The 53405-nt window shown below is 37.7% G+C and overlaps 1 protein-coding gene across 1 annotated transcript; it reads right to left on the bottom strand.

Moving 5' to 3' along the window:
- Window positions 1-9634: 9634 nt before the first annotated feature.
- Window positions 9635-52013, bottom strand: SORCS2 (sortilin-related VPS10 domain containing receptor 2; the record flags this gene model as incomplete). Its single annotated transcript, XM_009866956.1, has 14 exons — window positions 9635-9741; window positions 10551-10650; window positions 14716-14841; window positions 16510-16622; window positions 18433-18556; window positions 19876-20009; window positions 24022-24208; window positions 27590-27761; window positions 28940-29068; window positions 29545-29678; window positions 30991-31111; window positions 44309-44416; window positions 45935-46026; window positions 51937-52013. Coding segments are annotated over 14 exons (1724 nt in total), but the record flags the coding sequence as incomplete, so codon positions are not given.
- Between the last annotated feature and the right edge of the window lie 1392 nt (window positions 52014-53405).

Here is a 53405-nt window from a genome sequence, read left to right as displayed (position 1 = left end):
CACAATTCCTCAGTTTAGCTACAAAGATGCTGTGGGAGATGCTGTCAAACGCTTTCCTGAAATCCAGATAAACCACTTCCACTGCACTGCCATCACCTATCCACCTGGTTACGTCCTCATAAAAGGCTATCAGGTTGGTTGAACTCCTTGGTAAATCCATGCTGGTTGCTCCTAACGATCCTCTTATCCTTGATATGCCTAGAGACAGCACCGAGGATAAGTTGTTCTATCACCTTTCCAGGGATAGAGGTGAGGCTGACCAGCCTTTAGTTACCCAGGTTCTCCTCCCTGCCCTTTTTGAAGACTGGAGTGACATTCGCTTTCCTCCAGTCCTCAGGCACCTCTCCTGTTCCCCACAACTTCCCAAAGATGTCAGAGAGCGGCCTAGCAATGACTTCCACCAGCTCCCTCAGCACCCACAGGGGCACTTGTGGGTGTATCCTGTCAGGGCCCATGGATTTATGGATTTTCAGATTGCCTAATTGATCCCTAACCCAGTCCTCATCAAACAAGGCAAATGCCTTTGTCTTCCCCTGGGGCCTCAGGGCTCTGGGGGTCCTGAGGACAGTCCCCAGCAGTATAGACAGAGGCAAAGAAGGCTTTTGGTAAGTCTGCCTTCTCTGGATCATCTGTCACCAGGGCACCCACCTCATTCACCAGTGGGCCTACATTGCCTCTAGTGTTAGTTTTGTCTGCAATGTACTTGAAAAGGCCTTTCTGTTGTCCTTGACCTCCCTTGCAAGGTTTATTTCCAAGGAGGCCTTAGCTTTCCTAGTTGTCTACCTACATCTTCTGACAACGGTTTTATACTCCACCCAAGTGGCCAGCCCCTCCTTCCCTGATCTGTAGACTCTCTTTTTCCACTTGAGTTTGCCCAGCAGTTCCATCCTGGGTTAACCATGCAGGTCTCCTGGCTCTCTTTTTTCTTTTCCTACCTGTTGGGATACACTGATCTTGAGCTTGGAAGAAGTGGTCCTTGAATATTAAACAACTATCTTGGGCTCCTGTACCTTCTAGTACCCTGTCCCATGGGATTTCCCCTAGCAATTGCTTGAAAAGGCCAAAGTTGGCCCTGCTGAAGTCCAGAGTTGCGATCCTGCTTGGTATTCTGTTCCTACCACACAAGATCCTGAACTCTACTATCTCATGGTCACTGCAGCCAAGGCTGCGCTCAACCTTCACCATGTCCTCCTTGTTAGTGAGCACAAGATCCAGCAGCGCTTCTCTCATAGTCAGTACTTCCACCATTTGCATCAAGAAGTTATCATCAATGCACTGGAGGAACCTTCTGGACTGAGGATGGCTGGCTGTGTAGGCCTTCCAGCAAATATCTGGGTAGTTAAAATCCCCCATGAGAACCAGGGCCTGTGGCTGAGAGGCTTGAAGAAGGACTCATCAACTTCCTCATACTGATCAGGTGGTCTGTAACAGACACCCACCACAGTATCACCCATGCTAGCCTGCCTCTCAACTTGCTCCTCATCCTCCCCTGGACAGAACTTGATACATTCCAGTTGCTCCCTCTCATAAAGAGCAACTCCACCACCTCACCTTGTTGGCCTATCTTTGCTATAAAGGATATAGCCATCCATGACCACATTCCAGTTATGTGAGCTGTCCCACCATGTCTCTGTAATTGCCACCAGATAATAAATCCTTGACTGCATGCAGATTTCTAAGTCCTCCTCTGTTTGTTGCCCACGCTGTGTGCGTTTGTCTAGAGGCACCTCAGCTGGGCTGTCAGCCATGTCACCTTCTTGGTGGAACACTCCTTAATTCTCTTGAGGTGTTCTACAGATGTTTCCCTGTTGGCTCCTGCTACCTCAGGAGTCCCTGGTTCATCTCTGTAAGATTTTAACCAAGCTTCTGTGTCCCCAGTTCACCTCAGAGTAACTGGCTGAAGGCCTTTAGTAGCACCCTGTCCCTCTAACACTGGTGTGTCATCCCACAGCTTGGCACAGACAAGCCTGATGTTGTTATTCCCCCTCCCTCTTTGCAACTAGTTGATCAGCCCCAAAATCTCTTGGACAAATACCCTCACTCTCTTAAATACACAGGTTGCTTTATCTTCTCCAGGCTTTTGAAGACCACCTGTTTTTAAATGTAATTTCAGAAGAAAGGTTCTTTACCAGATGGCACCGCCTTTGTTTAAGATAAAAGTTACTGCAGCAAAATATTTTGAACAGCACCCTCCATTGCATCAAATTAGAGTAAGTAGAAATTACTAAGCAATGAAAGACAACTGAAGAGGATCTCCTCCCTTTAGTTAGACCAATCCAAGAGATAACTGCATCCTGTATATGTACACATACATCTGTAAAGGCATATACCCACAAAATTATATATATATACCGAAATCAGATATTTTATCCCAATATTTATATCAGCACAAAGAAAGAAATCTGACTGCTCCTGTTTTTTTTCTATATCTCAGTGAGTATGAAGTAAATAAAGCACAGGACAAACCAAATGCAAAGGACAAGGATGGAAGGAAGGTGTTACAGCACAACACTGTGCTATTATGACCAATTCAACAGGTCACTCCTGCAGCACAAACATACACAGAAAGTCCAGCCCTGAGTCACTCTCCTCCCATTAATTGGATGAAAAAAGACACATTGAAAGGGGGGAGGACATTCCTCATTAACAAAACAAATACATTAGGTAATTAATTATGATTTTTTTTCTCTAGGGCCAGTAACTCCAGATGTTTATAATGTGTTTGCTAATGAAACAAGTCATGTGGAAAACAATATCCCTGTCAATCAAATACACATCAAACCTGTCAAGTTGCTCACTTTCTGTCCACTGCCAAATGCCTAAGGGAAACAAAACCCAGAACAACGTCTTTGCAACACATCTGCAGAATTAGCACATATGTTTGTGCAATAATTAGGGGACCTTCTCAGAACAGTATTTCTGACAGATTGCAGAAGCATCACTGACATTAGTAAAAACTTTTTGACATAATAAAAACATTATCCATCTCAAACCATATGGCACATTAGACTTTGGCAGTTAACTGAAGGGAGCAGAGCTGCTAGTCTAGCTGTTGTCTGCCAAGGCTGAAGGACCTGTCTGAAACGTGTGTCATTTGGTGTAAATCCTGAGGCTTCAACTCACATCTCTGTAAGACTTACTAATTAGAGATCACCACAATCACAACACATACTATTAAACATATTAAGGGGATCCTGAATGCAGAAGTTCACAAACTTTAAATGTACTGTTGCTAAGAGCACTTCTCTATGGGTTATGGATAAAAGGAGGAAAAGGTGAAGCTGTTATTCACTTAAACCTCAAGAGTCAAATCTTGCTAAGTACAGGGCCTTTGAGGAATTATAAAGTCAAGGAATTAAGCAACTCTTCCCTATTTTGCTTTGCTCTTCACACTTACAGGGGAAAGCTTCTTAGATTGTAACACAGACCATGGATGGGAAGAAAGAGAATATTAGGGGTCTTGTGAAAGTATACACTGTAGACATTTGACTTTTATACATCATAGAGATCTCTGTGTGTTTCATATTGGCTCAGTTTTACAAGGAAGAGACCCAGCCAGACTGAAGAAAATGATAGTCCAAGCCCTTTCAAGAGGCACTTTTAACACGTGCCAGATGTTCTGCTTACTAAGGGATGACCACACTGTGGGATAAACCAGGATGCGGATACTGAACCCTTGTTAAAGATGAGCCTGATTCTAACAGTTTTCCAGTCATTCCTCACTGCTCTAACATGTAAGAAGGAAGCTGCTACCTCTAATTATACAGAGAGAAACTCTTGTGTCCCCTGATGTGTCTTGCTCTTCTTAAGGAAGCAATTTATGTTGAGTCAAATGCAACTGTTTGAAGTAGGCAGAGCTGAAATGCTTGGGTCTACATAAAAGACTACCGCAAAAACATGACAAGACATGAAATTTGACCCAAGAGATTTATATCAGCAATATGAAAATTCAAAGCACATTTATAAGAACAGAGAAAAAGACTGCAATAGTTTCTTTTGGGGGTTTACTTTTCAGCTGCAAAATGCATGTGCTTTGCATCCATCACTGGAGACAATTACCTCTGCTGAGCAGCAGTCCACGGTTTACATTTTTAGTTCCTTTTGTTTTCTCTGTAGCATTTTATTTTGATTAAGAAGAAAACCCAAATATACATGTCTGCTTTGAGGACTATAAAAACATGAACTGGAGACTTAGAACTACAAATGAACATCAGAACACATGGGTTTCACCAAGCTCTCCAGGTCTCACACCTTTTAGAATATATTCCATGATCTACATATTCACAAATAGCAAAACCGTTTGCACTTTAAAATGTTCAGCAGTAAGGAACAGCAGGAAGGGGATGAGATATTGATTCCCACTCATTTAAACTCTCTAGTTTATTTGGCTTTTAATTCCTTCCTTGTGAAGCCAATGTTCATTGGCCTTTATGCAACTTCATTCATTTTACAGAGGCTTGATTAAGATTCTGTTTAGTATACAAAATAGGAACATATTCACATGGCAAGGTATATGCAATAATGTAGCGTTCCCTTGGAATTTAAATAAAATGAACAACAATAATAATCCATTCAACAGAATAATTTATTGTGGTGTTTGCTTTATAATGTTTGGATTAATGTTCACATGACTGACTGTTGTGCTTTAAGGCACTCCTGATTTACTTGTCTCTTTAATTTCAGATTTTTTCCTACATGCTATTATTTTGATTTCCGAGGAAGTTTATATGAAATATTATGGATTGTGAAATTAGTGACTTTTTTATAACTAAATGGCATGGATTTGGAGTAAAATTGCTCTCATAGAACATAAAAGCAGTATAAGCAAGGTGGCAAAAAAAGATAGCTTCTCCTCAGAGACTGAAAATGAGATAGTAAGTCAATGAGGCAAAAAGATAACACAGTGGCACTTCGTAGAAGTGGGGAATAAAGGAATACACACAACAGGGTATAAATCCGGCTGAAGTAGATTCATGGTGATTTGTGAAACCAATCCATGCAGCTTTTAGTACAGTGATAGTAGTTTGCACACAAACTAAAAGATGAAGATTTTTATACCCTTTTAGAGAACTGAATTTGCTACTATTAATCAGGTAAAATACCTAAGCAGAAAAATCAACTATTTGCTCTGGTTCAGCTAGTCTCATACCCTGTTGTTCTACAGAAGTACAAAATAAGAAAAAGAGTCTTTCAGATCTTCTACTAGTAACATGATGACTACATGACAGCTTTGAAGTAGCTAAAATATAATTTTCCTCTACATTTTGCCTAGGACAGATAGTGCTATCTGTTTTCTGTGTACTGTTGTCCAAGACCCCACACAACAGAAGCTTGCTCTAAAAGGATGAAGATACCATTTTTGGATGGCAACTTGAAACCCACAAAAACCAAAAGCATCATTTCAAAGGGAATGGAAGAATTGTGGTTTTACTGAACTAAATTTAGTAAAGATGGTATAGAAAAACATATATGGAGGTCCCAGATCTGCTTAAAAAAATACATCTGATTTCTTAAAAATATTTTCCAGCTGCTTTATATTGCTCTGGTCAAGCAGCTGTAGTCCATTTTACCTGGATGCTTAACCAACTGGAGCATACAAACAAGTACTGTAACACATTGTTTGCTTGAGACATCTGATCAGTAATTTCAATACTCAGAAAGAGCAAAGAAAAGGCAAATTATTCCTGGTTTGCCTGCCATCCATGTTTGCTGTCTGCACTGCCTCTTGTGCCACAGCCACAGTCAGATTTGGCAGAATTAGCAAGATTAGCTGACTCCTCACTGCCATACTTAGAATTTCCTCCCCCAAACCACCTAAACCAATCTTCGTTCATTTGTGAGATATGACTAGAATTGTATTTTTGAAAACCATTCAGTATTTATCATTGAAAATTTACTTTTCATTTGCAGGGTAAAATAGCCCTAATCTGAATTTCTTACCTACTCTGATTACAAAGAACCAAATCCCTGTATGTTTCAAGACTTTTTTTTTTTTTTAATTTATTCTTGGGATTGTCAGGAGTTGCTCCACAACCTCCAGGGATTCCCGCACCAAATCTTCAAGCACAGATTCCTTGGCAAGAAGTGGCTGGATACAAAAATAGGCCATTAGATAAAGGGAGAGGGGGAGACAAAATGATAAATGCTTGTAATTTTACTGCATATAAGAACCGAGGGCAGCAGCCTTCCTAGTCAGCGTTCAAGTATTTGGGATTAGGGCATATCAGAACCAACATGACCTACAGTCAACTAATCATTAGCCAGACAGCTATGACAGCTCTGATTATCCACTAGACCCTAAAATTTCAATTTTCATGAGAGTATTGGGAAATAATACAATTTTAATCTTTTCTTTTTAATGGGCATTCCTTCACGAGTAACGAGACAGTGGGGTTTTTTTACTATGCATATAACTAATCAGCTGAAATCTCACTACCTCTATATCAGTCTGCCTTTGTTTTTCCCCTATGCCCCTACTTAATTAGTTAAACCAGTATCTTCGTTTTCTGCATATGAGTCATCTGACACAGAGTCTTATGCAGGATTGTTATTTTTAGATTAGTGCTCTCCTCCAAACTAATTTTGTGAGATCTGCTTCTTGCGAGGGACACAAATTTTTAGCGCTGAGTATTGCAGTTTTCAATTAAACAGGAGCAGCAAGTTTCATCAGATATGTCCTTAGATTAGTCCCTGATGTCTTATCAACACCATCCCTCACCTCACAATTCTGCCTGACAAAAATTAGCATAAATTAAGACACAAGTACTTACGACATTAACTTGAGAATTAATTTGGACAGGGAGGGCAGGTGACCACGTTTGGAGACAAGGGACCTTGGCACTCAGCAACCATTAGGCACTCTGGGCAGATTTCTCAATTTTCTACCAAAGTTGTGCAATGGTCTACACAAAAAAATGCCATTTTCTCTTTCCTTTTCATCAAAATCCTGAACAGTGTTTCTGTCCATTGCAAATGGATGAAATCCTGTCATGTATGAAGCTGCAACTTCCCTGCCAATCCAGCCACTGTCTTATCTGCAAGCCAGTCTTTCCATCTTGCATCTTTCCAGGTATCATACTTAACCTTAAGTTAATCTTAACAATTGTCCTCCTTTAGGCCAGAAAAGAGAAGGAAAGAGAGAGAAAACAGTCCAAGACATGACAATCTTTCACCTGCTTTGCCTGTGCCCCAATGCCAACTGCACGTCCTGTAGACCCAATTAGTGTTGCGATAAAACTTAAATTAATAAACCTTTGTCTGACTTGTGGTGGGAGGGAAAGGAGATTTAACCCTTTTCTGATGGAAATATCTGAATAATAACATACATAAATGAAAGAAAAGTGGCATCAAATGCTTTCTATCTCCTCTTTAATTTTGTGAATCATAAATAAAAAAAAAATATGGACAGTATTAACATTTCAACACTTTATACATGTCTGTCATTTCTATTTGGAAATATTTGCATGTCATCTGACTTGCCATAGGGCAACTGTTATTCTGCTGGAATTACCTCCTAAAATTGAACAATTTTTGTTGCCTACAGCATTCCTTCAGCAAATTAATTTTTAATATACAGACATACGATATTGACAAGCTGCCCTTGTGCATTATAGCCTGTAACCTCTCTATCTATAAAGGACACACTGTTTCAGAGTCTCAGTCCCTATGGGCCAGTTTGTAAACTTACATACTCACTGTACTGAGTTTAAAGGGACTATACTTGTAAGTAAGTACTCCATGGGGATCCAGCAATTCACCATCCATCTTTATAAACATAGAAAATATGTTTTTTAAGGGACTAAAGATTTGGGTGGGAGAGGAGCACATGGGGAAGAACTGGTTTTTCAAATGTAGCACCGATTAGGCACTCAATATTCTTTGAAGATCAAATTGCAAACGAAGGATGCAACCAAAATAATTTGTCATCCTGGAAAAGCTTAGCAGGAATATTTAAACATTATTCTGTCAAATATCTCAGAAACAGATAAGATACAGACGAAAACTGAATACTACTGCATGGTCATTCATCAATGCCAACAGCAGTTTTCAGGCTACTGAAACATTTGAATATATCTCACAATTCTCTTCACTTGCAACTAAATTAAACATCCACAAATTGACATGCAAATGCTTTTTCACATATTACATATAGACGTATGAGAGATATTAAAGCTCACAATCTGCAAATTGTACTATAGTTTCCTTCTTAATAAAAGCTCTATTTATAAAGCAATGGTTCATTGGGCATTTTAGAAAGAACTCAAGGAAAATATTTTTGTTTATTCCCTTCTTGAATAATTTATATTTCTTTTGCCATGCAGTAATTGTGTCTGCTATTTAATTGCTCCCATTTAAGAGATAATAAAAGATATAAATCATACAGCTTTCAAAAGGTATCATAAGCAAGTTTTATGATCCCACCCTACAAACAGCAAATCCTCCGTGTATTGCTACTGAAACGATATAATTACATCACATCAACAATTTTTATGCTTTTCCTTGCTGCAGGCACCTAAAATAGCAAAATGGATTTTTGTTCAGTGGTAGATAGTCTGCTACAGTATCCCGTGCTTTGTCCTTTAGAGCAATCAACCACTATGAGCTCTAGGAAACCTGAGTGCTATGGTCAAAAAATGAAGAGATTCTTGGAAGAAAGGGGGTTTCTCTATTGACTTAAAAAATCTTTTCTAAACACTTACTTTAATGCTATCTATGTTTATTGCTATCACAAAGTCAGTGTTGCACCCATTTTTATAAACTTAAGTTTGTTTCAAATAAAAAAGAAATCAATCTTTAGAGAATGAGACAAATCAATAGGAATCTTCAATGATTAAGGACATGAGGATTTGATGATGATGAAGGCTACCTTTCAATATGATCAAACCCAATGGCTTCTAAATGCCCCAGAGATACAAAAAGATTACAGTCAATGATTACACAAACTCATCAAAAACAAAACAACATGAAGAAAATTCTTCAAATTGCACAGCATTTTAGTAGCTATGATTAAAATAAATTGCAGACTAAAGACCTACCAGAGGATCAAAGGCTGGCATGGTATCCCCTGTCAATTTCGAGAATATGTGTCTCATAAAGGCCACTTCCAGAATTATTTTACCCCTCAACACACTCTAGTCAAATTAACACTAATCTATTTCCACCACTCATTCTATGTGGCATTGCCCCAGCAATTAATATGTAATGTGTGCAAAGAGAAACTCCAGAGAGCTACATGTTTTGATATAACTACTTTTTTTTTCTTTTAAGAAAATCAGCATTGCAGATGCACTCACTGTCCCAATAGTTTTAGTTTATTCATAACTGTGAGAAGTAATGAGGTAGGAATTAATCAGGAATAATATTTTAGCTCAGCTCTCTTTCTTGATGATATTATTTAGACAAGCTGAACAAACTCTCTGTAGTTCCCATATTGCTGCTATTTATCTTGGAACACAGCAGGTGAGAGCAAGCATCAGTGCAGTAGCTTGCTTTCTGAAAAGTTCAGAAAAACACAATTTTCAAAGCAGTGGACTTTTTGCAATTCTTCAAGAAACCTCCTTTTCAAATAACAAACTCTGCTGCTCTGTGGATAAATCTAAATCTTAAAATGTACGTATTGTTGAGTGAGGTTTACTTGCCTTTTGAACTTGTAGAGGATGAAAGCCCCAACTGCAACTAGACAGATAACAAAGAGAACCACGATAGCCCAGTAGCCACTGCCTCCTCCAATCCTCTGAGAGTCTGAAATACAAAATAAAACAATAGTTTAGCAAGTTTTCTTTCAGATCAGTCACATTCTTGGGCTTTCTTTTCTATCTAATTGTCAGGTCAAAACCATTTTTTGTTATTTGTGTAACCTTTTCATTCCATATGTAGCCTCTCCATAAAGGCAACAATACAAAATTAACTGGTGACTTGTGGCTGAAGGACAGAGGAATAATTTAAAACCAAACAAAACAACAGATGGAGAAAGCAAGGCTTTGAACAACAAATGAACTCATCAAGGTCATCCATTGGTAAAGGCTGGAATGAACAGGGGCTTCCTTCAATCCCAGCCTTCTGGGACGGCTAGCGAATGTTAGCCCTTAAACCAGATGAGGTGCCACAGCAAAACTGTAGCACAAACCGAACCACTACAGCAAAACTGTACATTAAAGACTAGATAAAAGACCTGTGCATTCTGCAGAAAGCTGACAGATAAAACATCCCACCAGGGATATAATACAGAAAGAAATCAAGAACGTCCTGAAACAGATCATGAGGCATGATAGAATAGAAATATGTAACAGATATTTACTTTGTGGTGTTAACAAGTGCCAAATGAAAATATAAACATATACACATGTGCACAAGTATATACACATATATACACACAAGTATATATACACATATATATTTACATGTGTATCTCTATGCAACAATTACCAAGTATTTGTGTATATGTGTATATATACACATCTATATTGATTCAATTATTTTCTCCTTAACTTATCAGAACTCAGAGAGGCACCCACAGGTTGGTCTGTTGGGGGCTTTATTTACGTATTTACCTGAATCGGAGTCAGCTAAAGTCACTAAGACCCAGTATCCTCCCCTCAGAAAGAAACTGATGTTGTGTGCATTCAGGGCTTGCTTTATAGCCGCTATTCTCTGAAAATACAACAGAGAGAATATCAGATGTCTCGCACTCCGTTCTACCTTGAAAGACTCAATGCTCTAAAAAGGCAAACCTCTGGATCATTAAATGGTGAGAAAGTCAGAAAGCATTTGTCAGCACAGCATGAGCTGAAATCTTAAAGAAATTCCATATTTAAAAATCACGCTAAACTTCACGAGCTATAAAAGCTGAAAATGTCAAACCCTTATAGCCAAATCTTTCTTTCTGCTAAGCAAAGCCTTTAGGTTTATCCCATACGTGACAGATAGCATGTCATTTGCACACACTATTGGCTTTACCTGGGTCATAACTCAAACAATGCATAATCCATATTAAAAACTCTCAATTCTTCTAAACCCATCAGAAGAAAACCTGTGATGTCACTTTGCATTTCCTGCTATGAAAAGTAACTGTTATTTATAATGAACTGCATGTCATAATTTGCCTCACCTTCTTACCTGTAATGGGAGGGTTTCCATTTTTACCTAATTTTTAACAATGTTCTGTAGAAATATATATATTCATCCACATGGAGAATATCAGTATTCCTCATATTTTTCTCCAGTGGATAGAGCATAGTAAAATATGGGTTCTCACATTTTTATGGAGCAGAACCATTAAATATACCATCATACCCTAACTCCAGATGACAAACTGTCTGAATTTTCCCTTCTATTTGCTTGTGTCTTCAACATAGGCAATTTTCTAAAAGATTAAAGCTAGTTTTATACTCTATGACTTATCAGTTAGGATACAATTTCCACAAGATGCCAAATTAGAAATACACTTTATATCCATGAAACTGTCACAAGTAACTCCTTTTATGACATTATCAATTATGGTGCTCATTTTGACAAGCCTGCAGTATAATAGATAGAAATCCCTGCAGTCTCTCTCATGTTATGGACAGTGACTACACAAAAGTTCAAATATCCTCACTCACAGTGAGGAATATCTAACTTATGAAGTCATTCCACTGGCAGGTCTTTCAGGAATCTGACATTTACTCTGGTTTTTGCATAGGTGACTAAGGCTTGTTTGTTATTTCTCTCCCCACTCTTGGGTTCCCACCCAAGTCTGTATGAACTACGCTTCCACAGGTCAAAAAATTTGAATCTCATGTGAATCCAGACAAAGGTTCTGACTTATTTATTTCACTGTTAGACTGACGGTCGTTTTAGTAATCATAGGTGTGTTTTTAATGCCTCGAATATTGAGCAGAGTGCTGCCACCTCTCTAACTGTTCATAAAACAAATCCAGTGTTTGGAGCACCTTCCCAGACTCTCTAAGTTCAAAATTTTATACCAGTATTTGAATTTTCTATATTTTTTTCTACATCCTTTCCAATGATAGTATTTGAATATGTGAACACAATGACTCCTGCACTGTGGTATAAGAATGTAAAAGTAACAACATTATTCAAACTCTTACCACTCCCTTGCACATCTGGGAATCTGACCTGCCCTTCTTGTCAAAGCAACTCACTGTGGTACATGTAGTAGTTTATCTAGACAGAGTCTCAAATCTTCTTCAGAAGTATCCAGAGGAGTTCTACTTTGATACTGCTGACTTATTTATGATCTTTGTTATTGCTGGCTGCTTTTATCAATAATGACTCCTATTCTAGACCACAAACTTAAAGAGCATCACATCACAACATTCAGTGCAAAACACCAACATAAACTCCGCCAAGTAGGTGTTCTCTGCCGGACCAAAAACTTCTTGCCTTTAACAATCCTTCGGAAATAATAGAATATCCCAAATGTAAGAGGTTTTCAGCCAGGAATATATAAGTCCGCTTCAAGGGAAGACAGTTCATAATCATGTGTAAATTAAGGATTTTAGGGACACCTTCTCCAAACAAGCAGAAAAGATTCTGCGTTGGTGAGTCCATGCAAGAGTGTCACAACACTGACTTTGAGAACTGGCACTAGCAGCATGACAAAACACATTCTTCTAATGAAACATGATGAAGACCTTCAAGATTCTCTTCTGCTAACAGAAGAAAATGTAATGAATCTTTAAACAAGTGACACCATGAGTATTTTCCTGTTGACCAGTTACTAAGTTTATTTATATATTTTATTTATTATATTTCAGCATACTTCTTGAGTCACAAGGGATTCTAATACAAGACATATTTAATCAAAATTTGTGCCGTTCAATTCTAAATGAACAAAAGTATATGCACATATCAATACCTAAAATAGTGTCCCTTAGCAATAATATAAAAATAGAAATTTAGGCAACTGGCACTAGAAGTCTGGCTCTACAGCACTGCACTCTATAAAACAATTGATGTTGAAATGAGATACTAGAGAACTTGATTTTTTTATCATTGGATAGTACAGGCTGCTGTATTTGCTCTTGTCTCTATTTGTTCCTGCTCCAACCAAATGTAGGTTGTACCATATTTGCCATTTCCATATATGTAATCCCCAACCACCAGTGGTCTGACCTGGTCCATCCTAACAATGTCAGAAACATACATCTGTTCTTCAGAGTAAACAATTATTTTCACCTTTCACTGCTCCTCTTGTTTCAGAAAACCTTTGGAAGGTCTCACTGGAGGGCTGCTTGTTACAGAAACTATGCCCTGCTTAAACTACGGCAATTTCCCCATAGCCCCACTGAACAGAAGTTTTCCCAAATCATTTGCAACATGTGATTGTACTTGAGTAACTGTCAGGATATTTCACACACAAATGTGAAAAAACCCCTTGAGACAGCATTGATTATAATTGATGATATTCTTTAAGCTGCCTTGAAGCATGGCACGAATATAACAGTTGAGATTTAAAAGGAACTAATATGAATAACATTTTGCACTGAAATAAAATGTTTGCACAACCTATGAACCTATCACCATCAGTTCCCTTAAGTTATTAAAGACGTCCATTCCATACATGGTCAGAACAAAGAGAAAGAATTTCCTTTAGAACCTGCACCTTGCTTCTAGAAGAACTGGAAAGATTCAAGTGAAATTTGAAATGGTAATACTCACCTGGCTGAAAGCCATAGTTCATGAATGGCTCTCTACTAAAGAAATACCCTGTTAAAATTAACCATTTCCTGCAACATAATCAGTTTTTCAGACCATTTCCACCACGACTACAGAGGGAACTGTAAGAGTTTGCAGTTGCCACAAAGCAGAAAATTTTGCACGTTCACTCTATACTTTGTGGTTTTTAAAGTAAGACATCTGTTCAAGTACTTTAACAACATCAATATACTCCTTTGGACCTTCCAAAGCACATCCTATAAATTCCAAACACAATCTACTGTGTTAATATGAAGGCTTTTGTCTTAACTCTCCAGCTTTTTGGGTACTGCGATTGAAGTTGTAAAATGCTCTTAAAAATTAACAATACCTCACATTGAGACTCTTTGTAACTTGCAGGACTTAAACAGCAAGATACAAGCAGAGTGTGAGAATCTGTTCCTTCTCTGTCACAGCAGAAGGAAGACTATCATAATTATGAGTGCCAGTCTTCTGATTTTTAACGGGCATAAGGTCTTTTATTATGGAAGAAATATGGTTAGGAAATAAGAATGGAGAAACTAATGTCTGATTTTCCTTCCTCTGTTCTCCCTATATTTGCTCCTTGCCAACTGGAAAGGACATTTGCTCATAAAGGCAGAAACCCCTGCCTGATTCTCTTTACGTTATGGGTCAACTATTAAGGTTCTATTTCTGTTTGACTTGAAATCTAATTTCAATGCCTTCTGAAGACAATGTAGAGATGCTTCTAAATAAACTCTTTGCTCTACAGGATCTTCACATACTGACATGTCAGCACTCGTTTTTGGTTAAAAAACAGGTTGATATGAGTTACTCTTACGAAATACAGTAAGTGCTAGATCATGCTAGTCTATACACTGTCAAACACAGCAGTCATAGTTGTTGATAGCTCTTATATGTCTGTTGTCAGGCGGGAGCGAAATCTTTACAAAGTTCAGGAACACTTTTTCATTCCACTTAAAGACAACGAGAGCATAGTCACTGACCAAAACAGGATGAAGACCGTCCTAACCAGACATTCATTGCTCTGGTTACCTTATCACTAGTTACACTTCTCTTCCTTTTTGGTTGATTTGCTGGTAGTAGCACATGCAAGTCAGCAGTTGTGGGCAGACCAGGTTTCACGACTGTCATGAGTGTTTCTTCAGGAATATTAGTTTCCTGTGTAGACAAAGGCATACAGTAAATTATAAGACAGCGTGCTTTATATTTTATAGAAAATACATAAGTAACTCCACACATGTCTTTTAGTCTTTGGTGTTCAGACCCTTAATATTAAGAGGTGATTCCACCAGAATCTGAAACACGAACAAAGCTAAACATAAATTAATTGAAATGTGAGCTGTTCTTTGAAGATTGGAAGAGCTCAGCATTGTTATCACATTAAAGCAATTTAGTGGCATCATGGAAAGAAGCAAAATGAAACAGTATGCAGTTTTAGCAACACTCTACAACATAAAAAATATCCTAAATGATTTAAGATCCTTTGTGGGCCATTCAGACACTTAGTAGACTTAGAAGGGCATATTCATTATAGCCAAATTCAGCTAGGGAGACTACTTTTCCATCTGTGTTTAATGGTCAAGGAAGTCTTCCAAGGTGAGACTAAGAGCACCTAGGTTCAGTTCCTGAAATTATAATGAATACTTGCCTCCCCCACTGAAAGTCGAGTGCATCCCTTTTTCAAAATACTTCATGTAAATTTTCCTTTTAGTCCCAAATTCCTCATTTCCACCACATACTTAAAATGACAACACTCTGGGCACTTTTCGTAGCATTTCTCAAATATATTCTGAAATTCCATTAAAATGTTCTTTTTTTTTTGCAAATAATTTAGCAATTATCAAAATGCAAGGGCTTTTGTATAAGGGAGTGAAATATTTGCTTGGCTGGCCCTGGTTATGGAATGGCTTTAAATTGATAACAGTGGGAAATAACTTTAATTTTACAATTGATATGAACCTTAAACAAAAATGCAGGGAATGGTATAAAGTCAAAATTCCAGAACCTGATTTGCACTACTGCAAATCCAGGAAACATCAAGTGATTTCCAATACAAACATTTAAAAAAGCTATTGCTCTCACAAGAGCCAGCGTGTGAACGCTCTGCTGCTCGCAGTGTCTGTAGCTAAAGAGCAGAGCTCTCGAGCTCACGGTTAATGTGCTGCTCCTGACTTATCTCTGGCACTGCTGCATGGCTTTGCACTTGATTTAACCTACAGGATTCAGCAGGTCCATGTTTCTTTTGCAAACACGATCTAAAAAAAACAGCTGTAAGAATCGTGTGCCTATATATTACTATATATTATTTATTATACATATTATATATTATATAGTAATTATATATTAAATACTGTATAATATATATTAATTATCTAATATATATTAACCATATATCATATATCATTTTCAAAGTTACATGACTAGCACTGTAATTTCTTCCTTTCTGCTTTGTTTTTACACAAAGACTGCGTCTTTTATATTAAATGGAATCATTTGCTTAGCTTCTAAATATATCACCCTCTAAGTTACTCTTCCTGTTTTGGAGTCAGCAGTATTTCCCAGTATGTCTATCCCTAATCCCAGAGAGCAATATTTAGCATAAATTGCCATTTAGGCTGTGTTAGACCTAAACTGTATGTTACAATATCACCGTCTAGAGCCTGCAAGGAAAAGCAACACTAGGCTCAAACTTGTTTGAAATGTGTTTCATGAGGTTCACTTTATTGTTTTTTTCTGCCTCCTTTTTTCTAAATGAGAAGGCATTAACTTAACCTTCAAGCTTTACGACTGGCGAGGGAACACTTTGTGAGCAATGCGAAAGAGCACCTTTGCAAGAAGCCGTGTTACTACCCGCCCTATGTCTTCCCTCCACTCCGCTATGTCAGGGTTGTACATGTCCAGGTGCTTAGTAAACTTCAGAGGAAGAACGTGAAAATGATCTAGAAAAACAAAAAGAATCAGTTTTGAACAAGTAAAAAAACTGGTTGCAAGAATAGTTGTGTAGAAATAAAAGCTGAAAATACAATTTTTGTTGTTATTTGCTATGCAGCACGGCAGTATCTTGGAACTCCGTTGATCTGTGTTGTGTACTCTTGCATGGAACAAGAATACACTCCTGTCAGGCACATGATTTCTTTCTGCATTTTCATCAACATCATCAAATTTCTGGCTAAAGATAAGAAAGCAGGAAAAACAAAATAAAATTTAAAAAAATTAAAATAAAATAGCAAAATAAAATAAAATAAATAAAATAAGGTAGATTTACGTACGTGCTCTATGGTCATAATCTTCTCAATAATTGTTCTTAACACAGTACACAGACATGGTTGGTTTCTTTTATTTGTAAAGGGAATTCACCAGTGAGTTTTATTCTCACTGAATCCTAAACATTATGGGTTTTGCCCATTACTTGTTCCGGTTTTTAATGTAAAATGAATACTTCACGTACTCCATAAAGTAGCTATTGAAATGAGAACAGAAATTATATGACAAAGGCTAACTACTGCCCTCTTTGAAAAAATAAAAACAAGATAGACTCATACTGTCAAAAATATTGGAAGTACTAGAAGTGGGCTGTTCCTCAGCAAAGAGTCTCAAATATTTTCAGTTTCTTCATGTAGGCTCCTCGAATGAACACTTGGGGAACTTAATGCAAAGCAGAGAAAGAGATCCTCTGGAATGCTTAAGTCAAACCTGGCCTCTCCCACAGTTCCAACAGAATGGTATTTTAATGTGGTTTTCTTTTCCAAAGGTTCCTCTGTTTCCCTCACGGCCAGTACTTTCTTGCTATTGGTATCAGGATTGGCCAACAGGAAGAAGAGACGGAGCATTGGAAAGCCAAAGTCATTGACCTAGTTGCACTGAAAGGGTCACACTTCCAGAGATTTCTAAAAAAGTGGATGTACTTATAAGTAGTAGCATAAACATTACATCCATTTCTCTCAGGGAAGAAGGTTCTTAACAGCCCTAGTTAGCATGAGTGTGGTTTTTACTATTATTTTAAATTAAGTATACTAAAAGCAAAAATAGAACCTTCTTCAGACAATAGAGATGTATCAAGTTCATGATACCTGAAGGCTTTTAACCACTCATTAAAAAGAAGCTTTTTCACTTATCACACTTCCCACATGTGACAGCACAAATACAAACATAATTTGTTGGCACTACATTCTTCACAGTATATTTTGCCTTGTCACCCCATTGTAAGACACAACAAAACACACCAGGGCACAATGAGAAATAAGAGCTGAAACATTATTCAATAATTACAGCGGAGCTATACTTGATCCAAACTCTCAGATAAACATTAAAAGAACAGTGATATATGGTGATAAAAGGCAATTCTTTCACATTGTTCTTAATGCTGAGAGCATATACAGAACTAAACTTTCTTTTTTTTTTCAGAAGTATCTAAAATACTTTATTTAGAAATTCTGAGAAACTTTCTAGTCATAGACCAAAATACTAGTTAAACACTACTTTTACATATAGCATTTGGGAACCACAGTAACATTTAAAATAAGGAAAGGAAACAAAACATTTCAGATTAAACCCTTCCATACAATCGCGCTGGTTCAGCTTCATGGAGTTACCTAGGGACAGTTCTCCTCTCTAATATTAAAAATTAAACTTGGCACTAGATATAATTTTACACCAGGTTCAGTTGTGTCAGGGCTGGTTTAAGAGGTGTAAGAAATGAGTCCACATAAACAAACCAAAAGAAAAAAATTAAGAAGAGTAATGTCTCACCAAAAACGTGGACAACTTTTGAGTCCTGAAGCATGGAGCTCCCACAGGAAGCTTGCACTGTAACTCTGACATCACCTGTCTCAGCAAACTTTGTCACCAGAAAACTCTCCAATGTAAGGAGAGGCTTTAAAAAAAAAGAGAAGTTGAAAATAGAATTTCAGCAAGAACACAAAGAACAGCATCTGAAAAGACTGTTACCAAAAACACTAGCAAAAAAGTTTTTAATTATTTAATTAATCAACATTTTATCAAGTTCAATTACAATTTTCAGTATAGGATGCTTCTTTTCTTACACAGATTCTTTATAAACAGAACATCTGCCAGATAAGGCAAACATTGCTTTCAGAATAAATGGTAGAGTATTAGGTTTTCCTTCAGATGCCACTGAAATAAATGGATTTTGAGGCAGGCTCAACAATTCCTACAAGATCATATGTAGCAAGTCATTTGCTTCAAAAAATGTAGGGTATGTCAAGGTCAAAAGAATTAATTCTGTCGACATAGAACATGACCCATGGAAGTGCACCAGTCCGCCGCAACCTCCAAAGTGGAGCAGAGATACTCTGCTCCCTGACCACATTGGTATGAATTACAAACCCTTCACAAAATTACATCGATCTGTGGTGTCTGTTCTAGCAATGACAAAGTCAATAATAATGAACAGATACAGGCTTGGATTACTGCAGGCTGCACATTTACAAGAAGAAAGTTCATTGTGCTTATCTGTAGCATTCCTCTGTCAAACTTAGTCTGCCTCATTAAAAAAATACTTATCTGTTATTGAAAGAATTACCATAAAAAAAATTAACCCAGCTAGACAAGAAATATTCCCAACACAAATACTTGGATATATATGCTCTAGGATATGTTCATCGAGATTTTCTATCCCCAAATGAGTATCACTAGATTGAGTGCTCTCACTGTTTTAATATCCTTTTAGATGCCCATTATTTTTAATATGCCATTTTACTTTAGACTCCCAGAAAATATTTAGCTATATGATAAATATATTTCCATACAGCCCTTCAATTTATCATATTCAAATTATCAACACATAAGTATGTATATCCAAGTTTCATCATTCACCAATGCTATGATCCCAAACACATCTCCTCCATAAGTGTTTTTCACTTGGGTAATGAAATACAATAAATTGTTGATCACCCATGGAAGAAAACAGTTTAGAAATTCAAACTAATTCTAGAAGCGAAATTTCCATTCCCAAATAAGTATCAATAAAGGGAAATTAACATCTTAAATGCATGTGATAAAACACGGGCAGTTAGATACTGCTTGCCACCAGATATAACTGGTTATTTGGAATGGAAGATGGGTCTAAAAAAATTCATCCTACATGGTAGCATTCCTATTAAAGTAAATGGTTCCATTCAACCTTTATTGGAAACAGATTGAAAATAACGTCTGTCAAAACCATTCATGTACCTGAAGATTGTTGCCTATCCACCAGTAGAAGACTGTCAAATTAGGGTTCTTGGGCAGTATGATGGCTGTCAGGTTCACCTCTTGATTTCTCCCAATGACCGGAACCACTTCTAAATTTAAAGCCTGTAGTGGAGCTAAACAAAGTTCCCAAAATATCATTGAACAAGAATCCCTCAACTTTTTAATGCCTCCTTTCCCCAATATGTCTCATCTGCACACCATGTAAGGTCTTGAATTTATTTTTCCCTCCCTCCTGCTTTTACACCTATGTTGAAAGCTATGGGCAAAATTGGAAGGATCTCAATTCAACCAGAAATATCCATCCAAACAAGCCACAAACAAAATTCTAGAGCAATGAGATAAATCATGAAAATGCACCTTTCTGCTGCGTTTTTGTAGTGTACATTCAATTCTATAAAACATAATCAGATATCCCAGTTTAAAAGGGGGAAAAAAAAATCTCAGATTTTATTTAACTAATAAAAGATCAAATGAATAGAAATCTAACAAACTTCAGACTGCTAAGGGAAAAGCAGAAAACTGGAAAAGAATATTGCTGACTGCCTATTTTCTTTACAAAGTATCAGCCTTTAGGCTCACACCACACATAAACTCTCATTAACACATGCTTTAAAACAGATGTGTACATCAGGGGAGCAGTTACTTGCAAATCAATACAGATAACCTCTGTACTCCAAAATGTGCCTTAGAATAAGCTTATTCCTTTCTGAACTTTTGCCTATGAAAGCAGTAAACATTATTTGCATAAAAGAAATGAATCATGGCAATGATTTTAGCTGCTTCTTAACGTTGCATTTTGTCTCATAGTAGAATAACTTCATTGCAAAGCTTTACAATAGTATAATGTTAGTGAGACATGTCTAACTAGCTCAGGTTGCTCAGAGCCCCATCAAGGCTGACCTTGAACGACTCCAGGGATAGAGCCTCCAGCACCTCTCTGGGCAACCTGTTCAAGTGTTTCATCACCCTCATAGCAAAGAACTTCTTCCTAACATCTAATATAAATCCACTCTGCTTTAGGAGGCATTCAAGATCAGGCTTGATGGGGCTCTGAGCAACCTGATCTAGTTAAAGATGTCCCTGCTCAGTGCAGGGGGGTTGGACTAGGTGATGTCTAAAGGTCCCTTCTATGATGATTCTATGAATCAGAATATCTTAACCTCAGCTGCACCATCTGTTCAGGATACCAAACCACTGTATGTTCCAACACACATTCATTACACAGAATGATACTCATCCATTTTTGTCCTCTTTTGTTCATCTCATCACAAACTTAGAGGTAATTAAACTGGTCTAAAGTCTTTTTTTTTGTGTGTGAACTGAATCATTGCCTATTAACTTCTAATTCACTTTGACTATACTGATGGGACTTTTCTGAGAACAAATTGTCTGAGCTGTGTACACCCTCCTTTTCTACCTTCTTTCAACCAGCACATGTGGTGCTTCGTCTGAATGTAAAGCACTTCTTTCATTCTGTGTTTCCTTCTGATGACTCTTTAACCACCTCCATGAGTTCAAGATGTGCTGAGTGCTTAAACAAATGATTTCTTCAACAGCTCATTTACCGAAACAGTGTTAAAATGCTTCTCCTGTTATTGGTGTTGAGAAAAATTCAGAAACGGTAGGAATTCCATTCAATTAGTTCCTCCTAGAAATAGATTTTCCTTCTGATGAGGCAAATTGAAGAAGCCTGGAGGGATCTGCATCACTGTCTTGATTTTTTTCATAAATTTACGTTTTCCCAGAAGGACTGATCATTTTGAGACATGGTTTTGCTCCAGAATAAGGTTACCTTCTTTTCCAAAATTTTTAGAGGGGAAGTTGTTTTGTACTTAAATGGTGACTGTTATTCCACATCTGCCATCCCTATATATTAAAAAGCTCAGAAAAAATTACTGTGATTCCTTCTGCTTGTCTCAGTCACAACATGCCAAACGCATTTGAATAAGCTTCATAGCATCCTTAAGTGTGTACAGTTAGGAATGAAGTTGACTTACACAATTTCTGTTTAATGAAGCTACAAGCTCAGTACAAATTTCAAAGCTCCTTGATTATCCGCACACTATTGAGATTATTGCTTCCTGAAAATGTATACCTAGTTCTTCAGTTCTTTTTATTCTGGGTTACCTACTCATGTTTATACTACTAGACTTGCTCTCACTTCTCTCACAGTTCGTTAACAAATTGTAGATTGTGTGAGCTAGATCAGAAAGCAAAGGCCAAAGTTCCTATAATTGTCCTGCACTACAGAGCATCCCATAGCAACAGAACTTTCTTTTAGCATTCGTTCCTGAAAAAATTCCCTGGGAAAACACCAGCTGGAGATAAAGTAAAAGTAGGACTCCATGGACTTTTCTGCTTTCATGGTATTCCACAGTGAAAAATGTCCCTGAACGCTATTAGTGTTTCTGTAGAATGCAGAAATAGCATTTAAATTAGTGCCAGATAATTTCCTCAACTCTTCTAATTTACTTAAAAAATTAAACAGAGTAAATCACATAGAAAGCATTTATTCAAGTGGGCTGAGTGATGTGCTTCTGTGAGTCTTCTAGACTACGCACAGTATGCACAGACAAGCTCAGGAACGGACCATGACTGTGCCAGTGCTCTGCTGCTGCCTCTACACTTCGGCACCGAAGTCCTCCTAATGCACCAGGCATTTTACTTGTGAAAGATCCCTCTGCAATTTGTAAACCCACCACTTAAAACACAACCGACATCTTTCATTTTTACTGTTTATCCTGATGCAGGCCACACCAGAGGCACATTGTGAGAAAGCGGTTGTTCCACTCTCCGTGAGGGCTTGCTACTCCTTGTCATTCTCTGAACAGCAAGAAGTTGTTCTCCCCAGAGAGAAGGATGTTTGTTGCTTGTATAGATTTACTGTTTCTGTGCTTAATCTACTTCTGAGCACCTAGACGCTCCTAAAAAGCAGCGGAGAAGTCCTAGGTAATTTATCTGAGCTCTCTGGAGTTGTCAAATGGTTGAAAACCCAAACACAACAAAGAAACAGATAATGAAACTGAGGCAGAGAATTCGATTCTGATCCTCTCCATTTGATTGTAATAGGACATTGGCCATTAGTATTAATGGGTTGGGCTCTATGTGGTAATGAAAGCAGAACTGGAAATGCTGGACTCAAGGATTCTGACATAAATGTCAGCAGTCCCTAGACAGGCTGACATAAAGCACACGGATCTATGCACAGCCTTGTATGTGGCTCCAGTGATTTCCATTGCTTTGGGATTAGGATGGAAGACACATCACTCATAACAGGGAAACAGACACCTGGAGAATGCAAAATGAGTATTTTTTTCTTTTTGATGTTATTTGTTTCTAAATTTCTGACACATCTAAAAACAGACAGAGCAATAGCTGTCTTGAATCTTGAAGGAAGAGGAAAATTCAGTTCCAGTTATGAGTTTTCTTCTTCATTTCAGCTATGAGATAACTGAGGTACATTAAGCTTGCAATGGTGCATGATGCTTCCTGTGCCATGCTATTCTTTTCTTTAAATCTATTTGATGGGGTATTTTAGTTAATAATTAAGGAGAGGGAGAGTGAGACAAGTCTAAGTTAAATAATGCTGCCTGCCAACATGGCTATACCCAAGTATCACTCTAAAACTACATAAAATCTAGATTCTAGTACTTTACTAAGTAGCCTGACTTGTAGAAACACTGAGATTTTAGTTCTTTTAAAAAATTATACAAGAGCTCATGTGTTTCTTAACACATCCATTCACTTGCTTCACACAGCACCTAGAAGCTCGTAAAAAGACATAGCTTGAAGTGTTAAATTTTAGCTACTAAGACTGCCAATGTGGTGTCAATTCAGAAAGATGGATCAAACCCAAGATTTGAATTGAGGCATGCTTGCTGTTTAAAACAGTAATACACCATCCCTCCCTCAAATAAGAAAAACCACCAACACTCTAACTGACATCCCAATACATTAGATTTACAAGCCTCTGCATTAATAACACACAGCACTGCAAGACTGTGTGGTGTTACTGAAAAAAAATGCATTTTTCCTAATTGTGACTAGTAATTTTCTTTAGTACTTCATAGTTCTCATGAAGTTTTACAGAGCAGCAAAAGTAAGAAAATCAAAGTGCTGATTTACAATTGACTTGGACGAATACCACAGCCTCATCGTGCCCAGCCACATTCTCAGCTTTCACTGAGACACGGTAAATCCCAGGATTGTCATAGCGGTGACGGATGGGTTCTCCAGTCATTGTAAGGTTCACGTATATTGCCTTAAAACCATCTCCAAGATCCACCTGGTATTTGGTATTCAATATATCACCCTAAAAGAAAAATATATAAGAAATACTTTGAATGGTCGGAACCAAAAAAGACAGGACACATGACTAAAACCATTTTCTGAATCAAAACAGCATTTCCAGCCCCAGCCAGATATTTTGACTCAACTGTAAACATTGCAGTACAACTACTACACCCATGGAAGAGATTTTAGTGTTGCGTGTATTAATAGAGAATACAGAATTTTCACAGAAAGGGGCTATCTTAAGATACATCAGACCACTAACCAAGTTGTATGACAGAGAAATCATCACTCTTGTTTTAATGCAGCTGGACATTAACTAACAGAATGGTGCAGGGCAGCCCAAGTTCTGGAGTGATGCTCATATGATTGCAAACAACTGTGAATTACCACTCATCCAGTAAAGTTCAAGCCTAGGGAATTATAAAGTAAGGCTAATTGGTTTAGATGTTCTTCACAGCACCTCCCAACCACATCCTCTGAGTGTCAGCTACATGGACTTCCATGATGCAAGATGAGATCTTTGCACTGACATATTACACTGTACTGTGTTATACAGAGCTACCAGCACATCTAGAACTAACATGTTCTACTGCAAAATTACACGCATCCTTAATGAAGCAGATCATTGAGCTGAGTTTGGGAAAGGGTTTAAAATTCTAGCCAAAGAATTCTGGCATGTCAAACATCTTATAGAATTTATAATTCATTGCACTTCTAAGTGGTCCTTTAAATGACACTGTCTTCCTAAACTCAGGCCTAAAATAATGCAAGACTAATAGCACTGTCAGAGGACAAACATACGCCCATCACTCATACGTCCATCAGTCATGTCACGGTGTGGCTGCTCGAGAGAGAAGTCAAGACTGTGCTATGTGGACTGGTGATGTGGATGGAGTCAAAGGAAAATTAATTCTAGCTCCAAGTAGCAACCCTTTTCCAATACCACTGGCAGCACTGCCTTAGCGAGCTGCCCTGCTTCCTCAGTCTTCAGCACTATGTTCCTCCTTGCTTGCCGCAGTACATGGTCATCACAGTCATGCAGTTAAAATAGGTTGCAGGGCCAAGCGTGGTAGAAAATCCTCCGTATGTGAAAACACATTGTTGGTTTAAAAATCTTTGCTGCCTTTAGGAAAGGAACATATACATCCACATGCTAGTCAGGTGACCCGAATGGCCATCAGAGCAGAGAAGGACTAACATCCGCTGAAGTATTCAAAAATCACTTCACTTCCCACAAGCCACTCTTTGAAACAGGTTTGTATCAAACACCAATCCCAAAAGGCAGCACTAACGTAAAATCAGAGGAGGCAACAGAGCCTAGAACTTACATACCTTGGCATTATAAAGCAAAGGAAAACATACTATTATTCCCTCCTTTTATTATTTTAAGTTTGGTTGATTTTCTTCCATGTTTCATCAGATGAAAGAGCATTGCTTATAATGTAAAACAATACCCATAATAAGCAACCTGTAGGGTTATCAAATACTTAAACACCATATTTCAACACACATAAAGGACTCTGAAAGCTTTTTCTCTGTGAATATTTTTTCCAAATAACATCTTTCTTTTGACAACAGATGGGTAGGATTTAGCAGGGGAGATAATATGTTATTAAAGTTTAAAGCAAAAGAGATGTCTTCTTGCCAGAAATGTGCCAGTAAGTGGAATCTCTTTAGATGACATTAGCTAGCAAACAGTTCTTGTTTGCTCTTTCTTATGCTAACAAGTATACATGCATATCTTTTTCCAGGTGAGACAGAAAACAGTGTTGAAAGCTAGTAGATGCAAGCTTCTCTTAATGTTTTATTCTAATAGCTTCCCTAGTGTAAAGATGAGTGTTGTCTTCAAAAGACCAAGGCACTTCTGTTTCCCTGACCACAAAAGACAGAAAGGCAGTGGACAGATAAGAAGAGTCACATAGAGAAAGGCAGCCAAATTTAAAAGGAATTAGGGATTCCACTTCCATGCAAAATAGATGATTGTCATGACATTATTTATTCATACATCCAGCCAGCAGAATTTAGGAAAAAGATAATTATAAATTTTTATTATTTCTAAGGACACTTGCAACTTCACAAATATATTCTAAGCCTGCTTTCCTTACTCCCTGCCGTCTGGCTTTCCTGCACCTAGTAATACACATTCACATAAACTAGTAAATTAATTTTGTTCAGGAGAGGGAGTGGTATGCTTTGGTTTGTCCTAGTAGAGCTGTTTCTTAAACTCAGTAACTGTTACGAATTCTCATTAGATTTTGTTATACAGATTAAAACCTAAGCAACACTCAGGACATTCGAATATAAATATTATTCTCAGCTATAGGGGGCAGCAAACTGCTACATTTCTTCTAAACCTCCCTTCCACATCCTCGGCAAAGGCTTCATCAGAAAACACAGCACGGGATTCCCTTCATCAAGATCCCTCACTTCTATAGATTTTGGAATAGTTATACAAGCTTTATGTATTGGCACAGAGATTCATGAAAGCTTCAGGAGGAGAAAAAGTCAAACTTCCAATCAAAGTCATTAGAGTCCAAATTGCAACCAAATGCTCTGTTCTTACAATAAACATTTCCAAACAAATTATAAAAAGAGAAGGCAGCAAACTGCTGGGGCACTGCAAGCACTGGGATGCAGAGCCTGCGAAGCATTAAGCAGGCCGGTGCTCTGCACGTAACCTCCTTGATTCCATTATGGAAATCAATCCCAAGTGCCCGATTTATATTGCACAGGTTTGCCAAAATGTGTGAACTATCCTCAAGTTCTCGCAAATCAGTGGGGTTAGCCAGGAAGTACAATACTCCAGTAACCTGAGCAGAGCAGTTATAGCCTAATGCTAAAAAACAAGCATTAGGAAACCCACGACAAACAACTCATCCAAAAGTTACTCGCTGCTGTTGGTCAGGGCCCTAGGGCACTTTCTATCTCAATAAGCAGAAAAAACCATATCGCTGGCAACACAACTAATACATAATAAATTTTCCTGTGCTGTGCTATTTGGTGATTTTGGTAAAGCTTTGTCTCATTTCTTTCTGAAATGCAGATTCTCAAAAAAAACTTAAACCAGAATATTAAATGTTCTCTGATACAGCAGTTGAAATTTTCAGTCCAAGGAGACTTCAAAAATTTACTTCCTTTGATTTTCCAAGAAGTCATTGCCTTTAAGGAATAATGACTGTGCTGCTGAGGAGACAAATCCTGTTCTGTGGAAGGAATCTGGTGGTTTACTGAGCTTACCAGATTGTCTGATCCACCTGAAAACAGAAGTTTCAATATTGAGAGAGTCATTCATCTTTGTCTCAAGCACAAATTAATCTTCTTCCAGCAGCAAAGCAAGTAGGAGTGAAATGAACCCTAAAAATAGCAAGGAAACTTTCAGAAAGCCAACGTTCATTACTACCTGCTCCTGTCTGACGATGAAGGTGATGTCTTCCCCAGGCTTAACAGCCAGGCTTTCTTCTCTGATGCTGATCTGCAGCCCCTTGGGAGCAATCAATGGACACATATGCTGTGCTAAGTTCTGCTGCAGGTCTACACCTCCCTCACACACATTAGAAATAACTTTCCTGTACCTGCAAGAAGAGTAAGCAGTGAGAATAGTGAATCAGGTGAGCAGGAGAATGCTATCAGAGGCACTGAATGTGAGTGTGATGGTAGCTGACAAATATTCCTTGGGTTCACAAGCAGGCAAGATTACAGATAAAACCAACTCACGGTGCAAATACTTGGATAAGGAACATTGCCTGTACTGAGTAAACCCTGTTGAAGAAGGGGGGTTTGGAGCATGATGAGGATTTCACTTGTTTGCACTGGAAGAGTTTGCCTTTCTGAATTTAGAAACATGTCTGATCAGCCCTCCAGGAGTTAGATAGTCTGCTGTCCTCTCTGCCATATCCTTTCCTAGCATTCAGCAGTCTTCAGTGCTCTAGAGATCAGGAAGAAATTAGACCAAGCAGCTTCTGTATTAACCCAGAACCAATTGCTTAACTGCTGGTTTCAAATCTATGCACTTCTTAAAACACTTAAAAGCATTTACTTAACATAACAGTATAAAAGAGTAAAAAGCCTAACACTTCTAAAGAACTAATAATGAAATACTTAGATGTGTATAGTAAGCATTTACAGATCAGTTTCCCTCAGGTATGTTATTTTTAAACATCCTTCAAAATCAGGGTCAGATTTCACTCTTTTGAATTCCTATTCTGTGTATCACAGCTGTCAGCTACAACCCAAAAGGCATCATTTTCCTCAGTGAGGCAAATGTACACAGAGACCGTGATTCTATTGCCAGATTTGACATTTCATTCATTTGGTTCTCATCTCCACAACCGACAGAGATGATGTTATGATAAGGCAGAATAGATGCCAGCTGCAAGCTATTCTCAGCACAGACGTCAGACTACATAGTATATTCCATGCAGTATTGTTTAGTTACTAAAGCTTTCCTTTGATTCTGAGTATCCCATATGGTCAGAAAAAGAATACATTCTCCACAGAACTCCTTATCCCTATGGAAGCCAAAGACTGAGAAGTTCCGTGAGACGTTACTGGCTCCTCAGAGTAATTCATTGGATTCAAACTGAAAATTGGAAGATTCTACATATGCTCTAAGTCAGAACTTTTGCATTTCCCAGTTTTTACAGTTTGCCTTATTTATATTTCCTTCAAACCACTTTAGTGGCCCTTGGTCAGAATGTTCTCCTCCTCTCTGGCGGCCTCGTCAAGCCAGTCAAACACAAAATAAGCTTACCCAGTGCTGCTGGTGTATGCCTGCCCCAGCACGCAGTCTTCAGGAGGTGCTTCTGGGTTAAACCAAAAGTCAGCAAAGCATTTGCTAGACTCCGACTTTGGGACTGCGGAGCGCTCAAAACCATAATCACTGAAAAACATCAACATCAAGTGTGTTACTATCTCCACTTCATTCAGCAGTCTAATCTAGGGAGGATGAGACTGCTTTTCTAAGAGTAAAAAGGCTTTTTTACTATTATTCTACCAGCTGAACATACAAGTCAATGAAGCCAGTTCTGTTCACAGTCTAATTTCAATGGGAGTTGTGTACACTTGGGGGAAAAAAGTGGTTGCAATTACTTTGTCAGTTCTGTAAAATTAGCTCTCTTGGTAGCTTAGATTTTTACAGGGTTTCCTTTGCCACTCAGACCAACACATTTTTTTCTGGTTTTTTTCACTTCATCTGCAAATAGAACGGGTTTCCTTGCCTTATAAATCAATCCAATGGTCATTTTTCAAGTTTCAGTCAATAGAGAAAAACATCAGAATTTGTTCAGTCGGGTGAAATAAATTCTTAAAACATAGCAATCTTTTTAAGCAAAGGCAAATGTCCACAGAGAGACTCACCATAAGAAATCAGAGTTCACACATTCACAGACTTTGGATGTGAGAGCTGATGTGAAACTTCTCCCTTTAATGCACCATGATGAAATCTTCCTCTTTCGAAAGCTCCTCTGCTGGCCCATGATGCAACGATCACCCTGAACATCAAAGCACCAGTCTTATTGCACACCATCATCTACACCACACAGATGCCGTCACCTACACCACACACCCTGTGCTTCCTGAGAAAATCTGGTTTTGCTGCCAAGACTACAAACTCGTATGAACTCTCTCATATTCAAAAAAACTCTCATATCTGCTGCTGTCCACTAACAGGCCATTACGGAGTTGTAACATAAGCTTTATTTCAGGGCACAAATCCAAAGATATACAGGAAAATTCAAGTGCAATTTAACCCATTTCAACTGTGCACAATCTAGGCACGACCCTACAACTGGCCACTTAAAAATTCAGTGTGGATGCAGATGGCTGAAGGTCTGTGTAAATCACAGTGTCTTGGCAGTCAGTACAAAGCACCAACCATGTGGACACAGGTAGAATGAAGACTACATGAACACACTCCACTGGTAACTGGGCAGCTGCAAGTACTCTGTCAAAGTAATTTCAGTAGTTTCTAATTTCTGAAAGACATTACAATGCCAGTATCCCAAGATACTGTTAGTCTTCTGGCTCATATTGCATAATATTCTGTATAAACAGACAACATTCCCAAACAAAAAGTGTAAAATGAGGCATGAGAACTAGCAAGAGAGAGCTGGAGAGCTGGAATAACATGGAGCATTATGCAAAAAAACCCCAACCCTGCAGAGAGTGAGAGAACAAATGTACTGGAAGAAGTAAAACATGATTATCAGTATCATTATGAATAAATATGAAATTCTATTTAATATAAAAGCCACCTCACATTGGTCTCTTTAAGTAATACGTTGTATAGAGAAGGTAGCATCCGAAAATTGGATTTGGCCAGAGCACCAGGATTAGTACAGCCTTAATACATAACTGCAGATACGGTATTGCCCAAAACAACTGGACTATATTACATGACTGGTCCACTGAGATCCTAAATTCTGGAACAGGCTTATGGCAACTTATATAAGAATAGAGGATGTGCTCAGGAAGTTGGCAGAACACATGACTGCATGTTGAAATTGCTTCAATCAATATTACACACTTTAGTTTATGGTATAAGCTTCATAATCCAGTAGGACCACCTATTATTATGGAAAACCAACAGATCCAGCTACGCCTTTCCCAGGACACTGGTCACAAAACCAAAGGGAACATAAAATCCTCTTCAATTTTAAACCACTGTAAAATCAGCAAATACCAATAAAAAAGCTAGGGATGTAGCATTCAAATTCTATTTGAGAACATTTTCCTAGCACACAGCTCTACACAAATCTGAAAGCTACAGAAAAGTTGTGGCAATTAACATAAGACCCTCAATACCTGTAGATTTGTGAGCTCCCAAGACTCATAGTCATCATCAGTGCACTCCCTGGGGAAGGACGGTCTGAAGTCCACCTTCACCAGTTCCCAATCTGAACGGTAGCTAATGTGTCCAAAGACTCTGAACAAAAAGATTAAAACCAAAATCTTATTGCAAAGAAATACCATACATCTGAGGTTCACGTTTTCAGTTCTACCTTTTCTTTTCCATGGTCACAGTACCCTACTAAATGGTCCCCAAATAGTTTTTCTTCCACTTGTATTCCTCCTCATATACAATGTGTCTAGTTCAAAAACATTTGCTATTTTTCTATGAAACTACAATAAAAAAATGACAGCTCATAGATTTGAGATCCCTTTTTTCTTCAGCAAACTATCCAGAAATTAAATTTTCTAATTTGGAACCCAACATTTTTTCCTATTATCTTCTTATAAGAAACAGACAGAGCTCTTGGATTTTGACAAGGAGCTCAGACCAGGGAGCAGAACCCAGGATCACTGGATATGATTTCCAGCTCTGTCACTCCTTCCTCATGATTAAAGTGCAACTTCTTCAGTTGTTTTCATTGTTTGTTTCTTAATTTCTACAGATTTCAGATGGCAATTTGCTATTGTTTAAACTCACAGCATTATCACAATTTTGTATTAATTTCTAAGGAATACACTGCATCTACAAAACTGTGCTAAAGAACTCTGAGTCTCTTCATTTCAGATAGCCCAATGTATAACAAAAACCATCCACAAATGGTAAATTTCTTTTTGAAAAAAAAGGAAATCTCATTGACCAAGCTGCACTTTCAAAGCAGCCAACATTTTCAAAGTCAGAATATATATTTCCAAAACAAATATATTTGTGGTTTCTATCAGGCTTATGTGGCTTACTTGCCAAAGAATTTAAGGTTGATTCTGAAGCCAGTAATTCAGTGCAGTTCATACTGCACAGAGTTCATATGCCAAGCTTTAGTAGAATTCTCCAAACTAATTCATTCCTTTTGTTTTGCCCTCAATTTTGTCCAAATTTAATGGTACAATTTTGCTGAAAGTATTCTGCTGTGCACAGTCATTCCTCTTGTCCTGAACTAGCAGGTTCAAAGTGGAACTAGGGTAGACCAGAAATGAGGAAATGGTGGATTCTCTGCAGCAGAGGGGCATCATGATCACACTGAGCACCTTCCCTGGTAGATGGATGTGGAGCTCTGGTCTACCAAAGAGGCTGAAAAAGTTGCAGTCTAGAAATACGCAGTGATTTCCTTCTTTTCTCTCTGGTGTCATTCCTTCTCAGTCATAGCACAGATGCAGATATCTACAGATTACTGCCCATACTGCTCACACTATAATTACCGAACAATCCACGCTTACAGGAATCTTCACTATCAGAAGTGCATTTAATTAAACAGAAACACTTACACTCAGATCATATGTTTTACCTTTTTCTTGAGCCCTTTGAGATTTAAGGACTTGGATCATCTACGTTCTTTCCTTCTAAAAGTACTCACGGCTCAGAAGTAGAAACAGTACACAAATACTAAAACATGGGGCTCGGTCCACTGGCTGTGTGTGCACATAGGTGTGTGGTCCCGCTTCCTTCACTGAGACCTACAGGTCTGGTTCCTTTTTTTTGGTTCAGCTGCATCCGAAGACCTGCTGTCACCATATAACCTTATTCACTTGTAGTTACATGCTCAATGAAGTGACTACTTAGGTGGTCTCACGCTTTTTCCACAACGCTTGCTTCAATATGACTGGCTTTGCTGACAGACATGAAGTGTCTTTTGCATGCTAAATACCTGTGAGTTTTTCTTTTCTAAATCGTGTTTTCTCCATACAAGATACTAATAAAAGGCAGACTTCACCATGAGCTTATGCAGCTACCTACCTCAGCGAATGCTTCTTTAGAAACCACAAAACTTGGTTGCATTTCATTTAATAACTCATTTATCAACAAATATGTTCAAGTGCAAGGAGCCAAGTCCTGTTAAAGCTTCACTCCTGCCTCAAGTATTTGCTATAGAACAAATGAAATTTTCTTCATTCGTGTTAGCTATTTCAGGCAGATTAGCCAGGAAAGAAGAGAGGAGATGGTTGTTTGAGTTCATTGCAGAACAGAATAATGAAATTCTCCTGAAAGAATAAAACAAAATCTCTGAACTACTAACAATCATCTTTTGAGATCTCAGAGAGGATGAAGGTGATTCCAGATAACTATGAAAAAGAAAACATTTTTGCCTATATCTATGACTCTATATATGTGCTGGGATAGTGTTCTTTTTCCTCCTAGGAGCCAGTATGAGGCTATGTTTTGAATTTGTGCTGGAAACTGCAATGATTACACGGGGATGTTTTAGTTACTGCTGAGCAATGCTTAGACATAGGTCAAGGCCTTTTCTGCTCCTCACCCATCCCACCAGTGAGGAGGGTGGTGGCACACAAGAAGTTGGGAGGGGACACAGCTGGGATCGTTGACCCTAACTAACCCAAGGGATATTCTGTACCATATGATACTATCCTTAGCATTATAAAGCTGAGTGAAGAAGGAAGAGATGAGGGATATTTGGAGTGATGGGTTTGTCTTCCCAAGTAACCATTACATGTGATGGAGCCCTGCTCTCCTGGAGATGGCTGAACACCTGTCTGCCAATGGGAAGTGGTGAATGAATTCCTTGTTTTGCTGTGCTTCTGTGCGTGGCTTTTCTTTACCTATTAAACTGTCTTTATCTCAACCCATGAGTTTTCTCACTTTTACTCTTCCAATTATCTCCCCGTCCCACTGAGGGGGGAGTGAGTGAGCAGCTGCGTGGGGCTTAGTTGCCAGCTGGGGTTAAACTACAATATATGAACCAACTAAATAGAGCCTAGGGAGTTACAGAATTAATTTTGATATCCACAAAGATACCAAACAAATTATTAAGCTATCAACTTATAAGCACCTTGGAGATAATTAAAATGATAACAAACAGCCACCGTGGATTTGTCAAAACCAAATCATTTCAAAGTAATGTAATTTCCTTCTTTTAGAGGGCAACTGGTTTAGTGAATAAAGGAAAGGAGAAAATCTATTATATTTTGACCTTTGTTAAAACTGTTACACTGTTCTAGCTGACATTGCCTCACTGTAAAAAAAAAAAAATCAGTGCAGATAAAATCACTGTAATGAGGAATGGGAATACATATCCAGTTAGAAGAATCCATTTTCAAAAAAGCAGTTGTCAAAGAGGGAAATATTTTGAGATATGTATCACAAAATATGATGAGTCCACAGTCAATATTTTCATTAACACCTATATGATCAAGTAACAAACAGAAAATTTTGTAGACAACATAGAAGGAAGTGAGCAGACACTGACTGATGGAAGCAAATCTCAGAAATCAACACGATGACATACTCCAAAAACAACTGCAAAAAGTAGTCCTAGGAAAAAAACCAACAAAGATACAAAATCAAAATGGAGAATAAATTTCAAATATCAAAGAGAAAGCTTGGGAAATTTTGGGGAATTAGAACAAGAACACGATGTTTCTGCAAAACAAGACTAATTCTAGGTTGTATTCAGAACTGGAAAACAGAAGACATTTAGGCAATTATTTTTATAAACTTGTCACTGGTGCAGCCTCTTAAAGAATATGGTGTCTAATTTTGGATATTATATGCATATTTGCACACCCACTAAAAATGAATTTGAAGAAGGCCAAGGATGACTCATAAGCTGCTTAGAAAATGTAAAAATTAAAAAAAGATTGAAAGAATCGGGTCTCAAGCCCACATCCTATAATTATATAAAAATTACAGAAATTATTCTAGAAATTTCATAAATGCTACTAGAATAATATGGAAACTATGTGCAAACTATATGTGTATACACCAACAGTGCTGCTTCAATAGCCAAACTATAAGCCTGTGGATTTTAAGCAAAATATAGAAATAACCTTTCTATCTGTTAGTCCAGCCTCTGGCAAAAAAAAGCAAAACAAAACAACCTTCATGTCCATTATGAGTAAAATGAGAAAACCATGTTCTGACAGAGCACAGTAACTACACCACCGATTCCACCACTCTCTGGCTTAAGTAAAATTTCTGAGATTTGAGGAAGTGTCCCAGCACAGAGACAGTAACATCTGTTGCCCTGTTGAGGACAGGGTTTTATAGATCCATCAGAGAAGCCCATTTAAATACATTCCCAAATATCACTAGAATTAAAAGAAGTTGGTTTTTTTCCAAAGTAAGAAAGGAATATTTTAAGTAGAATTCAACAGATTAGACAAAAATATGACCTAAAATAAATCAATTCATAACAGCAATCACAATCTAATTGCTGAGATGCAAAATATATATGTCCAATAAAATAATACGAATAGAAAAAAATAGAACGGTGCAGCGATGATTAGAAGTTAAATAACAAGATGATAGTAATTCATAAGCTACTAAAACCTTCTTCTTGATTAATTATATTTCATTAGAAAGCCATCAAACCAATTCTGTTGAAATTATAAAAGATGATGCTGTGATAAATAATTGTTGAAAGAAATTCCAATTACCTTGAAAATTCACTTACTTTTATTTGCAAGAATTTAGCTTCCATTATTTTAACTTCAGTGTTTCAGTTGCCATAACAACTTCATACATTTGTATCTAGTTCATTTATGAGGCCATAATTTTTTAATTTGATTGCATCATTTGATAGCTAAGACAGTTTAATGCAGTTTTAAGTTAACTCATTTAAATTATTTGCTGGAGGATTGCTGGTTATTTCTGTTCCTAATAAAGCTCATAATCAGAGGGAGCTAATTTAACAGAAATTATATGCAAAGATAATATTTTCCAGTAAATTCAGGTTTTTTATTCAATAGAAAAGAGCATCTATTCAATAGATGTTCCTAGTTCAGATGAGCTGTGTCTCCTGCTGTCTGTGTCACTTGCAAACCACCTGGCAGCAGCTACGACAGTGCTGATGCTGGAAACTCCCAAAGAGTAAACGTGCAGCTTCTACGATTTCATTCAGGAGAAATGAGCCTAATTTTGACAACATGCTGCATATCTCAGATGTCACAGACATCTTTTTATAACTGCTATGTTTGCCTTCCTCTTTAGCTTTTTTTTTTTTTTCCTGTTTGTGCTTCAGGATTTTGTCCATCACCTTTCACAGCATCAAAACACTCTTGGCCAGAGTAGATGAATTTTAGCTACAGTGTCCCATCACGGATCTAACGCCACATAAATTAGGACACACCTTGAGCAACTTTATGGTGGTTTACCTTTGAGCTGTTAGCCATATTGTCTCCGGACAAAGAAAACGTCTTTGAGCAGCCTGATGTCTGATATACCCACGAGATCATCAGAGCAACATAGCTGAACCTACAGTTTTGCTTTACTGCTGAATATCTGAGAACACTCAAAGACGTCTGGCAGGAGCGATCCGCCTGTACTACTGTCCCAAAGACAGCACATGTGGAATTTATTCAGATGTTTAATGTAGCAACTTAAATTGTCCAAGTTTTGCAGTCATCCCGAAGATTAGCGATGACAACTGCATGATGCACAGGTACTTTTGTTTGAAATCAGATGCCTCTTTCATTCTAGACACGTTGCTTTAATCTCCCAAGTGCTGCGTTGGCTTCTGCTCTCCTCTGTATGACTTTGTCATCAACTGTGGTGTTCAGAATAGCATGCTGCCAAGGTAGCAGAATTTGTCCTCACAGTCCTGTTGACACACTCTGCTAAGCTGACATGCCAGCTAGGGGTGAAACAGGACCTCAGGTTTTGAGGAAGAGCCTTCAAACAGGGGATGATGTGCTAGAGAGCAGCCCTATGGAAAAGGACTTCAGGGTACTGGTGGACAAAAAACTGGACATGAGCCATCAATGCGCGCTTGCAGCCCAGAAGGCCAATCGCATCGGGGCCAGACGATTGAGAGAGGTGATTCTGCCCCTCTGCTCTGCTTTGGTGAGATAACATCTGGAGTACTGTGTCCAGCTTTAGAGCCCTCAACACAAGAAGGCCGTGGACTTGTTGGAGTGGGTCCAGAGAAGGGCCACAGAAATGATCAAGGGACTGGAGCACCTCTCCTACAAAGCCAGACTGAGAGAGTTGGGGTTGTTCAGCCTGGAGAAACAGGCTCCATCTCCAGGGAGATCTTCTAGTGGCCTTCCAGTACCTGAAGGGGCCTACAGGAAAGATGAGGAGGGATTGTTTACAAGGGTGTTTAGTGACAGGATGAGGGGCAATGGTTTTAAACTAGAGCAGGGTAGATTAAGATTAGGCATCAGGAAGAAGTTCTTCACTATGGGAGTGGTGAAACACTGGAACAGGTTGCCCAGACAGGTGGTGGAGGCTCCATCCCTGGAGGCATTCAAGGTCAGCCTTGATGGGGCTCTGAGCAACTTGATCTTGTTAAAGCCGTCCCTGCTCACTGCAGGGGGGTTGGACTAGATGACCTTTAAAGGTCCCTTCCAAACCAACACAGTCCATGACTCTATGATTCTAAAATTACTGGCAAGAAAACCTAGGGTTTGAATTGGGGTCAACTGAGGACCCCACAAAGAGGTGATATAGGCAATCTTAATGGCTCTGTCTTGGATAATGGGTCTAATTCCTTCTGGATAGTACCTCAGCAAACATGCCCAAGCATGCGCAAAAAGGCAGGTACCTGAAACTCTTTGTGGATCTAAACCTCAGAATCCAACAACGAACGCGTGACCAAGCTGGGAAAGGAAGCCAGACTCTTAGAGATGCCACTTAATTATTTTACCAGCTTTCAGTCCATCTCTGGGAAAATATCCATTTAAACAGAAGCAGTCACAGAACTATACTAAAAAGTGGTATTTAGATCTTGTTCCCCATATAAGTCCTCCTCTTCTGCAGTAACTCATATTAGTAGAGATCACAATTGACAGTGAACTCACTGTACTGCTACAATATTTTTTAATTGTCACACCTCCCTGATTATTTCTGTAACACAACTGAAATTTCAGATTGAATACTTAGTACACTTTAAAGTTCAGTAGATATTAGAGGCCATCCACATTACACCAGCACTAACTTTCTCAGTTCTCTCTTGCCAGAAATGAATAGTATATTGGAAGTTTCTTGTCAATGTATGGTAAGCTCAGAAAGCTGAGTCCTTTGCTTCACTGCGACCTTTACTACAAATGATGACAATTTAACTGAAAAAGCAAATAAACGTGACAACCTTCTTTTTGTTTTGCCTATTGTAGTTCAGATTATTACAGTGCCTTTGAGCATTCAGCAAGACACATGACCTCCTGTTGCCAAAATCTGTAAGGAAATTATGAAGTTGAGGGAGTAAAGGGATGACATCACGGCATGGAAGGATGCACTTTATTTCTAGTATAACCACTGCTAACAAGTAGTGTTCTCCTTAAATCACAGAAGCAATAACATTATTAATGAAAGATTTTCCAAGGGGATAGGGGTTAGAAGAGCAGGTTAGCCATGACTACAATGCTTTTTAAAGCCTATCATTTCCAAAAGGAAGTGACAGATAGATCTTTGTAGGCATGCTTTCCTTCTAACAGTTGCCTTTCTTTCCTTCACACCATTGTAAAACCAACAAAAACTAGATAAGTCAAAGGGTTCCAGGAAAATGAATGAAAGTAATGTAACATTCAAGCTGCCGTCTGTTATACATCAAGATCATAATTCAGCATATTTTTCTAATTCCTCAAAAGAATGTAACAGAGGTCACATTTTCAGTGGCCTTCCTAAATTGCAACTACAGAAAAGATAAATGTTTCCATGTGCAAAAGGAGACACCTGCCTACGTAATGCAACTGCACATAAACAGTGCTTGTGTACACAACAGATCATGTGCAAAAATACCCAGACATTTATGCTTTAAGAATCGTCAACTACAAACACATGCATATACTTAATGCACTAAAGAGAAGAGTAGGATTGGGTTGGGTTTTTTTTTCTGGTTTGTCTGCCAAAGTGAAAAATGAGAGGAGGAAATAATTTAGTTGAAATTGAACCAAAATATGTTTTTTCATTGTTTCCTGTCCCCCAAAAATAATAACTGCCATTCATTTTGTTACACCAAAACATCTTGGTTTCAGCTCTTTCGGGGATAAAGAATGAAAATAAATGCTTAGATTCTGAGAAGTGCTGGGGAGGAGCAGAATGAGTATGTTCCCATTTTACCCAGAAGCCCAGTGGCTTCATGATGACTGTGAATTACCTCCAATATTTTTTCTATTTATTTGGTAAACTCCTGCCAAGCACAACCTTTTAACGTTTAAGCTGTTTGTAAAAACATTTCATATTTAATGTTTAGCCTGATGCCTTTTGCAGAAGTAAATACAAGGTGGACAGTGAACAAAATAGATTAATTTAAAGAGAAACAGATGACAGTGTAGAGGATAGTTTTGCATTATTCAGCTCTCTGCTGACATCTTAAAGATCTAATTGTTTTGGGATACTTACAATATTTTATAATTAATTCTTTAGCTTTTTTTTTTTGTTTATTCTTACTTACATATTTAAAAAACAGGTCTCTTATCACGGGAAGTTCTTCATACAGACTTTACCTGACAAAGCCAGAGTAAATAGCATACCTAAACTGTGGCTTCTTCAGTTTGAGAGTAAAATTTGTCAAAATGGAGTTCAAAGCTCCTCCCAAAGTAAAATGTTTGAACATGTTTATTGTTGGCTTCATCATCGCTATTTATTAGAACAAGAAACTAAAATGGAAGTGCCTCCCTGAAAGAGAAGTCAAAGCTCCACAGGTGCAGGCACTCTCAGTAACAGGAGCTCAAAATCACACAAAGACTAAACTGAATGAAAAAGTCACATGTCACCCTTTTTCTGTATTTCTCCTTTAAATAGGGTCAAGGTCTTAAAAGGTTCTTATAGGGCATGGATTTCTAAACTTTCAGTTGTTATTCAGATATATTTCCAGGTCTGCCCTCAAAATGTACTTTAGCAAGACCATGTTCCTGTGCTTCTGAATATGTTATGAAAATCTTACAGAAAGAAAAGGAAAAAACAAAGCTTTCCCCATTAGACTTCTTTGGAGCAGAAGGAGAGAAAGGGGCAGTCCCATGGTCTTGGCTCCAAGACCACAGGTTGGCAGTGACACTACAAGGCACTGAATTGCTCTCTAACAAAAAGTAAAATGTATTAGACAAATGCAAAAGCATTAGACTTGTCAGTAAACAAACATCTATACATCTGGATTAGCTGATATCTAGATAACATTGAAATAGAGTAACCAGTTGGCTTTTTCAATGCTTTTTTTCCACCATTCTCTTCCTGTACTTCCATATGTTTCCTCCAACTATTGATAAATATGTTCCTCATTAGGCAGAGAGCAGATCAGCCAATTCATACCTGAGCAATTCTTCTCAAACAAGAGATTAAGTAGCTGCAAATAAAATCTAGAACTTGCCTTGGGAAAGCAGCTATTCTCTTACATCATAAGGCTTTACCTATCATTTATCTACCTTCTTAAGGGTTGTAGTATGAGAAAGTTAGCAGTGAAGAATTCACAACACAGAGAAGTACCTCCAGCTAGGAAGATCCTCAAAGTCAACAGGAGAGGTAGTGTGCTGCCACGTGTGGCACAAGCCCCACAAACTACACATAATGTTGACTGTTACTGGTGTTGTTAAAGGTGAGGTTTACATTCCTAGCAGAATCAACAGTTGCAGAAATCCAGATGGTTCTCCTTAATATTTAACATCTGTTAATATCATATCCACCTTGTTTTCATTAAGTTTAAACTTGCTTCCATTATCATCTAGGAACCCACCAGGAATGCAACAACAGACTTTCAGGAGAGCAAAACGCACATGCAGGAGTTCTGCAGTTCAGAGATGTCTTAAAGTTCCCAGCAGCATCTTAAGTTGTTACTCTGTGAGACTTTAGAAAAAAAAATCCCTCTGGAAAAAAAATAAAATCACCCACAAGGAAGAATTTGATTCTACCTGACATAAAGAAAAGCAGTCCTTTTATGTAACCTCTTACTGGCCTTTTAAAAGGGGTCATGGTTGGTGGTACCTTGGTTATCGTGTCTACTGGGTTTACACTGCAATCTAAATAACATAGTTTGGGAAACACTCACCAGAAGCAGAACTACGATTTAGAAATCATTTTAACAGGTCTGAAACTTTCATTATAAGAACTACTTCTCTGAAGAGGAACATCAATATTTCAGATACACTTTTTTTTTTTTTCCTTTTTCCACTGACTTCAGCTATTACTCAATCCAGCATTATTAAGTATTTTTTCTCAAATATATCGTTAAATATAACACTGGGTTGCAGTAACTTTCATTAGAATTTAGAACAAAATAAAGTCTACTACACCACACACTATATTAATAAATATGTATAAATTAGTTGAGAAAATTGCTTAGCAAACCTTACTTATTCATTTAGCAATAAATGGTGGATTTCAGCTCTTCATTTAGAAATTCATTTTTACACAGATTCTAAACTTTCTGAATACTTTATCGCTTTAACTTTCAACTAGGTCTATTTAGAAATTGATTTTTACACAAAATGAGTTTCCTAAAGTTTTTGAATACTTTATCACTTAAAACTCCTAAAAATCTTAACTAGGTCTGTTGCAGAGCACAATGGAATAAAATATATTTTCCTTGGCATTTGAGGGTACATATTTTAAATACTGCAGGGGATTTGGATGAATGATTTAGATTAATGTCGACTGGCAGATGACAACTCAGTTTTATTAAAACTTTTGATGAGTCAACATTTGTTTTTTCTCTGTTCTGGAGAAAGCACAAAACTTTCTGCTATGAAGACTTGAGGCAACCAGGTTCACATTCCCCTGTTTCTTCAGTAAAGCTCATGAGATCACCTCATTTGGGACAAGTTAGGACAGAACAGATGCTCAAAGGGAAATCCTTTATAAGTCAGCTCAACATCCCAGTCACCATGCTGTGGTCTCCCTACGGACAGTGTTACCACGTCTCTCAACATTATTTCCCAGATAATATTTCTGTGGATTTTTTTTTTTTTAACACAAATTAAAATTTGATGGAAATCCCTAAGATGACTTCTCTGGAACCAGGATTTTACCCTGAAGTAACAGCCACCTTCCATAGAAGTAAAATTTTCTTTGATTCTTTTGTGACTTTATTCTAGAAGATTTAAATCAAACAGTGTCTGTTCCACAATTTTACTGTACGCTTTTTCAGTTATGACCTACCCATTTCAGAATTATGTTATTCCTCCTGATTTATGTAGATTTTGACATTGGACTCTTTAGTCAAAGTCCTTATTTAAACAAACTCTATACCAAAAAGACAAAATTAAATTCCCGTACAAGTAAAAAATGTCAGACTAGGTCTTTAGTAATGGATTTAGGGATTCTTCGGGGTGAAAGACACTACTAATTTACTTCTATTACCAGACACGAGTTCATCTTACCACCATCTACCCATAAGAAAAAACACCTTTTATCCAATAAAATGGAAAAGATGGCATAGCTGATGGCGTAGCTGAGTGTGTATGAGTGGATGACATTTCTCAAAAGCAGCAAATCACTGCAGATTAAGTCATGCGCAGCAACTCAGTACAAAGGTGAATTTTTGAGAGAGAGAACGATCTGAGCCAGACAGAACGACAAAAGGTTTTGACGTAAAGTCAGATAGAGCACCACCAGGCAGACAACATCTCCCTGAAGGTAAAACCTAATCAAATTTAGCAGAAGACAAAAGGAAGCTGATACAGCAGCAGCAAGGAAACACATACTGCAGGTTTATTCATCTTCAGAGTCTGGTAGGAAGAGTGCAAATCTTTTCAGGGCCAGTCTCTGATAGTAAGTGTTTGATGTCCTTCATGTTCAGTAGAACTAGCTGCAAAGTAAGATCCTTTAAGCCTGGCATTGATATGCTGGAATCAAATTTTTGTTCTGCCCTTATAAACGTAAAAGTCACATGATGGCTCTTTTTTTGTCAATCTGGGATCAAATCTAGCTACAGTTTTAAATATTTAAGATGGGTGGTTTAAAAAAGGCATTGTGTTCTACAAGAGCTCTTTAGCCCATTCAGTCAGATATTTCAATACGTTTTCACAAAATCAGTTTTTAATGATACTTAAGAAAAAAACCCACAACCCAGTGCATATAGTTATCACATGTAATTTCACCTACCAGGAAGTACAGTTTAAGATAATCTTTTCATCCCTCTACTTCCACTAAAATCAGTGGAAATCCTTCATTTAGAGGCATAAGTATCTCCATATGGCATATACTATACCACAAAAAAGAGCTGTATTTGAGAGAAGGGGAAGCCAGTGGGATAATACCATTCTTCTCAGGTCATATATGTATAATGGAGGATAAATGGGAGAGTGGAGAAAAAAAGAAATAACTAGCAGACCAAATCCACCTCTGCACTGTACAGTGTTTTAAACTAGTTTTAAGTACAGTTACATAAATGGTTTTAAGTACATTGCTGAGAATCATTTACATGATTCCACGCTGGAATTTTTTTTTTTCCTGGGGAAAATGCTACTGGTACATCTCAAAGGCAGCTGTATTTGAAACTTCTAGGAGAAAAAGCTTGTCATAAACACAAAGGATGGCTGTTCTGACAGGAGTACACGTAACAACCTGCCCATCTCTGAGTGCGTTCCCCTTTGCTGCTGCAATCAGCATGTGCCTTTCTCCCTAATTGGACAGGTGTTTTTTACTCTCAGACCCTTCTAAAATATTAGCATTTGTCCTAGAGATGGAGCAAAACCTGCAGCTCAGATCCAGATGTCTCTGGTCTTTTGGAAAAGGCAGAAAAAAGGAGCCTGAATTGCAGAACTTGGTTATTTTTAACTCTGTTCACAGCATCTGCCTCAGTCACTGCACAGAGTAAAAATGTGTATTTGTTAGCACAGTGTTTGGTTACATGAAGTGATGCAATGCTAATTACAAGGACAAGAATATAGCTGTTTACACCTTGAATTTGCACACGAAGGATAGTTAACATTTTGCAAGGCTGCCTAAGAATCTGTAGAAAACAGGAAAAACATGAAATAAATAGTTATTTTTTGCTCCTTTTCTCAGTTTTCTATTTTCAGTCCTATTACTTCACTCTCTCTGGTGGTAAATTTGTGACATTTCATATGAACAGAACACTTGGTCTTTACAATCTGAAATATTGCACTCAGACAATTTCAAAGACAGGCTGCATACTACAGCTGTTTGCACATCAGTGTAAGACACTGTGTGGCTGCAAGAACCAAAAGCCGCTGACTCAAGGACAATATCAAAAACCCACAATTAAAAATACGCTCAAATACATAAGCAGAGAGAGCCCTGAAAAAAGACATGAAACCAGAAACTTACGTCATGACCAGTGTCTCATCTCCAGGTTCACTAAGTAATCCATCTACAAAGACTGAAGTGCTGGTAAAATTATGTGTACTCCAAGTCTGCCCTTCATCTATGCTGAACCTGTTAAAAAAGCAGAAATGGTTTCCATTTACAACTATTATTATACAAAACAGGACTCATTCATTAAAAATAATAACAAAAAATCCCCTCACAACTAAAGCCTAGGATTTACAATCGCACCATGCCTAGAAGGTATATCATATTAATGTGATCTTTTTCTCAGCAACATATCCAGGGGCTCACATCTTTATTAGAAGGTGTATAATAGATTCACGGCAACAATGGAAATTCTCAGGCAGATAAAAACTGTCAACAAACTCTCTTGCTACCTTGTATGTTAAAGAGCAAGTTAATTTACACTTCATTCTTTGTAGTGGTCTCTGAGGTAGAGACCTGTTAAACAGAGGTCAAGGAAACACGAGAGGCAAAACAGCTGAATTGCTAAAATACGTGGGAGGTGCAGTAACTGCAGCCACCAAAATGATGGCCTTTCACAGCTGCTATCATCCACTTAAAAATTTGCTAAAGATGCTGATGAATCAGCAAAAAATATTTTACCCAAAATTTATGAGTCTCTACTTCTGTCCATTTGCTCCAGGTGTATCGCATAGCGGGTTAATGATGGATTCCATTCCACCTAACCAAGTGCATAGCCTATTTCCCATTAGTGTATACAGTATTACACAAAAATTAACCAAGTCACAAGTGATAAAGATCTCTTACCTTTTTTATGCCAAAGATGAAAGTTTTGTAATTCATTACATAAGGTTACTATAGTTCGCTTCACTATCATGCAGTTTAAAGTATGATATTTTATTAAAAAATGCTTTACAGCAAACTTCTCCTGCCCAACAAAGCTGAGATGGCCATTTGCTGTATTATCACTGTATGACAGGATCTACACATACTACAGTTAATTTGTACATGAGTTGGACTCGATGATCTCCAGAGGTCCCTTCCAACCCCTAACATTCTGTGATTCTGTGAGTATCTCAGATGAACTGGGCTTCTTGCCCAGTGTTACTGTGTTACACAGCGCATAGCCCACACATAAGTCCTTTGCCCACTGGCTCCCAAAGTCTACATTATATTGCTCTTGCCAGAGCTATTCTCCAACTTCTTCATTCACTGAGGCCCTTGGAAGGGATAGAGCTTTAGTAAGTATGAATGAGCCACCCTGACTGGATGCCTAAGCAACATATGCATCACAGGCTGAGCATCGTTGCCATACACTGCCGGTACGAACCAGCAGCAGATAACAATCATGCTTAGCGTGGCTCGCACTATAGGGTTCCAGGATAACCTTTTAAGTGAAAACACCTACACCAGGAAAGCCTTTTAATCAAAAACCCCTGCAGCAATGCAAGAAAATTTATTATGATTCATGCATTATGTCGTAGTACTTTCAGCACCACGAAATACTCTTTAAGAAAACATCCACCAGAGTTTTGTTGACTTAATGAACGTTAAACTAAGCTGACTCCATCTGAATTTCACACATGATCACATTGAAATGCTCATCTTAAATTCTGAACTTTGCCTCAAATATTCAATAACTCTAAATGACTGTAGGATTACTTGAGTATTTTCAGAGGGATAGAGGTGTCTTTGATGGCCACAATAACTCCACCATGGTCCAGGTACAAGATATGATGCTCTTCTTCGAAGACCTACAAGTCAGACAAAAACAGGCCAGCTAAGCATACGTACAATATAGCAGAAATAAAACGTACAAACAAAAAAGGATTAAAAGACTTATATGTTTTATAATGTCCACACTTCAACTTGAAAAAAACATAAAAGTCAGTTTAACTCATATTTCTCACAGCTGTAAAAGAAAAGAAAGTTAAGCAGGTGAATCAGAAATTGTTCAGGTTCAAATCACAGTTAGATTAAACTGCCTAAAGTTATTTTTGCCCAAGCTTATATTTCTCACAGCATGCATTCTGCATTCCTTCCTACTATATATTACCAAGTGACCTATCACCTTCGGTATTCGCCATATTCTGTGTAGCATGCAGAATAAAATGCTTTGTAGTCTAATTCTAAGAACAATAGGAAAAGTACTGCTCTCTATGACTTTCTCACATGTTCTCCAGACTCTACAGAACTTGAAATAACTGGCACAAGCATGGTTTCTGCATTTCCAGTGTTAATAACTTATTAAATTTAAACTTTACGTAATATCATGCAGAGATTGCTTCAAATTCTTAACCAAAATACATGTAATACTGATTTAATGGTATAAAGGATTAAAAATTTCTTAAATTATTGTCATTTATTTTCCAGAGGTCATCAGCAGTATTGAAATAAATGAACAGGTTCTCTTTTTAAAATCCGAAATCTGTTTTAAGACAGTATTTACTTATATTAATAATCTGTGAAAGTTCATTTAACGTTAAGAGCAGGTGACAAAGTGAGAGTTACTACGTAACTTAGCAGTTAATAGATGAACATGCAGCCCCCTACACGCTCAAAGGTTAGCTTTATTTTGTCTTGTGAATGAAAAAACACCAACAATAATAAATGCTTCTCTTTTTTTGGTCATACTAAATGCCACATTTAAAGGTTTTATCAGCAAGACTGAACCAGAGGGAGGAAAAAGTGTCTTACAGTACATTCACAATAACTTCAAAAATAGTAAGCATTTAATGTGGGTTGAGAATTCAATCTCATCTAGTAAGAGCATATTTTATGGGAATCCTAGGGCTTCAAGTGTCTGATCAGCTTTTCAATGCTGCAATTTACAGGCAATCCCCTGATATGAGGCATCTGCAGTCCTATCTACTTGTTCTGCGCAGCTGCATATTTTAGAAGAGAATTCAGTAGAGGACAGACATTAATTTTAGATGCACTTCAAAAGGATGAAATCAGCTGGAGTCAGATAAGCAGGCAGAGTTTTGATCCTCCTCTAAACTTTGTTTGAACCTTTGCTCAAATCAAAATGAAACCATATATGCCAGGACATGAAGCCTCCAAAAGCTTCACCATCATCCTGAAGATAAAGGAAGCTGGCATCTGCATCACTTTATCCAAATTAGGCTTTCCCAGAAAAGCACCCCAGCACATACTCATGCACCACTTGAGAGCCCCAGCTTTACCACACTATAAAGCACAGCAGACACATTACAGGCATATTAATGCCATCTTTATGTCATACTATTCTTGCACATTTTCCAAGCATTTTATAACCAAAATGAATAAAATTCCTTATAGGAGCAACTCTTCTTCTTCAGAACATTGAAAAGAATGAACGATTTCATGCCTGTGGAGTTCAGCACAAAAGTAAATATTCACCTCTACTTTCTGGAAACAAACCCAAGATGAACAGTTTGCGGTGGATTTAGGCAAAGGTGGTCCTAGTGTTAGAGCTGAAATTCAAACCCAGGAACTTGAGGTATGTGTGTTCACTGTCAGCCATGACTTCTGATACATGCCTCTCCATTAACTAAAGCCAGGCAATAAATTTATTATGACCCTCACTAGTAGCCAGCCACTACAGAACTAGACTTTTAAAACCTATTTCTACGGTTTTCCTTCTCTAATTTTTCAAGCATGTGCTTCATTAACATAATGTCAACTTCTTTTTTCTCCCTCTCCTCCCTCTGCTCTAAATACTTTTTCCTGTATCTGTTCTAACAACTTCAGCAGCTATTTCAGGGTAGAGTATCTGTTGGGAGTAATTAGGAGAGCTCCGTGAAATTAATGAAAACACATTTAAACCATCCTAGATAAGTATATTCCACAAAACTTTACTCTGAAACACAGAAGCTTTGAAAGTAACCAAAAATGCTCAAAGTCACTTGCTTCTCTCACCAAGTGACATCTATTTCTAAATTCAAATCTGGAAACAGAAGTGTTCCTGCACAGAATGAGCCAGTTGGACCTTTCCAGGGCTCTGAGGCTGGGACTGCAGCCTTTGCTGTTATGCCTAAAGGTGATACCATCCACCTTTTAACATGCCTGCTGAAAAACAAGTATTCTTGCTTAAACAAAGATTTTTCTCAAATTGCTTTCGTACAAAAGCATGTGACAGAGAGAAATAATTTTCCAACAAACAAAACACTGGACTAAAACTCCAGAGATGTAGATTCAGTTCCTAAATATACAATAGAATTTCTGTTGTATACCTTATTGTCGTATACCTTATTTTTGTTGTAACCTTATTAGCTTAATTGAGCATTTTGTTATTACATTAGCTACTTTGGTAGCAGATCAAATATGAAAGGTTTTTTGTTGCCAGACCTTTCTCTTACTCGGTTTGCCCTAGTTTAAGCACAATGTTGTAACAGATGCTGTTGAAACAGCACTGACAAGAGAAATCAATGTTTGGGGTTTTTAAATAAATAAAACACAGCCATATGTAGGCAGAAGGTCATAGTATTTGACATGTACTTTGAAAAAAATGAATAAACAGGCCTCACTAGGGTAAAAATGTTTAAAAACGTTATAGTCTCAAATTGTGTTCAAAAGTAGCCCATTTCTCCCAGGACACAAGACTTATTTATCTATCTGACTCAGTATCATGGTCATTAACACACTATATGACATTGTTTCCCTGGTATAATAGACAGAGAAATCTTCCACGTAGACATAGTTTTCCCACAAGTCCACCTTAGGCTACACCACTATCATTCATTTGAGATGATCTATGCCCACGTAGCTCATGATATTGTCAAGGTCAGATTCCCTTCTCCTACAGGTCAGATCACTGCTGCTACATAGATGTTTAAGCTACTTGTCGATCAGCCTCTAAACTACTGCTATTTACAGTGCAATATTGTACAACACATGGTCAGAAATTTATTTTTTTCTTAAAACAGTACAGAGTGGAGCAATGGTTTCAAGAGATACCAACAAGTAGCCCAAGCATCACGCAACAGAAAGGCACACAAACCACTGGAGGCAGCCCAAGCGGTATTGTGGCTATTTATAATGACAATTCTCATTCTTAACTTTTCCATTTGTCACCAGTATTTACTTATTTTCACAAAACTCTCATCTGGGCATTTTTATTTTTACCTATAAACACTGTCTGTATATCCCACCACAGCAAGCATCCTTGAACTCTTATACGACTTTATCATATGCAAGATATGGAAATACGCGTTCACTTTAAGTGTATAAAACTGGTTAAGAAATTATGGAAGGCAAACGATCAGTAGATCACTGTTAATTTGAGAATGCATTAGAAAATTCAGGAACTCGAAGACTGGTCCCAGTTATGAATCACAAACTGAATTTGAGTCAATGATGTGATGCTAGTGCAAAGAAAAGAAATCTTCTGAAATAAGGTGCCACTAACATAAAGACATGAAGGGAAATAATTTCATTCTGTTTAGCACTGGTAAAATTCGTAACTTTGCATTTACTTTTACCATGCTTCAGGAGAGGGATGTCAATCAATGACCAATCAAATGAGGGTCCAATCAATGACCAACAAAAAGAAAAGGCACTTTAAAAAATTTGATCCATTAGGAAAAACAGTGAAAGTGCAAGAACAACAGCAAAAAAAGCACAGTCAGTTTATGTTATTCGGAAAAATCTATGAAAAATGGTGAAGCACCACACAGCCAGACCACAGACTCTCCTGCAGTGAATGATTAGCAAATAGATCTTGCAAACCTCCATTAGAAATATTCCCAGTATGTTAGATGTTGTCTGAGAGCACCTGGTTGAACTACATTATCTTTGACCTTCCTCCCCAATCCTATATTCCTACAAACCAATACTGCTATCATTTCAGGAAAGCTTTTAATTAATCCCTTGAACTGCCTTTTCTCCTGAGTCTTTTATATTTACTTTTCTGTGTTGGTCTGCCACTCTATGCAAGCATAGACCACTCCTAGTCTGCAGAGAGCTCTGCAACATCATCTGTGGCACATGAGAAAGGCAACAGGCACTCACTAATAACATCCACAAAGTTTCCAAGTCAGTGATTAAACCTACCCCAAGACTTGCGCAAAACATGAGCTTTGTTCTGCTTTTGCCAGCTCACAAGATTGTAATTTACTGTCTAAATAATTCCAATTTCATCTGACTGAAGCCTTGTCTTTGTTGCATGGACTTCAACAGAAAAGTTAAAGTTCTTCCTCTGGAAGAACTGTTTGATCATGAACAGTGAGGCCATAAAATACATAAAATAATTTACATTTTTATTCTGATCACAAATATTAAGATAAAGTAAGCTCTTTCAAAGGCTTCATAGCAGTTTTAATTAAAGCTAGCAGTGATGTTTTTCATTTTGACTGTCATAACGAGGAATCAGTTTGTGTTTTTAAGGCATGAATAGTCATCTTAAAGTGAAGTTGCATTACATACAATTTGCCTGAGTGTCTCACAAATGAAAAGCAGCAAAAATATGAATTTGATCTCGTTCGCTCTTTTCTTCTTTTCATCGCAGAAAAGCTAGAGAACTTTGGTAGATGATGACAAAATTAGAGAGGCCTTTGTAAAGTATTAGACAGCACAGTACTCACTGTAAATTCTGGAAGTCTTTTGCATTTAAACATCTATTTATCATATGCTAGATTTCAAGAAGGAATTTGGCATAAAAATTTATCTTTTAAACCTCAGAGGACATTATCATGACAAAAATAATGTATTTATTTTTAAAAGTCCATCTGTGGAATATTAATGGCACCCTACAATATCAATATAAGAAACTGTCTGCATTTGCCTCTGGTATTCTCAACCTCTCCAAGCCCAGTACACTAGAGAACATTTTCAAACTTACTTGTTTCCAGAAAATAACACAATTTTATTTCAGCTCAACACTAAAACACCACTTCAACTGGAATTAAATGACTTTTTGATGCACTTTTGTCCTTTGAGGATGTGCTTTCTTCTCCTCGATAGACATTATAAGGTAGATGCTAGATTATACAATGTGGTTTTGCTACATACACACAGAAAGAAAACATCCCTGTTATTATCCATTGCTGAGACAGAACGATTTACAAACAAATACATAATAAATGGACACTAGGCATTGGAAGCAAAAGACATCCAAATCTCAAATGGCATTGCAGCTACCACATGACCGTTCTTAACACTTTGGTGTTTGTAGTCCCAGAACTGATTAAATCATACTAAAGGGCATTCAAACATTTACTGTTTTTTAAAAACTCTCCTTTTTCTTTCTCAGCTTTAATGAAGAACAAACTTTAAATACCAGTTTTCAGACTGTGAAATAGAAGAATTTCTACCTTTCTACCTAAACCGTATCTTTTAACTTGGAATATTTGTAATGGAACATCTAGCCCAATTCTACTTCATCATTTGCATAGGAAGACCACTTATATTATTAAAAACAGACTATACGTTTTTTACACAAGCTAGTTATAAAATCTTTGAAGAGACGAAAATATTCGAGTTTCATCAGAACCTGACAGCCCGACCAATTTGAGTCTTTGCAAATCACCTTCTTAACTCTATCCCAGTTTCCACGTGAAATGGGGATAATAATAGCCACCTCCCTCAAAAGAGTGGGTATATAAAGGTCAGTTAAGGATTAAAAAATTCATCACATTTGGCACATTACAATTATTTCTAGGTCCTTTTGATGTTCCATCACCTACCTGACGCCATGTGTTCCCACAGTCAGATGTGATATACATCTCTTCTTTATATTCAACCAGCTGGGACCCCAGGTTACCTGTCACGAAACAGGAGGAAATAGGGGTTGCACCCACGTGAGCAAGAGAGATTGGATCTAGTCCTGACACCAAACAGACTGAGAAGTTTTCAGGTCAGAGCAAGAACTAAACCCTGATGATCAGTAGCCTTCCTTCATTTAAATCCTTTTTAAAACATATATCTACACTTCTAGCTTCTTTCTTTATATTTCTAGCTATCCATAGGTGGGAGCAATGAGGCTTAATTCGGATACTGAAATGCAGAGGCCAAACTAGCATTTTAGTTTTGTTGCTGCATGATGAAAAATTATTACAAATGAATATACATTTAAGAGATAAGACTGAAATGCCCATAAACTCAGAAGCCATACCTTAACCTTAATCACATTCTGTAAAATTATTCGTCTTGAACTGGAATTGTTAGAACAAAAAATGTTTTATCTGTAATATTTTATGAAGTGGTAGTAAAATATAGAATCTGGAGAAGCACATAACACTGAAAAGAGAGAGTAGAAGTCTGTAAATACAGAAGAATCCAAACCAGATTTGTTTGATTTACCTTAATATTAACTGGGAAGCTAATTAATATTTTGCAAAAAGCAACGAGGAGCAGCAGCTAGAAACCAGATTGCTGCAAAACAAACAGAAGTGTTAAAACAAACTTGTTGAAGATGATCTTAGCAGATGAAATCCCAAATACTGAGTTCTCCATCTTTCAACACACGGTATTTCAAATACCAAACTATTAAACAACCAGCAGTTTACAGTGTTCTAGAGGAGAAGCGGTCATAGTACATTAGTCCTTCTAAATCATATCCTCCAGGGGATTTTGACTTAAATATATAGTTTGCATGTTTTTCAGAGTAGAAAAAACATAAAAGTTATCAGATCCCCCCTAAGAAGAGACGCGGAAACAAAACACTTAAGCTTAGGATAGCAGTATGAAATTTCACTTGTGTGTTACATAAATAGTTGTTTTTAACCACCAAAACAAAACTGTTTATGCTCACTAGTCATGCTCACTAGTGCTGAAAGGTTCCTGAAAGGAATGACAGTGTTCAGTGTCCGAAATACATGCGCTATTTGGACCATCAAGATTCTATGTGCTTCACTGTTTAATGGCATAACTATATTATTTAGCCTTAAACATAGTCTAGACAGGATTAGGGTATTTATGTTGAATCAAGAAATTTATAGGATTCAGTTAATTTCATTCAACTGCATCTAATATTTCAGAAGATGTCACTGCCCCCTCTTGGATTTTCATTTTTCCCACCCACTTCATGCTCTTCAGCACAGATTTAGTTAGCCGTGTCATCTTGAAAATAGGACTTTCTTTCTGTAGGCAATGAAGAGATTTGATAAGGTCACTATATTATGGATCATAGAATCAGAACAATTCAGGTTGGAAA

The sequence above is a fragment of the Apaloderma vittatum genome, unplaced genomic scaffold, assembly GCF_000703405.1.
Source record: "Apaloderma vittatum isolate BGI_N311 unplaced genomic scaffold, ASM70340v1 scaffold523, whole genome shotgun sequence".
Classification (NCBI taxonomy): Eukaryota; Metazoa; Chordata; class Aves; order Trogoniformes; family Trogonidae; genus Apaloderma; species Apaloderma vittatum.
This window is presented reverse-complemented; position numbering and strand designations above follow the sequence as displayed.